Source organism: Schistocerca serialis, chromosome 5, assembly GCF_023864345.2.
Source record: "Schistocerca serialis cubense isolate TAMUIC-IGC-003099 chromosome 5, iqSchSeri2.2, whole genome shotgun sequence".
NCBI classification, from domain to species: Eukaryota; Metazoa; Arthropoda; class Insecta; order Orthoptera; family Acrididae; genus Schistocerca; species Schistocerca serialis.
The window spans coordinates 633,812,393-633,884,481 of NC_064642.1; the positions used below are offsets into that span (position 1 = coordinate 633,812,393).

At 39.5% G+C, this 72,089-nt stretch overlaps 1 protein-coding gene across 1 annotated transcript; it reads right to left on the minus strand.

Annotated features, from left to right (window-relative positions):
- Positions 1–1,994: 1,994 nt before the first annotated feature.
- On the minus strand, positions 1,995–46,845 carry LOC126480975 (integrin-linked protein kinase). Its single transcript, XM_050104413.1, has 9 exons — positions 46,558–46,845; positions 40,131–40,296; positions 36,608–36,800; positions 21,181–21,261; positions 18,117–18,312; positions 17,752–17,995; positions 16,042–16,141; positions 15,501–15,631; positions 1,995–2,594 (listed from the first exon to the last, which is right to left on the minus strand). Exons 1-9 carry the CDS (start codon positions 46,644–46,646, stop codon positions 2,448–2,450), a joined length of 1,347 nt encoding a protein of 448 aa, XP_049960370.1. The 5' UTR covers positions 46,647–46,845; the 3' UTR covers positions 1,995–2,447.
- Positions 46,846–72,089: the final 25,244 nt, after the last annotated feature.

The window sequence follows — 72,089 nt, forward strand, 5'->3', positions numbered from 1 at the left end:
TAAGATATTCCACTACAGAACTGCTATGGATTTAGCCTTGAGAAACACAAAATGAAATTTAAAATGTAATACAAAATATGAATGTGAAAAGCATACAGAAAATAACTTGAAACTAAAAACAAAAGGTTTATTTTCGAGTTTCTTACTGTTACACAAAATCACTCTTGTTTTACTTAAACATTCTCTCACAAAATGATGAAACAAATCAGCTCATGGACAAATAAAATATCAGCCACAAGCTCGTAATGCTTCTTAAACAGAAACCAAAGTGCAACAATCTAAGTACCAACAAACACAATATTTAATTCTTATGTAAGTTTAACATTGTACTTAAGATCTGTTACTTATCATGAATGCACACACATATGCAATTGAAAATATCTGAAAATATGTATCTTCTTGTATTAAGGACATGAAGAAGTTTCAGTGACTGGATATCACAGCATAAGAGGCAGTAACATGCACTGCCTTTTGTCTCAGGAAGTCACATTTCCACAGCTGAGGAGAGGAAGGAAAAAAATGGGTATTCTAAAGATTTAATGGAGTTTCATTTTTACAGAGATGTTATACTTAACGTCCTAGTGCTACCCTACATTTCAAACACAAATTAGGTAGCACTGTACAGGGGCATCTACATTCTGACTGAAAAATGACCCACTCAAATACAAACTTAGTAAAAAATGTGAATAATATAAATCAGTTTCAAGTGCGATACAGCTTAATGAACAACAGCAGTGAAAACTCTAGGAGCACATGAAATGACTACCTCTCATACTGCAACAGAACAGCTTCTGCAACATGTCTTCTGAAGGAAATTGTGTATTACGGAAAATATCAACCTATAAGTTACTGACTCTTATTGTTGACTGAAGTATAAAAGGAACACAGGGGATGAAATAAGTCAAGACTAAAAAACACTCACACTCTGTGTGTAATATAACTGAAAAGATGCCTCATTTTGTAAGAAAATTACAGAAGATAGCATTTATGGTTCTGTAAGTGTCCATATTCTGTAACCATACAATTTTATTATCTGAAACATCAAACAAAATCGAGAAAAGGCAACCACTCACTTGCAGCTGATTGATGTTTGACACAATTAACTGCTCATAAAATTGCACCATGTGCCTGCAGCTGCCTTTCCTCATTTCCACAATCCGAAATACTGCTATTCTTTAATATCACGTGTTGATGCTGACACTAGGACAGTGCATCCAAATATTCAAATGAATTATGTGCATGACAAATGTTAATGACATTACCAATGAAATGAGTATTATTAAATAAACAAAGAACTTATGAGATTCTAATATGATAAAAAAACAAAAAGCAATGACAAAATACTGACAAAACTATGATAAAATAAGACTACTGGCAAGCCTTCTGTGTGTACTAAGTTACACTCAATTAGGCACTTATGGGAAGAACAAGAATGTGCACATTTCTTTTGACATCCAGTTTTAAAATATAATACGTGATATTACTGTCTTTACTAGTAAACAGTTTGTACATGGAAGTCTAAACAACAAAAATATGCTCCTTCTTTATCATAAGATTTGATTAGTCTCTTGATACAACATAGGTAAATTGATATGTAAATATAAACACATCCTCAAAAACAAGGCACTTCATATAGAAACTATGAAAAGTGTATGGTGGAAGGCATATCAACTTTCTATATTGGAGAACTCACCTTCTGAGATCTAAAAATACATGGCAGTGTTTGCAATATAAATTCTAAAATGCTAAGCAAAATTAGGTAGTTTGTTTCATAAATGTGCTATCAATGGCATACACCTATGGTACAATAAGGCACTATTATCAGACTAGTGATAAACATCACTGACAAGCAGCACCAATAAAGAAGCCACTTTCTGCAATTATGCTTAGGAAACGGTTATGTAAAAATAAGAAACTGCACTCACTTCTTATATCTCTATCCTCTGTGTCAAATTTGAATAAAAGTTAACTCCCCCCCCCCCCCCCCCCCCCCCCCCCCCGTGTACACACACACACACACACACACACACAATATTGTGTGTATCAGCCCACAGCTATTCAGTCCTACTCAAAATTTCTTTGTGATATACTGTGGCACCTTGTTACAATAGAACTGCTGCAAAATAAAAGTCATCTGCATTGCAGCTGTATATGAACACTGCTATCAAAACTTTCGTGTCACAACTGCATATCCACTTCCAAATTTGGTGAATATTATGTTACCTGGAGCTATGCTATAATTTTGTATTGTCTTCTTGAGTAACTAAAGTAATTTTGTGACACAATTTTTGCTAACATGGTTGTCGTCAATGTATGTTAGATGCTATGCCTTATCAGCACAACCCAGCAACAATGACTGAGACAGAAAAGAATCTGCCACTGTTCACAAAGTAATTCTGAATAGGGTGTACACTTGAACATGTGCTGTAAAACAGACGATGTGCCAATTATCGTTTCATTTTATCAAGAATAGGCAAAACCATATCAAAGGTTGGCCTCTTCCCTGGATCTTCATTCATACATATTCTAATCAATTTAGCTAGATGTGATGAAATCCCTGGTGGGATACTGATCCGTAAACCTTCCAAAGCAATCTGAAACAAAATAAATAAAAAATTTCTACATTATTGCTCAAAGCAAACTTTTGAAATTAGCCTTAATATCTTGGTTATCATTGTGCAAATAAGAGATAAAACATGTGAACCACAACAAAGTGTAAAAACAAAATAATATCTGTAAAACTGTAGTATGTAGCTGTGATTAACATGTACTATTACTTGCAGATCATATCCGCTGAAAAACCAATTTCAAATAATGTAACCAAAAATACATGACAGAAAAGAATGATACAAGACTACAGTAGAACTCATCAACAAAGTAAATCCTCAACTGTGTATGCTGGTGTAGGGGCAAAGAGGAAAATGAACTCCAAAATTCAGTCAGCACATTCAGTAGCTATCACTATGTACTGGATATGTGAGAATTATTGTAATACGAAACCTTCTCAATTGTTCTGAACTGTAATAGCATACAACAAAATAGTCTACGAGGCAAATTGATAGGTGAAATGAATGTGAAATGATCCTGAACAAAACATGGGTACGTGAGCAAAGGACCAAGAGAGACAACATAATACTAAAAAGGCAGTACGTGAACCAACACCTGTCAACTCTTAGAAATGCTGCAACAGGTGGACTTTTTTTAACAAGTCTGTGATGATGTGTAATCACTTCAAGGAAAACATGATGTTCTGCCGTGTTTTTGAGTATGATATGGTCACGGCGACTAAAATATGACAAGTCTATTCTCATGTCAGACGTATTGCAGAGATTCATAGCAAGCTGCCAGAGCCTGCACACTCCTGGCCCATACATTTGTTCTGATAAGCAGTTGCTCCATTCATGTGTAGCTGTCAGTTCACTCAGTTCAAGGCTCCAAAACACGAAAAGTATGAGTAGAAATGCTGGATGACTGTCGGTAAACATTCCAAATATATACTAGATCTTTTCCCATGCATTGGTAAATATGAAACTCGTCCTAGTTGTGAACATCTTAATGAATTTGTAGTGAATAAAGTTATAGGTAAAGATCTAAATAAAGGAAGGAATGTTATTTCCAACAACTTCTTCACCTCACTTTCACTAGCATGACATCTGGAAAAAACCAAACAAGTTTGCTTGCTTGGTACAACAAACAAAATCAGAATTGAAGTGCCTGAGTGCATGAAGAAAGCTCACAAGGTCCTATGTGTAACTTTCAAGAATGCTGATACGATCCACACAGTGTATCAAAGAAATTCATGAAAGAAGCTAATAATTATGTTCTCTGCATCCTGATTTACGAACTGGGACTGTTATGAGGTCAGAGCCTGACAGTGTCACTGTAGAATGAAACTAAGTCAGGAGTAGATATTATTGCCCATATGACTGGCAAGTATTCAATGAAATTGCGTGAAGACAATGGTCTGTTGATATTTTTTACAATATTCTAGATATAGCAAGCATGAATGCTACAAACAAATAAGAAACCTTCTCAAGCTCATAGTGGAAACTGCCAAAGATTACACAGAAATGAGATGTAGGTGGAAGTCATTGTCACTGCCAGGTGCAAAAATCTCACAAAGAAAGGAAAAGTTCATATGAGTGAACAACATGTGACAAACCAGTTGGCAAGGAATGTGTTGTTACTGTTTTCTACGGCTGTGCAGATTGCAAAGCTCAGTGTACAGAGGACAATAAAACATATTCAAGTCTCTGCATATTTGAGTTGACTTGAACACAAATTGTGAAAATATTCAATTCTTATTTTTTTTATTACTCTTATTATTATTATTTTATTACTACTACTACTCCTGCTGCTGCTAATACTACTATTAATTTTTTATTAATTTTTTTGTAAAAGATTAATACAATGTCTCCAAGACAGAAGTCAGCTGTATTGCCCAACTCTATTGCTGTACTACCGTCAGACACAATGGACCACTGCTTTCTATCAGGTTGGTAGTTTATTTGAAAGCACATTAGATTAGTTTTACTAAAGCTTAAAGCTTAGTCAAGTACATTAGAAGTAATTTTTCAGTACATGTAAGAAGCCAGAACAATTCTGTGCCCGATGATTCCACAGGTCCTCAGCAAACAACAATTTGAATAGTTTAGTAATTCGCTGTTGTGCACGATGGGTAGATCATTTATGTATAATATGAGTAATTGAACCCGCAGTACTGATCATTGGTGCACACCATACTTTACAAGAGCTCAAACAGAGCTGTACTTATTAAATGTGTTAGCTTTTTATTGCTTCATTTGTAGAGACAAATGTCAGTTATCTAGGTATGACTAAGAGACTTTAAGCTGTTTCTCTGATGCTGTTAACGCTCCAGTCTAATAAGTACCAGTTCATATGAACATGAAAAATCTAAGAACAAATGTGCCACTCTTTATCTGTTCTCTAATTTCATTAATATTCTATGTATACGGTCACATATGAAAGATAATGTAGATGAACCTTTCCTAAACATGTTGTACTGGTTGTTCATACATTTTTGTATTCCTGCTATGCCAACCACAAGAGGGAAAATCCCCACCCCCTCCCCCTCCGTGGGGAAGGTTCGATACATGGAACCCTGAGGTTGGCGTGGCGCATGCAGTGAATGGCGAGTGAGTCATGTGGACACTATTGGACGCTGGTGCTTCAACTGCGTGTGTCTGACGAAATTTTGTGCAGGAGAGCACAAGAGTGGTCAGCACAAAGTGGACAGCACAATTTGTGGCAATTGTCTAAAAAATGTGGGGAATATCATCTGTTCAGCATGTATTATGACTGCACTCTGCTTCTCAATTGGTGTGTACTGCAACAGAATTACTCATCGAATGGGGGATGCTGACTGAAGTTATAGTTTGAATTTGGTTAGTCTTGTCAGTTTGACTTGTCAACTGTATTTAAACTTACTTCATCACATCCTTTTGAATATTCTGTGAGCTGCTACAGTGATTCAGACATTGTGCTTACACTGTGTTATACCTTCAACGTGAACTGCTAGAATGTCATTTCACTTTAGCTAACGCATGCATCCTTTGATCATACAGTAACCTGAACATTCGATTGACCAACAATGAATTACTATGAGTGAACGAAGTATTTGGCAAAGAAGTAAAGCCCCTAAGGTAGTTTTAGCTTAACTATTATATGATTCATTTTGTAAATTTTTAATGTGACTGAATTTACTTGATATGTTATTAATTTGTTACATCAGTTGTGCGTATCACAAGTTGCTCATTATCATGGTTAAAGTTATGATTGTGTGATATTAATAAGTGCTCTGATACACATTCGATTTAACATAAATTTGACTTGTTCTGAGTTAAGATATACACTAAGGGGGCCACGCCCTGTGCAAGGTTAGAATCTGTTTAAATAGGTCCAAGTAGCAGAAACATCTGTAAATCCAATCGTGTTCAAAAGGATACAAAAGCTTTGGGATTTGGTAAGCTTTCTCTTCATAAAGCTTCTACTATTTAAATTCTTTGATAAAATTGTTTTTGGGTCAAAATAGTCTGTTTGTATTCAAAGAAAACTTTATGAAGCCAAAGAGTTTTTCTGCACAGTAAATAAATTACAGCTCGGCGATGCTCTTAAATAAATGTGTAAATTCTGTATAAGTGCAGCCTGTGTGTGAATTGGGCCAGCCCACCACATTATCCTTATCAGCTGCCTTGTATTCCCTTTTGATGTCAAGTCGATTTATAGTAGGGTAACACTGTGAATTTTAATTCAAACTGAAAGCTACGTAAACTTTCACTGAATGGGTAAACTAGAATGGGAATGAGTTAGTGTTCACATCTTTTAAAATAATGGAGACTTTTCATCTCATCTACTAGAGATTCTATTCTGCATTTGTTTATGACACACACACACATACACACACACACACACACACTGTCCAAACAGGTCTTGAAGCCCCAATTGTACCGACCGGCTGCCATGTCATCCTCAGCCTTAAGCGTGGATATGGATGGGAGCATGTGGTCAGCACACTGCTCTTCCAGCTGTTGTAAAGTTTTTGTGACTGATGTGCCACCACTTCGCAATCAAGTAGCTCCTCAATTGTCATTTTATGTGTAAACACTGCCACAATTAAACGGAATTTTATATGCCCCTGGGGTGGCTAGGCGGTGACGAGCATCTTTTGTTGACCTTAGGCAGTGTAGTTGTGGCAGGGTTTACATAGGAACTACAAAAAGAAGCATCAATACACGGTTGACGGAGCACAAAAGAAACTGTCGCTTGGGACATATCGACAAATCGGAAGTAGCGGAACATGATTTTAAGGATGGAGATCACGAAATAAAATTTGGTGAGACAAGTGTGCTAGCGAGGACGTCGCATTATTATACACGTATGTATAGAGAGGCAATTGAAATCCACAAACATAAATACAATTTTAATCGTAAAGAAGGAGGATTAAAATTGGACAAGATATGGCGGTCGATGTTGCATCAATCATGTGACAATCGATTGCCTGCAATCGAGAGAACAGACGATAGCCAGAGATAGCTACACATCAACGCCACGTGACGTGCGGTGGCGCCCTCTAAGATCTCCATATAAGCGGCGGACCCAGCTCCTAGCAGCCAGTCGTCGACTCAGCTAGGAAGATGTTCTCCGTAGTTGAGAACGAAACATCAGGGAGAAGATGTTCTACAGATCGACCATGGCAACTTAGCCCGGAAGTGTTTACTCATGAAGACGCCGGCGGTGAAAGCCTACATGGGATGATTCGACGCCTCTACGGGGAGGAAATGTCAACCAGGGTACGACGACTGGAGAACCTACACAAGAAGAAAGGTCAACAACTTTGCTCACTCACTTTTCTGCTACGCTGTCATGATACCGGTATAGTTCCCAAGTTTTTAAAAGTGAGAAGAATGTTTCATTCGGCACAAGCTAACCGTATTTATTCTCGTATGGAACTGGCATTACTACGTGAGCGGATACATCAGACATGACGAGGACTGGCAGTATGTGATAGTCAACTGCTAAATCTTCATTTACTTATTAGCAATACTATGCAGTTTTGTCATTGGAACAAAGTTGACAGTTTAACATTTAGATCTATGGAGATTAGTGCAGAAGTGTCTTCCAATAGGCAGAAGGAGAAGTTTGATCGTCTACAAGAGGGTCGACAGGAAACACCGATTCCAAACAATTCCCAAACGGTTATTAATTTATCGGAAAAAGAATTGTCTAAGGAATAACTTTCTGTTCTGTCTAAAGGAGGGAATTTTGCAATCACTCCATCCAAGGTTCCTATGGAGGACATTATTGCTAATATAGAGGCAGGAATTCGTCAGTTACCATCATATTCTGCTGATGAAATTAGGATGGAAACCTCCAGGATATTACGTAAAGCTAAGCCACCCAGCAGCAATCTGTCTCAAGGGGAAAGGAAGGCACTGCGGGAGATCAATGCAGACAAGAATGTTATTATAGTTGCCGCTGACAAGGGAAATGTTACTGTTTTAATGAATACTGAGGATTATCGCAAGAAGATCAGTGATTTCCTGGAACCCAGCACATACAAGAAGTTGAAAAAGGATCCCACAACGAATGTGCTGAATGCCACCAATCGTCTGATAAAACAGTCTTCCATTCCTACAGAAGTTAAAAAGTATCTTTGTAAAACGGAGGCTTATCCTCCGAGATTATATGGATTACCAAAGATACATAAGCCTGATGTTCCTTTGAGACCGATAGTCAGTGCAATTGGAGCTCCTACCCAAGAACTAGCCAGACACCTTGCCTGTTTGTTACAACCTTACATAGGCAAAACTGAGAGTCATATTAAATAACTCTCTACACTTCATTGAGAAATTGAGGGAAATTACTGTCGGTCCTAATGACATCCTTGTCAGTTTTGATATAGTGTCTTTGTTCACTATGGTTCCAGTTGACGAAGCTCTCTCTCATATAGCCGATATGTTCCCTACTGATATAGTGGCCTTGTTCCAACACTGCCTATCCTCAACCTATTTTCAGTACAATGGTGAATTTTATGAACAGATTGATGGGGTAGCCATGGGAAGCCCCCTAAGCCCCGCAATTGTGAATTTATTCATGGAATATTTTGAACATCAAGCACTGCAGTCAGACAAAAAAAGTCCCTCGAAGTGGTATCGGTATGTGGATGATACCTTTGTAATATGGAATCATGAGGAAGAAGACTTGAATGATTTCCTGATGCACTTAAATAGCATCAACCCAAAGATCAAATTTACTATGGAGAAAGAGAAGAATGGACAACTTAACTTTTTGGATGTATCAGTTATCAAACGGGCGGATGGGACCTTAGGCCATAAGGTCTACAGGAAGGGTACACATACTGATCGCTACCTCCATAACAACTCAAACCACCACCCTAGGCAAAAGAGGGGGGGGGGGGTCATAAAAACACTAGTGGATTGGGCCAATAATATTTGTGAACCAGGCTACTTACAAGAAGGACTAAATCATTTATAAATGGCTTTTGCGAAAAATGGTTATACGAAAAACGAGATTAACCGAGCACTTCACCCACGTAGAAAAATGCCTAAAAATAGGAGACAGCAACAACCATCAGCTGGAAAAGTATTTCTTCCGTTCATCCATAACATCACGGATCGCAGTGGGAAAGTACTAGCCAAGATTCAGGTGGAGACTATTTTCAGACCTACTAAGAAAATTAGTGAATGCCTAAGATCAACAAAAGATGCTCGTCACCCCCTAGCCACCCCAGGGGTGTATATAATTCCGTTTAGTTGTGGCAGGGTTTATATAGGAACTTCAAAAAGAAGCATCAATACACGGTTGACGGAGCACAAAAGAAACTGTCGCTTGGGACATATCGACAAATCGGAAGTAACGGAACATGTTTTTAAGGATGGAGATCACGAAATAAAATTTGGTGAGACAAGCATGCTAGCGAGGACATCGCATTATTATAGAGAGGCAATTGAAATCCACAAACATCAATACAATTTTAATCGTAAAGAAGAAGGATTAAAATTGGACAAGATATGGCGGTCGACGTTGCATCAATTACGTGACAATCGATTGCCTGCAAACGAGAGAACAGACGATAGCCAGAGAAAGCTACACATCGACGCCACATGACGTGCGGTGGCGCCCTCTATGATCTCCATATGAGCGGCGGCCCCAGCTCCTAGCAGCCAGTCATCGACTCACCTCGGAAGATGTTCTCCGTAGTTGAGAACGAAACGTCAGGGAGAAGAAGTTCCACAGATCGACTACGGCAACTTAGCCCGGAAGTGTTTACTGATGAAGACGCCGGCCGTGAAAGCCTACATGGGATGACATACTTTAGTACTTCGTGCACTTTAGCCCGGAAGTGTTTACTGATGAAGACGCCGGCCGTGAAAGCCTACATGGGATGACATACTTTAGTACTTCGTGCACTAAGTGCTTTACATCCATGAAGCTGGCACCATAGATTCCTCTTAGTCTGCAGAGGAAAATCTTCTAGCATCCGTAGAAGATGGTCTGTTAGTAGGTTGCAATACTTGTGCGTGTTCAGTGTTCTGACTTTGAAAAACGGGCCCTTTGAGCTGATGGTTCACTATCTCGCATTGCATGCTTACACTCCATTAATGCTGACGTTCCACTTGACGTAACCAACAGACCAATAATGCATCATTTGGTGACGATTGGTAAATGTGGCTTCATCATTAAACAAGATATATGTAACATTTAGAATATCCTGTCTTAACACCCACATGCAGAAGTTAACACGATTCTCATAATAATTTCCACGCAGCTCTTGATGGGCTTCGTGTCCATCTTGGCCACAATAATGTGTTCACTATGCTGTTTGTAGTAGCTTACCCGCACTCCTATTTTTTTATTCATTAAAGAAGTAAGTACAAAAATGTTCAGGGAAATTTGGAAATACATAAATACAGGTCACTGAGGAATGATATAAACAGGAAGTGCTCAAAAGCTAAGAAGAAATGGCTGCATGAAAAATGTGAAGAAATTGAAAAAGAAATGATTGTTGCAAGGACTGACTCAGCACACAGGAAAGTCAAAACATCCTTCAGTGAAATTAAAAGCAAGGGTGCTACCATTAAAAGTGCAACGGGAATTCCACAGTTAAATGCAGAGGAGAGAGCGAATAGGTGGAAAGAGTACCTTAAAGGCTTCTATGAGGGGAAGATTTGTCCGATGTGATAGAAGAAAGAAACAGGAGTCGATTTAGAAGAGATAGGGGATCCAGTATTGGAATCACAATCTAAAAGAACTCTGGAGGGCTTAAGATCAAATAATACAGGAGGGATAGATAACATTCTAGCAGCATTTCTAAAATCATTGGGGGGGAAGTGGCAACAAAATGACTATTCACATTAGTGAGTAGAATGTATGAATGTGGCAATATACCATCTGACTTTCAGAAAAATATAATCCACACAATTCCGAAGACTGCAAGAGCTGACAAATGTGAGAATTATCACACAATCGGCTTAACAGTTCATGCATCCAAGTTACTGACAGGAATAATATACAAAAGAATGGAAAAGAACATTGAGGATGTGTTAGATGATGATCAGTTTGGTTTTAGGAAAGGTAAAGGCACCAGAGAGGCAATTCTGACATTGTGGTTGACAATGGAAGCAAGGCTAAAGAAAAATCAAGACAAGTTCATAGGATTTATTGACCTGGAAAAAGCGTTCGACAATATAAAATGGTGGAAGATATTTAAAACTCTGAGAAAAACAGGGGTAAGCAATGTGTGCAGGAGCCAAGAGGGAATAATAAGAATGGACGACCAAGAATGAAGTGCTCAGATTAAAAAGGTTGTAAAGCAGGGGTGTAGTCCTTCGCTGTTACTGTTCGATCTGTACATCAAAGAAGCAATGATGGAAATAAAGAAAGGTTTAGGAGTGGGGTTAAAATTCAAGGTGGAAGGATATCAATGATACAATTCATTGATGACATTGTTAACCTGACTGAAAGTGAAGAACTACATGATCTGCTGAATGGAATGAACAGTCTAATGAGTACAGAATATGGATTGAGAGCAAATCGAACAAGGACGAAAGTAATGACAAGTAGCAAAAATGAGAACAGCGAGAAACTTAACATTGGGATTGATGTCCATGAAGTAGATGGCTGAAGGAATTCTACTACCTAGGCAGCACAATAACCAATCCTGGACAGAGCAAGGAAGACATCAAAGGCAGACTAGCACTGGCTAAAGGGGCATTCCTGGTCAAGAGAAGTCTACTAGTATCAAAAATAGGCCATAATTTGAAGAAGAAATTTTGAGAATGTACGTTCGGAGCACAGCACTGCATGATAGTGAAACATGGACTGTGGGAAAACTGGAACAGATGAGAATCGAAGTATTTGAGATGTGGTGCAACAGACTAATGTTGAAAATTATGTGGACTGGTAAGGTAAGGAATGAGGAAGTTCTGTGCAGAATTAGAGGAAAGGAATACGAGGAAAACACTGACACGGAGGAGGGATAGGGTGATAGGACATCTGTTAAGACATCGGGGAAGGACTTCCATTGTACTACAGGGAGCTGTAGAGGGCAAAAAGCTGTGCAGTAAGACAGAGATTGGAATACATCATCCAGCAAATAATTGAGGACATAGGTTGCAAGTTCTACTTTTGAGATGAAGAGGTTGGCACAGGAGAGGAATTCATGGCAAGTAGCATCAAACCAGTGAGAAGAGGGACATTCTTCTGTTCCAGAATCCATTTGAGTGTAAACTTGGTGACATACTAGTTGAGGTACAGTCGGAGCTTGTTGATTTGCTAGCAAAGGACTTGTTGAGAAGAACAGAGATGGAAAACTGAATTTTACCACTGCTTATGTGATGCTGAGTTTCCAAAACAGAAGAAATTTGCTGTTGTTATGGCATCAGTATTCAAGAGCAACTTATGTCTGTGAGCAAACATTTAAAAAAATGAAGAACGTGAAGTCAGCACACAGAATGAGGTTGAGTGATGAACATTTGAAAGGAACTCTCTTGATTGGATGCAGCAAAACTGAACAAAACAATTGAAGATATCTTGAGAGCCACATGTTGGTTTCACAAATCTCACTAACAGTTTCCTACTGCTTAGATTGATAGATTCGGAAATGTGCACACTAGGTCTGGTGTAACTATTTTTTGTTAACTTCGCATTCTTTACTAACTTTTCTCTAAGGAAATATGTTGGTTGTTCTTGTCTTTTGTGCAATCCCTACCATTCACACATTGTTAACACAGAATGCTGAACTTAGTTTCTAGTCTTTTTCCATGGAGCTTTTATTCTGGCCTGTAATGATGTGACTCTCACTTGTCATTTTGTCAATCATCCAACTCACCGTGAAGAAAGTTTGGTTATCTCTGAGTTAGAGTAACAACTCTTTTCAATATGCTATACTAGCAGGAAACAGTGAACTAAAATTCTCAATTTTTACTTCACAAAATAAATGATAATATTTAAGAATTTCCCTTTTTGTATAGTCATGTTTTGTCTATGGCATTAACTAAAAATAGTAACTTTTGAATATAAACAATTTCCTCTTCATTTGGGATGCTGCCTTTAAAATGACACACCAATTGGTGATTTTACATGTGACTGCTTTACAAGGCCTAAAAACTTCGAAATTCTGATAATGGGTAAGTAATTAGCATATTGGAGCTCAACACTCTATTTAAGGAAAAAATAGTTTGGTTCCCTGAGATACATTAAAAAGGGATTTTACTATGCAATGTTATTTTTTTTCTCCATGAGCTGTAACTCCCCTAACACATTTACCTTTAGTTTCCTTTAAACTTGCTCTATATACAGATTAAATAACAGGGGGTGGGGGGGGGGGGGGGGGTTTAGACCACAAAACTTACTCACTCCCTTCTCTACTGCAGCCAATCTTTCATGCCCACTGAATCTTTTAGCTACAGCATGGCTTTTGTACAAGTTTTAGATAACCTTTCACACTCTGTATTTTATCCCAAGTACCTCCAGAAAATCAATCAGTGCATTCCAGTCAATAGCTACAAAACCTATTTCTAAATCTACAAATGTTATAAATACGGATACGGGGTCTGCTTTTCTTCAACCTATCTTAGAGGATAAATCTTATGATCACCACTGCCTCATGTATACCAACATTTCTACAGAATGCAAACTGATCCTCCCCCATGTCGGTTTCTTCTAGAGTTAATTTATGTTAGTATTTTGCCACATGACTTAAAGTATTCTTGGGAGTTCTATTGTTATATGCAAAACGCAAATCCCACTGGATTCTGATCCTGTCTAGACTCTGCAAGAATCCTCTTTACTTCTGGTCAACGTGGCAGCACATAAATGAAAGTCTCAGGGCAAAATGGATTCTACTCTCTGGCCACTGATAATGACGACTCCTTATGAAATTATGTCCAGAATGTATCACAGCAATCTTCTCTACCACCACGACAGGCAATGATCTTATTTGTGTTGGCTCTATTTGCAGAGTTCCAAGCTTCTGAAATCATCCAACACTTATTCACCTCTCTGCTGCATTCCCCAAACAAATTCTGAGGTGGGCAAGGACATTCAAGACTCCCTCCAAACAAATTCTGAGGTGGACATAAACATTCAAGACTGCAACACAAGAATCTCTCACATTCTTTCTTAGCAACTTCAGATCAATGCCAATAGCTGGGAAGATCCTGGTGGAACTGCTGCTTGGTTGCCATCTCTAGACTATGTGGCCACACCCAAGGTCACACTTAAGATGCTGCAACATGCCATAAACAGCAAAGTGGACACATTCGTACAGCGGATATCCAGATTTGGCCCCTGGTACCACTGTAAGACATCTGGAGTATCATCTGTACCAAGTGGTGATAAATTGTTTCTACTTCCACAGGTATTAGAACAAGCTGTCTCTCAACAACAACAACAAATGAGTTCACTAACCTACAACCTCTTCCATAGGCTGCAGTAACATGAATTCTTCAGCTCTTCGTAGTTGCTATGGGCTAACTACACAACATTTTGTTCATTCCTCCTAGCAGCAATAGGTACCTGCACCTGCCTACAATCTCCACTCTACACCATTACATGGGCTCCTGCCCCTGGCAATGCAGCAATCTCCTCCACACTGTCTTTGCTCCATGTCATTCTCCATAGATGGCAGACCCAGCAAATCAGGAAACACTGTCCCTGGAAATTTTGCAGTCTGTACTGTCTCCAGCCACGATGAACACTGAGATGTCACACTGTCCTGAGTCGTACTCTCAAGGTTCCCCAACACTGTCATCAGCACAAGACAAATCAGTTCAGGGTAGAAGGGATGCAATATCTGGTGGCAATACCCACAGCAAAGAGATCAAGAATGATAGCAATGAGGCTGTAAGCTGTGTTCTAAGTGTGCCGTAGTATCCCAGGAGGGTGATTATAGAGGCCAATCCAATCGTCTCCAGAATGGCTTAAGACACTACATGGGGTATCGAAGCAGCACAGACACCTCTATGGTATCCTATGTCCAGAATTATTAATGTTGACGATAGATCCATTATGAAGACTTTGACTGTGGACTTGTATTGTGTTTGGTTTTTTTATCTGTCTTTACATGCTATTCTGTTAATGAAAGCAAGCAGGTGTAAGATTGGTTTTGTAAAGCATATTCATGTCAATTAAATCCGCAAATAAGAAGCAATTATTTTCATTTTAATAAAAAGTATTCGTGGCTCAGAACACAAACACAGCATCTGTAAGTACAAGTACAAGCAGAAAAATCTAATCACAAGAAGAACAAGCTATGATGTTTCATTTTTGAAGATAACATAAAATTACTGGAGAGCCAAACAGAATTCTCTCTTTTCCCTTGTAAGTTATGCCTCCAAAATAGCTATGATCAATAACATAACATTTTGTCACAAAACAAAATCGTAGGATCCAGTACTTGGCAATTCTGCATTGTGTTATTTGAAGGAAGTTAGTAACATTCGTCAGAACCATCTTACCTTCATACCCACTTCCATTGGTGAGTAATCCGCAAATGGCACTTCCCGGGTTGCTAACTCCCACAGTAAAATTGCATAGCTCCACATATCACAAGCCTCCCAGTTTCTTTCACTTGGTTTCTTCTGCAGTGCTGAAAAATGCAATGTGTTTTTAAACATACAGGGATAGCTGTAACAAATTCTTAAAAAAAAACCCTACAAACTTAACCCTTTAAATGCTCTGGATGTGTTAATGCGCACGCCTTTGTGCATGTCCCTGTGTGCTCTGAACGTGTTTACGCGTGCCACCAGTCCTTCTCCCTGGTACTCTGAACGTGTCTACGTGTGAACACGTTCGTTCGGAGTACCAGGTAGAAGGACTAGTGGCACGCATAAGCACGTTCAGAGCACAGAGGGACAGGTACAAAGGTGCACACGTTAACACGTCCAGAGCAGTTAAAGGGTTAATAAAGCATTTGAACCTTAGCCTCTTTACAAGAAGTGCAGGGAGAACATTCCTCTGCTCTATTGAGAGACAGTATGTAAAAAATAATAAACATACCTTCAGGAGACATCCAAGCTGGGTAGTAAACTCTACCCTTCTCTTGAAATGAGAACTTCGCATCACCCATATTAATTCGTGCAGTCAGATCATCATCTATCTGTAAATGTAAGAGAATGTAACTGCATTACTCCATTACAAATATATACATAATATAGAACAAACATTTTCAGATAATAACCATATTTAAGTCATGATTTCAAATATGTACTATTGATAAAGATTTGGTAAGTCTCCATAGGAAACAAAAAGGTGAGTTTTTCTGAGATTATAAGCTACCCTTGACCTGTGAGGTGATGAAAACAGATACAATGCCTGCAAAAATTATTTGTCAGTGAAGTGAAATGCATATTGACAATCACTAGCTTCTCATGACACTCATACCCATCATTACCTTTGGAGAATTTCTGTTTTTGAACTTTATTTTCATAACAGTAAAGCCGCTCTTATGGTCCATAGATTTACAACCCTTAATTTGTCTAAAACATCCTTTTCTTCCTCTTTCACACTTACTTAATTTATTTTAATGTCAAGCAATGCCAGCATGGAGGATGTGGATCATATCTAAGGGTTTGTTTTGAATTTCTATGTTTAAGCATTGTGTTTGATGCCAAATTTGAAAATTTATATTTTCTAATCAGCTGAAATCAATTAAGCTTAGCTAATGCAACAGATATTATCCATTTCTAAACCTGAACACAATTGTTTGTTCGTCTCTCCAACAATAAAATGAAAATTTGACAACCTAAATCATTCTTACAAGTTGGCTCTACAGCTTCCATACTTTTCTAACAAATTAAATCATTTTAAATAGGACTGTGGTGGTCTGTATTGATATTTTGAACACTGTTCAGAAAAGTACCAAATAAATGTAACGCAGAAATGCTGGGTGTGACTCGTGTGATGAATGTTGTTTCAATGAACAAAGTATTCAGAGTTTTATTTTAAATATAACAGAACTAATGACTTAATTTTAAGCATTGCATTTAAAATATGAATTACTTGTGTAGAATCTCTATTAATACTTGAAATATTCTCTTACCTCGTCTTTTTACTACAAGTGCCCATCCTATTCTAATACAGTATGACTTTTCTTGGGAATGCAAACTTCAAACTATGGGTAATATTTTAAATTGTGTAACTCGTTGTTTCAGAGGAGGCTGAAGAAGCCCTCCAGTGGCTCAGAAATCTCCAATGAACTATTTGACTGTACTGTGTATATCCGACCTCATTAATAGACCTTTTCAAACTTAAGTCTTACACATTCACGATGTTTTGTGCTTTTTCAGTTCATATGTGCTACCTGCTTGCAGCGTGTACGGTGTGTTTTCCTATCTATTTCATATTTTTTTTCTTATATGATATTCCCCATCACTACTCAGTTTCTTACTCTCACTTTTAATCAGTTTCTTCATCCGAACTATTATCTTTTGACCATTTGTTTCCCCATTTTTAAATTTTCTCGAATGTTATGACAGGGGAATGTGTAACAAATACAGTGTTTAATAGGAATAAGTGGGAACACAACTGAACTGTATGTCTGTCTGATGAGGTAGAAGTGACCAATTTTAAACAAGACACATTTACTTACCACTCTCCTTTCAGAGTATTTATTCTCTTTTTGCCTTTTTATCTTTGCTCCACTGTCAGTAATCGGAAAAATGGAAAGAGTTATCACAATGATTCCTTTTTGAAAAAAGGCTCACTTACCATAACATGACGACTATTCAGATGGTACTGAGGGATAATACGTTCCAAGCTGTGCAGAAATGCCATTCCTCGTGCAACATCCAAGGCAAATCGAATTGCTTGTGCTGTATCCACTACTATACCAGTACCTTCATGAAGAAGTGTATACAGGGATCCCCAAGGCATATACTGACTAATAACAACCAAGTTTGGTGGGGAATTGCAACAACCAACTACTGGTAGTACATTTGGATGGGAGAATATCCTATAAGAAAAACAAAACTTCTGTAAATAAATAACAAAGTGTAACTAATACTTTATAACACTAAATACTTGTCCCAAGGCATGGAGAAACTTCCAACTTTTTTCAAGCATTATATTCATACCGTAATTTTGGAAACTCTTCATTGAAATCTCTCGAGATTCGAGATGTACATTCTCGAATAGCTAGAATTTTTGCCACAATTTCATTCTTCTGCCAGCGGCCACGCCAAGTCTCTCCAGATGGTGAAGTTGCTATTTTTGTATGCAGTGCCAAGTCTGCAATATTGATGCCCTTGTGACGAGATAGAGTAGCATCTCCTGTTGGTAAAAGTTAATGTCAGTACCAATGTTAAAGATAAAACACAAGTATTGCTGCATGAGAACATGAACACTGGTCACTATAATTAAAAGATACTGTGAAATGAACAATACTGTTTACGTAGTCTTGAGAGTGAAAAATGCATCACAAAGGAATGTTAGTAGAGAATGAAATACACACATCAAAAAAAGTTTTGCATCATCCTAGTTCCCAGTACTCCTGAAGATAGACATTGACTGTGGATATTGTACCACAGACACAGCCCCTTTGACCGTTCAGAGATTTCACTAAACTGCCCGAAGATGTAAACAACTATGCATGAGCAGCACCTGTTAGACGGAGGGGGTCTCACAGCAGAGCGGTTCCAATCATTCCACCAGGAAGGAGATACACAGGTCGTGTTGTCTGTAGTTCAACCATGCCTGGACGGTCAATACCGCGGTTCGATCGTGTCCTCATTACTTTGTGCCAGGAAGGGCTTTCAACAAGGGAAGTGTCCAGGCGTCTCAAAGTGAACCAAAGTGATGCTGTTCAGACATGGAGGAGATACAGAGACAGGAACTGTCAATGACATGCCTCGCTCAGGCCACCCAATGGCTATTAATGCAGTGAGGGTTGGGTTGTTTCGGGGAGGAGACCAGACAGTGAGGTCACTGGTCTCATCGGATTAGGGAAGGACAGGGAAGGAAGTCAGCCGTGCCCTTTGAAAGGAACCATCCCGGCATTTGCCTGAAGCGATTTAGGGAAATCAAGGAAAACCTAAATCAGGATGGCCGGACGCGGGATTGAACCGTCGTCCTCCCGAATGCGAGTCCAGTGTGCTAGCTACTGCACCACCTCGCTCGGTATTATTGCAGTGAATCACCGCTATGTACAAATTATGGCTTGGAAGAACCTTAACAGCAACGCCACCATGTTGAATAATGCTTTTCGTGCAGCCATAGGACGTCATGTTACGACCCAAACAGTGTGCAATCAGCTGCACAATGTGCAACTTTACTCTCAATGTCCATGGTGAGGTCCATCTTTGCAACCACAATACCATTTAGCACGGTACAGATGGGCCCAACAACATGCCAAATGGACCGCTCAGGATTGCATTACGTTCTCTTCACCGATTTGTGCCGCATATGCCTTCAACGTTGGAGACGTGATTCGAGGCAACCCGGTCAGGCTGAGTGCCTTATACACACTGTCCAGCGAGTACAACAAGGTGGATGTTCCCTGCTGTTTTGGGGTGGCATTATGTGGGGCTGACGTACGCCGCTGGTGGTCATGGAAGGCACCATAATGGCTGTACGATACGTGAATGCCATCCTCTGACCGATAGTGCAACCGTATCGGCAGCATACTGGCGAGGCATTCGTCTTCGTGGATGACAATTCGCGCCCCCATTGTGTGCTTCTTGTGAATGACTTCCTTCAGGACAATGACATCGCTCGACTAGACTGGCCAGCATGTTTTCCAAACACGAACATGCCTGTGATAGATTGAAGAGGGCTGTTTATGAACGACGTATCCATCAACCACTCCAAAGGATCTACTTCGAATCGCCATTGAGGAGTGGGACAATCTGGACCAACAGTGCCTTGATGAACTTATGGATAGTATGCCATGATGAATACAGGTATGCATCATTGCAAGAAGACATGCTACTGGGTATTAGAGGTACCGGTGTGTACAGCATTCTGGACCACCACTTCTCATGAGCAATAAAAAGGGCAGAAATAATGTTTATTTTGATCTGTATTCCAGTTTTCTGTACAGGTTCTGGAACTCTCGGAACTGAGGTGATGCAAAACCTTTTTTTGTGTGTGTATATTTTGAAGTAAAATAAAGTTTCTCTTCTGGTTCCCTAGTATCCCTAAATATGGGTGTCATTTTGATTATATCACTGCATAAAGTATAGTGCACAACACACTATAAACATGACACAGGGCACACACATATATATGGTGAATACAGAAGAACAGCAAATAAAAGGAAAAGAAAAACATGATCAAAACACAACAATGTAGTACAGTGCTCAAGGCACTATCAACATACCACACATACATTAATACAGAACATATAAGAACTATTGGTATTTTGTCGAAAACTGACATTCTGAGCCCATGGCTGTGTATAAAATAGAGGCTGATTCTTACGGAGGAGACAACAGCAACCAGCCACTTCTTACAATGTTATTTATTTATTTAAATAGTGCCCTTACCGGTTTCAAACTGAAATGTTGTTCTTCAGACGGCTAGTTCACATTAAGACACATTTTACATTAGCTTTCACTCTTTGTTTTCCCAAACGATGGAATTTACTCGGGGTGGTGGTGTCCTACAACTAAAACAAGATGTGAGACTATGTCTTTTTAGCTGCATGAGGCCCAATTACAGTTAGACAGACATTGTCTCGCATCTTGTTTTGGTTGTAGGATGCTACCACCTCAAGGAAACTTCATCACTTGGGAAAACAAAGAGTGAAAGCTTATGCAAAATGTATCTTAACATGAACTAGCAGTCTGAAGATGAATCTTTCAGTTCGAAGCTGGTAATGGCACTATTTAAACAAAGAAATGGCATTGCTGTTGTCTTCCCTGTAAGAGTCAACCTATATAAGAACTACTACTACAAAAAGAAACACCACACACACACACACACACACACACACACACACACACACACACACACTTGAAAATAGAACACTTCTTTAAAAGCTTGAACTACCAACTTCTAGACCTGACACAGTATTTCTTCTATCCGCAACATGCCCTACACATATTTCTGAAATATAGCGCACATTTTGACTAAATGTAACAGATCTGACAATCACTTATAACATTTAATGCAAGCCAAATTTCATTGAAATCTACTTACTACTTCTTGTCTTCAGTCCAAGCCAGCTTTGATCTTTGAAATTTATCTTCTTGAGGTCTTGGTTATTTTCCACGGCCAAATCTGGAGCAAATGAAATATTCTGATGCTAATACACTGGTTAATATTTTTAAACACGAATTTCTTTACACCATGTAAACAACTTGACAAAATATGTGTTAAGTTTTTAATAAGACGGTAAACCTCATTCTAACAACAATCATCAAGAAGAAAGAAGTTTTCAGCAGAAAAAAAAAACTGCATATCAAAATTACAGTTAAAGTCCCAGTAATCACAAATAAATAATGTAAATATCCACACCCTGTCATCAGATCGCCACATTGTGTACCGTGATTCATCACTCCACACAATGTTTTTCCACTGTTCAATCGTCCGATGTATACTCTCCTTACACCAAGCGAGGCGTTGTTCGGCATTTACCAGCTTGAGGTGCGGCTTATGAGCAGCCGCTTGACCATGAAATCCAAGTTTTCTCACCTCCCGCCTAACTGGCATAGTACTTACAGTGGATCCTGATGCAGTTTGGAATTCCTGTGTGATAGTCAGGATAGATGTCTGCCTAGTACACATTATGACCCTCTTCAACTATCGGCAGTGTCTGTTAATCAACAGATGAGGTCAGCCTGTACGCTTTTGTGCTGTATGTGTCCCTTCATGTTTCCACTTCACTATCACATTGGAAACAGTGCACCTAGGGATGTTTAGGAGTGTGGAAATCTCCATACAGATGTATGACACAAATGACAGCCAATCACCTGATCATGTTCAAAGTCCCTGAGTTCCGTGGAGCACCCCATTCTGCTCTCTCACCATGTCTAATGATTACTGAGGCCGCTGATATCGAGTACCTCCAGTAGGTGGCAGCACAATGCACTTAATATGAAAAACTTTTGTTTTTGGGGGTGTACAGATACTTTTGATTACATACTGTATGTCGAAACAAAGGGTGTTTGACATTTGCCATGGTCAGCACATTCTCCAGATCTCTTAACTATTATAAGTATCTGTTATGGATTGCCTAGAGACTGGAATGCCACCACTTGCCAACCAAATTATCTGCTAGACTCTGACACAGAGCTGAAGCAGCCTGGAATGATTTACCCTTATCTACCATCCAAGCATAATCTGACTAAATGACCAGCCAGGTTAGGTAGGTGCCACTAGAGGTGGCTGTTCTGTGTGTTAAATTTTGCGTCACATATGCCCCAAATCATCTACAAACTTAAAAATTTAAAAATGTAGTTTTTCTACTGTACTGTATATATTTAGTGGCATTCCGGCCTGAGACACTGGAGTTGGTCATGTGTGCATGCAATGTGCTTGCTTGTGCGTATGACTGATGTGTCTCTCTTTTACTGATGAAGGCTGTGGCTGAAAGCTTTATGAAGTGTCATTTAATTGTGCCTGGCTGCAGCTTAATGTGTCTTCCTTCCAGTGAGTAACAATCTGTCTTTTGCTACTTTGTTTATAATGGAAGTGGACGGTTAGGGAAGTTAAACCTTCCATAATGCACATATAACATCACTAAAATGATTAGTAAAAGCTTACCATAAACAGAAAAAACCACATCCACTAATGAATGTGTACCATCACTGGCACAGCTTAGTGGATGTGTACAGTAACAGATTATTAATGGTTTGTCCAACAATGGTACCAGGCATGAATGTGTCATCAGTTGGTTATTGTTATGTTATACAGCAGTGCAGCTACAGTGGAATTAGTGAAGTTTTACAAACATCTTAGAGTGGAAGGCGAAACCTCGGATATAATTGTGTTTTCATGGACAGATAACAGTACAAGTCACTTATCAGCAAGGTTAAATCACTAAAATCTGGACGAAAGAGGGACTGCAACAACTACAAGTTTTTGAAGAGACATAAGAGTTTGAGTTGAATGGAATAATGAAATTAATACAACTTGTTACTGAAGAAAGCGAAATTAAGTACTATCTTCATGATGAAGACCTGTACGATATTCTGCAGGATGCTCATGTAATGACTCGTCATGGAGGATGTAACTGAATGATAAAATGGTTAAAATCAAAATACTGTAATATAACATTTAGAGATGTCTTGATTTATCTTGGCTTATGTGAGCCTTACTTACAAAAACCAAAATGTCACAAGAAAGGAACCATAGTGAAGCCCATGCTGTTTCAAGAATTAAACTCCAGGTGTCAAGTTAATCTCATTGACTTACAATCACAACCAGATGGAGACAATAAATTCATAATTTATCAGGACATCTTACCAAATTCATTGTCCTCAGGTCACTAAAGTCCAAACAGCTGATGAGGCATGCGATAACATTATTGACATTTTTACATTGTTAGGTACCTCTCAGTGTACAGGCAGACAATGGTTGAGAGTTTGTTAACAAAATAATGAGCAGCCCAAATTTAATATTGTGCATCATAAACCTTGACACAGCTAGAGCCACTGCAGTGTAGAGCGAGCAACTCAAGACCTAGAAGATATGCTGACTACATGGATATAAGAACACAACAGTGCAGAGGGGAGCCATGCACAAAGGTTTGTACAGTTAATGAAGAACAGTGCTGTATGTACATTTTGGAATTAAAGGTCCTCACATAGAGTGATGTTTTAATGCCTTCAGAACATGGTTCGTCTTCATCAAGTTTACCTCCTGAAACACTGGCAGACAGTCACTCTGAAGGCGACTTTGAAAACATAATTAATGAAGTGAAAGTTAGCAGTGAGAAAGGAACTGAAAAATTGCAGGATAATGAACATAGTAAATTAAAGATCACAGTAATTCTCCCAACTCATCCTATTTTAAAAAAAAGTAGAAATGAGGCATACAAGTGCTTCTGCAATAAACAAATTTTATATAATATGACTACATTTTCAAATTGTAGCTCAAAATATACAACTTTTGAAATATGTCTATGTTCTGTTATTGCAACCATAGTGCACAGTCCTACCTCTTGGCAACATAGGTATACCTTCATTAGTAATGATATACTGTCCCTAGTGAATGTGTTTTGTTTGGCAAAACTGGACTCAATAATCCACTTTCACAAAAAGGATATGTGAACACACACCTTCACCAGTGATGCAACACCTTCCCTGAAACTTCCACTTCCACTCTAACACAAACACATGGTAAGTAAACTTCCATTATCTGCTATCCCTCCTGATGCTGCAGTGTTAATGGTTGGTGGTATATTTAGCCAACCTTCACTTGCCAATGATTGTTTTCTCAATTATGGAACCCAAAATGCACATACATCTATTATGCTGCTGCTGTAACCACACATCAATAGCTTCAACTGCTGCTTCACACTTTTTTTTACCACTAGAACAGATACAAATTGTTTTGGAGATTTATATTTTTAAAAATTCAGTTTATTCCCCAGCTTAACATACAACCTGAATACAATTTTCCTGTAATCATAAGTATGCTTTATTGCTTCTATGAGGGTGTGCTAAAACTAATGCCTTTCTATGTCTAAACTCTTGCAGATTTTTAAATAAAACAAATGCTGTTAACATTCGACATCTTTATTGACCATGTCTACACATTTATTTTTCGACATAGTCACCCTGGTGACAAACACATTTCTCCTAATGAAAACCAGTTTGTTGATAGTACCACCGTAGAATGCTTGACTTGGTTGACTTACCCCTCACCCCTGCTCACATCGCTTCACTGCTATCAACATGAAGTCCTCGATGTTCTTTAAGTTTTGGAAACAGATGAAAATCAGATGGGGCCAAGTTGGGCTGTGTGGAAGATAACCAATGACAGTGACTAAATGTGATGGATTGCTGCAAATGTTGTAACACTTGTGTGTGGTCTGGCATTGTCATGCTAAAGGAGAGGGTGCTCTACATGTCGACCAACTCTTCGAATCTGAAGTTCGTTTACAGCAAAACACTTTTCATGCACTGACATTGTTACATTACATACGGCCATGTTATGCACTACACTCCAGAGCCCTCTAGTGATAGCGACTACAAATATGTCTGTGAAAGAGGCTACAAACATGTCAACATGAAGAATAAAGATGTAGAATATTAATAACAGTTGTTTCATTTGAAAAGTTTCAAAGGGTTTTCACATAAAATATTTGAAGGCATTACTTTTCAGCACACCCTTATATCTTCTTATCAAGTGGAACTGCTACATATTTTCATATTAATGTTGTGATCTCCCCATATATAACATTTGTAACCAGATAGATAAAAAATCTACTCCCCAAGTGGCTGCAAGAGAACATACAAATAAAAAAAGGTTTTATTTATTCCACCTTTTGGATTCCATGGCTCCTTCTTCTAGCAAAAGGCTGAAGGGGAAGGAAGAAGGGTGAAGGGAAAGGGACTGGAGAGGTTTAGGAAAAGGAGTAGAGTTAGGAAAAGTCACCCAGAACCCACGTCAGGAGAGATTACCGGATGGGATGAGAAGCAAAGACCGATTGTTGGGGACTGCACCAGATGAAATCTGAAAACCTGAGAACTTAAAGGTGCCAGACAGGGTAATATGCTAGGCAGAGATTACTGCTAAAACACTGGGCATGGGTTAAGAGGAGTGAAAAGAAGTTAATAGTAATGAGAACGTAAGTACTTATATGCAAAAGAGGTGGGAGTGGGTCAGTGAAAAGCACAGAAATCAGAAAACGAAAGGTTTAGAAAACTAAAATTCAGTGAAGAAAGCATTAGTTACTGTGATGAAATGCTGAGACAGAAGAAATTAATGTACATTAAGGCCAGGTGGGTGGCGAGAAGCAAGAAAAAGCTGTAGCGCTAGTTCCCATCTGCGGTGTTCTGAGAAACCAGTGTCTGGGAGAGGTATCCAGATGGCGCGTGTGGTGAGACAGGTGCTGAGGTCACGAGTGACTGTCTTGTTGTAGAGCATGCTCTGCAACTGAATACTGTGTGTTGCCGGTATGCACCCTCTGCCTATGCCCATTTAGTCTAACTGATAACTTGGTGGTAGTCATGCCGATGTAAAAGGCCAAACAGTGTTTATATAATAGATGGTATACGACGTATTGTTTCACAAGTGACTCTCCCTTCGATAGTGTACGTTTTGCCAGTTGCAGGGCTGGTATAGGTGGTAGTTGGAGGGTGTTTAAGGCAAGTCTTGTAGCAGGGACAGTCACAGGGGAAGGAGACATAGGATAGGGAGATAGGTGCAGAAGGAGCATAGGCTCTGACAAGGACATTTTGGAGATTGGGAGAGTGACAAGAAGGTATTCCAGGTGTGATGGACAAGCTCTCAGACAGAAGGGATCTCATTTCAGGGCATGATTTTAGGAAGTCATAGTCTTGTCAAAATAGGTGATTAATACATTCAAAAGCACGATAATATTTAGTGACAAGTGATGTGCTCCAAAGATATTTTTATGGAGAGATCATAAGTACTAGGACTGGATGTGATGGCCTGGGAAATCTGTTTCTGAACTAGGCTATTGAGGTAATTATGTCCAGTGAAGGCTGATGTGAGAATGGTGGTGCATTGCTGTGAAGAGTCTGCATCCAAAAAATATGTTTACCTCGAATGCCAAAGGTGTATGGTAGGGAACATATGACACGGACTGGATGGCAGTTGTCAAAATGTGAGTACTGTTGATTGTTAGTAGATTTAATGTGGACAGAAGTGTGTACTGGGCCTTCAGTGAGAATGATATCAACATCAAGGAAAGTGGCATGGGATTTAGAACAGGATCATGTGAAATTTAATTGGGATAAGATATTTAGAGATTCCAGGAAACAGGTCAGGCTCATCATGAGTCCATATGGCAAAGATGTCACCTATGTATCTAAACCAAACCAGGGGCTGAGGGCTTCTGGATCCCATGAAAGCCCACTCCATGCGACCTACATAAAGGTTGTTGTATATCTGCCCCTCAAAGGTGAAGTAGTCAGTGGTAAGTGTAAAATTGATTAAGGTGAGCAGGAAGGATTTCATAGGTTTAGAGACAGATGGACATTGACTGAGGAAATGTTCAGCAGCAGACAAGACCTTGTACTTGGGGGTATATTGGTTTAGAGGGAGTTGACATCAGTGGCGACAAGCAAGGTATGTGGTGGGAGCGAGACTGGCACACATTCCAGACAATCTAGGAAATGATTGGTGTCCTTAATCTAAGAGGGAAGTCTAAGTACTATGGGTTGCAGGTACCAATTAACTAAGGCAAATAAATGTTCAGTGGGTGCTTTGAAGCCAGCTACTATAGGAAGGCCAGGATGATTGGGTCCGTGGATCTTAGGAAGAAGGTAAAAGGTGGGAGTGCATGGTTTGGGTAGGTAAGAAGTTATATGGATTGAGAAGTTAGTTCTTGTAAGGGGCCAGAGGTTTTAAGGAGGGAGTGTAGGTCAATTCGAATTACAGGGATAGGATCTTGATGGCAGATGCTGTGTGCAAAAGTGTCACACGCCTCATTCTCCTGTCGGTCAAGTACCTTAGTGGTACAGATCCTTTGTCTGCTGGGAGGATAATGATGCAGTCATCAGCTTTTAGGGACCACATAACCTGGAGTTATGCAGAGGACAGGTTAGGATCATGTAGTAGGGCCCTGAGGAAGGATTGTGAATCAGTACTGAATTGAATGAATACTTGGAAGACTTGTCAGGATGATTTTGAGGTAGTAGTGGTGGATCAAGTTGGGATTGTGGTCGGAACTGTTCAAGGAGGGTTTAATATTAGGCTTGCTGTTGGAAAGGCTTTGGAACTGGGCTGAAAAGCGATATTTCCAGTTGATTTTATGTGTGAAGGAAAGCAAGTGCTTCACCAAAGCAGGATGATTAAATGCAGGTTTAGGGTTGAAAGTGAGACCCTTGGATAATACAAGTAATTTAGGAGGGGCAGATAACTGCAGGATTTTGTAGCAGGAGAGAAGTCTGATGGAGTGGAAATTCAGGGTGTACCTATACGTGGACAAGGAAAAAAAAATTCCTGGATTTCCCGGGTGAAAATACACTTTTTCTGTGTTAAGTGACAGTATCCTTTTCCTCGGAACTGTAAAACTTATCAGTTATCGAGATTGCAATGCGTTTTTGTACGCCAGTCGTAGCTCAGTTTATCGAGATTGCAATGGGCTTTTGAAAGCCAATCATAGCTCATGTCATGTGATCTCGCAGCCGATACAGCGGATATTCAAAGCATAGGACAGGTGATGTAGTCAGCCAATACCATTATCACTGTTAAGTAGCGCATACCACAAATAGGAAAAGTTAATGGTTTAAATTAATATACATAGTGTTGCTACAAGAAAAGCAAAGTTCCACATAAATATTGGTATCAACAATTAATAAGCTGCAAGAGAAGCTGAACTTTCACGTACAACGTTTATCTTCTTTGCGCGTTTTACACTTCAATATACATCACACAAATGTGCCAGTGAAATTTTTAATAACGACATAAATGTCTGATCTTCGGGGCTCGAAATTTTTCTAAATGGTCATCCTCAAAGAGCTGATTTTTAAATGAGAGTCAAACACTCTGTGAATAAAGAAATTCACCCCACATTTTGCGTAAAATGAAATTTACTTTGAAAGTAACAGTTTTCAATCAATCATTTGCAATATTTTCCCGTGACCTGTTAGAGAGAGGTTCGTTTCAGCAGTTGCCAGAGAGCGCCAGATAACAGGCGTCACAGCGCTTGCGCAGCTACGATGACACAAGAAGTCCGTATGTTCATACGTGTAAAACATTAAAAGATCTTACATTATTTCATTAAAAAAAAAAAAAAAAAAAAAAGACATCAGAGGATATTCCAAGATCATCGGAACTTCATGAACTGTAATAACGTGCATTTTCGGTTTAAAGTGCACAGTTGTACGTCCAGGTTCCGGCGTAAATTTTCTTGGTGAAGCAGTACTGTATTATTTTATTTTTGGTTCTTTATTATGGCATATGCCATACTTGAAATAAGATGAAAACATGCTCTTCTGAAACGCAGAGAACAGTTGAAACTAGCCAATAGTGTGGAATTAAACATTTCATTACAAATAAATTGACTGCATTAGCGGAAAAGATTAATAAAAACCACATTTCTTTAGCAAACCGACAAGAATAACTTCACTGTTCTGCAAGGCGATTAATGCTTGACTGAAATTGCCGCCCGGGGCAGATACCCCGTTTCGCTCCCAGTGAATATGACAGCTTGGGCACGACAGTAAAATTTTTCCGAGTAGCATCTTGCTGCTACTGCTTATACAGCTAACAGCCACACTTTTGTAGCCAGAAGCGGGAGAAGGTACTACACATGCGCGACTCAACTGCGCATGCGCATGGGCCCACACGCAACTGCTCACACAAATCTGATGTAAACAGTTGTGACGTCACCCTCATTGGAGGCAATTTCACATTTCCTTTGTAACTTAAGTTTTATTTTAGTTTTTTCGTCTTGTTCTTGTTTTATTGTGCAGTGTTATTCTGCAGTAGCGGGATACAGTAATATCCTTTGTTTGAATATTATTTCTTACCAGTCAAAATAACAAAAAATTAACTGAAAACTAAAACAAAAAATCCCAGAATTCTAAAAAATTCCTGAGTTTTTCCAGGATGAAAAAATTCCCGGGTTTTTCCCGGATCTCCCGGGTCGTATACACCCTGAAATTGGCACTTGAGTCATACAGGTTACAGATTCGCTGGGTAAGTGCAAGGGACTGCTGTACTTGAAACTGTGAACGAGACACTTTCAATGTTAGGCCTTTTGGAGTAGCTCCAAGGGACAAGCAGGTTTCAAGAAACAGAATGTGGGATGTTAGTTTTGATAGTGCAGAAGCATGTTTTAGAAGGGAACAGATGTAAAATGTGGTGGGATTCATCATGGGAAGAGAGGACAGTTTGGAGTGTTAGAAATGGTGGGACTGGCTAAAAGAGAAGCAGAGGATGGAGAAAGATAGAAAAATGGAAGAAAAGCAAGGAAAAAATTCAGAAAAACCAGAAAAATTAGACTGAAAATCATGTGAACAGACGATGTTTAACAAGAAGTAATGAGTGGGCGAAAATTTCTCGCCAGAAAATATCTCTGAATCATTTTAAAAAATGATTGGAAAAGAAAAAAAATCACCTGTGAAAGTCATGAAAACAGACAAAGTTTTAAAAACAGGACAAACAGACAAAGTCATAGGAAAAAATGTAACATACTTCGCTTGGCAAATAAATTAATGTCAATCAGAACAGTTTGACGAAAAACAATTGCACAACAATATGAAAGAATTATGTACAAAAAGGTAAGTGGAGACAGAGAGAAAATAACTGTAAATTTGCAAATAAATTGGCAAGAGACAATCAGGAGAAGGTCCTGCAGTGTAGTGAACCGTAAGAAAATAGTTATGGGCAAATTCATAAATAACAATGAAACTGTTATATGCAAATACATAAAAGACAATGGACCCATCTATATGCATGAAAATCACAACTAGAAAAGATGTAGGGGGAATGTGTTGATTAATCTGGTTGGTACAGATAAATACATGAAGAGACTAGCACAGAAGGTAGAAAACAGACAACAGTTTGATCAAGACAGAAGACAGCAAAGACTGTCAAGAGGGTTATATAAGATGGAATGATGGCCACATGGGCTAATGTAACAATGAAAATAATCAGTTTTTGACAATATAATGAAATTTGACAGATAAAAAATCTAGTCACCAAGTGGCGGCAGGAGCACACACGCAACAAAAGACTACTTATGCAAGCTTTCAGAGCCAGTGGCTCCCTCTTCTGGCAGAAGAGTTGAAGGGGAAGGAAGAGGGGTAAGGGAAAAGGACTGGAGAGGTCTAGAAAAAGGGGTAGATTTCGGGAAATAGCACTTTGCAATCCAATCCCAAAACTTTTCCAACAGCAAGCCTAATACTGAACCCTTCTTGAACTGTTTTGAACACGATCCCAATTTGATCCACCATCATACCTCACAAAATCATCCCTTACAAGCCTTCCACAAATTCTTCATATCCAGCACTGACTCACAACCATTCCTCAGGCTCCTACAACATGACCCTAACCTGTCTTCTACAGAATCCAGACTCTGTGTTCCCTGAAAGCTGATGATTTGATCATTATGCTTCCAGCAGACAAAGGACCTATCACAGTGGTAACTGACTGACAGGAGTATGTTAGTGAAGGTGTACACCAGCTGTCTGACACCTCTATACAGCATCTGCCATCGGGATCTCATCCCAGTGAATCAAACTGACTGCACTTCCTCCTTGAAACCTCTGGTGCCTCAAAAGGACAACCATCTCAATCCATAGAACTTCTTACAAACCCAAACCATGTGTCCTCCACTTTCACCTTCTTCCTAAGATCCACGAACCCAATCATTCTGGCCTTCCTATAGTTGCTGGCTTCAAAGCATCTACTGAAAGTATATCTGTCTTAGTTGATCAGCACCAGCAAACCAATATACAAAATCTTTCCTCCTATATTAAGATACCAATCATTTCCTAGATTATCTGAAATCTGTGCCAGTGTCACTCCCACCACACACCTTGCTTGTCACCACTGGTGTCACCTCCCTCTATACCAACATCCCCCCCCCCACGTACACGGTCGGTCTGCTGTGGAACAAACCTCAGCCAATGCCCATCTGATTCCAAACTTATGACATCCTTCTGCTCACCTTAATCAACTTTATACTTACCATTAATTACTTCACCTCTGAGGGGCAGGTATACAAACAGCTCAGGGGTATGGCCGTGGGAACCAGGATGGCTTCTTCGTATGGCAAACTTTTCTTGGGTCGCATGGAGGGGGCTTTCCTGGGATCCAGAAGTATTCAGCCCCTGGTTTGGTTTAGATACATTGGTGACATCTTTGCCATATTGACACCATGGGACCCACAAGCATTAAGCCCCTGGTCTGGTTTAGGTACATTGATGACATCTTTGCCACATAAACTCATGGTGAGCCTGACTTTTATAATTCCTGGACTCTCTAAATATCTTCTCCCAATTGAATTTCACAAGGTCCTATTCTAAATCCCATGCCACTTTCCTTGATATTGATCTCATTCTCACTGAAGGCCAGCTACACACTTCTGTCCACATTAAACCTACTAACAATCAACAGTACTCACATTGTGACAACTGCCACCCAGTCCGTGTCATATGTTCCCTACCATACACCTTTGGCATTCGAGGTAAACATATTTTTTTGGATGCAGACTCTTCACAGCAATGCACCACCATTCTCACCTCAGCCTTCACTGGACATAATTACCTCAACAGCCTACTTCAGAAGCAGATTTCCTAGGCCATCACATCCAATCCTGGTACTTTTGATCCCTCCATGAAAATAGCTTTGGAGCACACCACTCGTCACTCAGTATTACCCCGCTCTTGAATGTATTAATCACCTATTTCGTCAAGCCCATGACTTCCTAAATCATGCCCTGAAATGAAAACCACTATGTCTGAGTGTTTGCCCACCACATCTAGAATAGCTTTTTGTAGCCTTCCCAATCTCCTCAATATCCTTGTCAGTCCCTATGCCCCTTCTGCATCCATCTCCCTATCCTATGGCTCCTACCCCTGTTACCACCCCGCTCCTAGAGTTGCCTTATGCACCTTCCAACTACCACCAATACCAGCCCTGTAAATGGCAAACCATATGCTGCCACAGGGAGAGCCCCTTGTGAAACGACTCATATCATACACTAGCTGTTATGTAAACACTGTTCGGCCTTTTACATTGGCATGACTACCACAAAGTTGTCAGTTAGAATGAATGGGCATAGGCGGAAGGTGTATACTGGCAACACACAATAACTGGTCGCAGAGTATGCTCTACAACATGAGTCGTGAACTCAGTGCCTGTTTCAGCAAACATACCATCTGAATCCTTCCCCCACACACCAGTTTCTCAAGAGTTACGCAGGTGGAAACTGGCACTACAACGCGTCTTTGGTTCTTGCCAGCCACCTGGTCTTAATGTATGTTAATTGCTTCTGTCTCAGCATTTCCTCACTTCAACTACGCCTCTTAGTTTTAGTTTTCAGCATCTTTCATTTTCTGACAAGTCTGTTTTTCACCATTCCTCTCTCACCTCTGTCACATACGTTCACAGCTTTTCACTCCTATTAACCCTAGGATGCCCAAGCCTTCTTTTCTAACTTGGATGCCTAAGGGGCAGGGGGGGGGGGGGGGGGGGGGAGGTTCGGCAAACTCACAGGTATTAAATAAGTTTTCTGACGAAAAATTACAACTTTCAAAATGGTTTATGTATTTTAACTAAGGCATCGGTTTATAAATGTTGTAAATTGTTATAAATATTGGATTGAGTGAATAAAAATTTGACATATTGCAATACAACATACAGATGTGAGCATATACAATAGACTACTCTGAGTCCTCAACTTCAAGGCAAGAGACACACTTCACAATTTTTTCTGACTGAGTGTACACACATGTTTATGACACTGCCCACAATACTGTTTTGGTTTACTTAGATTGTTGTACTTCTGCTTCCTTTGTTTTAGCTTTTCTTACACAAATATGACACCGACCTTTCCCTGCAGGAGGCTGACATCCTTCTGTTGTCACTTCTTTGATTTTCTTTTGTAGAATAGTCTCCATTGATTGAACAATTTGGTTAGATAAGCCTCTTGCATTGGCACTTCTTTCTTCTACCTGCAATTTCACTAGTTCCATCCCAGCTTGCAGAAGATGAAGTTTCCGTTTGTTGTGTTTCTTTTCATTCCATCTTGGATGTTGCTGGATGTATATGGTGGTTGCATTGATAGCACAAATGTCAATGAGAGAGTAAAATACAGACAGAGGCCATCCCTTTGTTCCCCTCTTGCAGGTGTACATATGCGCCATTTGATCAATGGTATCAATTCCACCTTTACTGGAATTATAATATGCATTTATCTCAGCTTTATTCTTCTCTCCTCGAACACTGCCTTTATCTTGGTGCACTGTTGCCAAACATCAATAAGTTTTTACTTGGTTTCGTTTTTGCTGTTACTGGAGGCCTACGTGTTGGGAACTGCACTAACTCACTGCAAGTTTACGAGATAAATAACAGCTGACTAACATCAAAAATCGTTTCCTCTGAAACTAAACCGATTGTTGTGAATATCAAGAATACCAACCAACAAGAAACTAACGTGCATTGTTGTAGAGATGAAAAATACGAAATCTTACTAAGGGAAATTTTCTATAGCATGGAAGCCAAGAGGGGGGGGACCCTTTTTCTTTCAAAGCAGGAATTTTCTATAAAATATATTGACACTAACGTTTCATTAAATAGCCAACAAACAATAACTCAAAGGGAATATGTAGTATGAAAGTTACTTGGGCAAAAGCAGGGGACATAAAAAAATTGTGGGTTCAACGAACCCCCCCCCCCTTAGGCGTCCTAGGGTTAACTTGTTCACAATGTTTTAGCATTCCCTTCACTCCTAGTTTTAGCATTCCCTTCACTCCTCTTCTTTCCCCTTCAACCTTTCTGTCAGAAGAAGGAGGCACTGGCTCTGAAAGCTTACATAAGTAAAACCTTTTTTATATGTGCGTTCTCCTGCCACCACTTGGTGAGTAGATTTTTTACATATTCAACTACATTATATTGTCAAAAATTTATTACCTTCATTATTACATTTGGTAAGTCACTGCCTGAATGCCGGCAAACAACTAAACTAAGACACAAAATAACAAAGATACTGGTGTTTTGTAAATACACGTATTGACTTCTAATTGTAGAAAGAGAACATCTATCATCACTGTTAAGGCGGCTTTTCTCTTAAAGTCGCTGTCATAAAGTCCTTGGATGGGCAACTAAACTGGAATGACATGTTAAAGTCTCCTTCAATAATATCAATAAAGTCCCAGTCCAACTAATATGAAGGTTGAAGATTGAACTTCACTTGTCCACTGTGATCCACAGATAATTAAGACAGGAACACTTTATTTTTGCTTGAATAATCAGGGTAGTACTGAATTTTCTGATTTTGCCTAAACTCTGAATTGAAATGTAGTGGACTGAATTATTAAAATACAGGCCTAAATCTGACAGGTTTTATTGGGAAACTGTGTAAAGAGGCATGATTGTAAATATACAGGGTGTCCACAACAAAAGTTCCAATTTCAAAATACCACAGAAACAGAACCACTGTTCACAATTACGTCAAATTTGAACAGAATGTTATTGATGTAGGGGGAAATGTCATAGGGAGGGGGATAAAAAAAAAAGGAAGAGATGGTGCTTTAAGCATCAGACTATGCACACATGCACACCAATAGATGTGCGGCACACAGATCATGCCGCATGCTGCTGGTAAAGCCCCTGACTGTGTGCTGGTAGCCCTGCATAGGCTCCAGACACTAAAGAGTATGAAAAAAGTCATTGGTCCAATGTCTGCAAGGGGTCTGAAGAAAATGATTACAAAATTCAAAAAGACAGGTTCATCTGAAGCAGTTTTGAACATAGCTGAATTGAAGACAAGCATTGTGTGCTGCATTCTGAACATGAATCCCATGTGTTGTGGAACATGGTGTTTCTTGATTTCAACTAGTGGCAGAAAACGCTTGACAGCATCTTGGACATGTCTTGTGCCAGTCTCACGGCAATTAGAAACTGATGAAGTTTTCCTTTTCACGTGATTTTTGGCCCCAGGCCAATTAAAAACTGACGTGATTTTGCTTGTTGTCTGGTTTCTGGCCTCAGGACAACTAAAAACTGATTTTTCCCATACGGTGTGGTACAACCTTGCTGTGGTGGGCAGGCTTACCTAACCAACAAGGCCACAACCGCTAATTGCTGAATTTTTGCATCATGCACACTGAACAATACAGATACGGTAACGTGCAACTCAAAGCCTAGCTGTTGTATTGTGATTCATTTGTCATTTGTAGCACAGCCCATTTACATTAAGATGCTTACAGCACCATCTATTGGTAAAATTTTGTTCCACAACATTTCCCCCTGCGTCAATAATATGCTGTTCAAATTTGATGTCATTCTGAGCATCAGTTTTCTTTTTACAGCATTTTGAAACTGGAACTTTATTCATGGACACCCTGTAAATCACTGAAGTGGTCACTGGAAGAAAGTGCTGGTCCACAAGTGTGTAACTTGAGTGACTGTGTGTTATATGTTTGGTTAAATTCAAAAAAAGAACGTAAACACAAGGAGTCAAAATGAACTGTATAGTAGGGAGCACTACATGTGAAAAAAGCTTGTCATTTGAAAACACAACAGACAGTGTGATCAGACTAACGCTTACTACACTGAGGGAAAGCAGTATCTTCCTTCGACCCCTTAAATTTCTTATAGGGTAGAGTTTAAGCCAGTATGACTGCTTCTTCACATTCCTAGTGAGAAGATTCAAAATGACATTACTACTCACGAAAATAACGTTAACAGAGTTTATTTCTAAAAAGCATCAACAGTATTAGCCTTTAAGCAAACAATAACATTTCAAAGCACATACCATGGAGACGTTTTGCTAAGGATCCACGAGCCTTGTCGAGTGGAGTATCACCATCCTTGTTTGCCAATGAAACAAGAGCACCACGCTGAACTAGATCTTGTGCAATTTCTTGGTAACCCCAAAAACATGCATAATGTAAAGGAGTATTTCCATGTTCATTTGTGAAGTTCACATCTGCATTATTTCGTAATAACTGTAACAAACCAACACTACTGTTTTACAACATATTAACATTCTCAGAGTTAACGCTGTATTTCAGTTAAATATTTACGGTGTCGTTCAGTAACATACTGCTTACAACTGCAAACAGAATAAAGCAGTCAATGAACACCAATCACTCTACAGTGAAGGCGTTGAGGAGTGGAGAAGCTGAAAGCTCTAGCTCAGGTCTTGAACTTGCACTCCTCCACAGAGCTCTGTACATATGGGTAATGGTTGTCTTTACTGATTCCACTGTTTGTATTCCATCCAAGATTTTCCATTATCATATTACAATAACTCAGTTATGAATACAAGGATTGGTATGAACATCAAAGTGCCTCAGTAGGCACAGTTTCGTTGGAGATATAGTAAAGCCTACTTCCAATCAATGAAAGACTTATTCAAGGCAATATATGGACAACGTACAGCTCAAATTTCAATCTGAACCATGGCACTGCTTCATATTTTTCACAAACACAATGAATTAGCTTTCTAAAGAGGTTGCATTCTAAAAGTATGTATCATCAGTGAGTTGGTTTAACTAGTGGTAAAGCAGGCTCTGTTCATGATAGAAACCTACTAAAATCAGTATAATTAAGAATGCTGAGAGGGCACATTTTGTGCACGCATAGGCAAAAGGAGGGACATTTTATTAACAGTAAATGGTATATGAGAATAACTGTTACAGCTGGTGCACAAATTTTCATCTAGAATAAACCTAATCAGTGTGGGAGATTCATACACAGTTAAATGCACCTGCATAACATTTAAGTATACATAAAGATGGAATTGCAATCGCCAAGAGAACTGCACTGCTTGTGATGCTGGTGTGTTCTTACTAATTTCTTAAGATTTAAACTGTAGGTTGGCAACCTTCCAACTGAAAAACATAGTGAGTTCACAAAATACTTTAAGAATAAAGTCTAATCAAATACATCTTTTCAATCCATTTTCTGAACAAGAACATTTCCTTACTGTGCAGCCAACTGTAACTTAGGCTATCTGGGAACCTTGTCACCTTTTCAATGTATATTTTTGTGTCAGTGTCAATGAGTGTTACATGTTCTTATATATTAACCAAAATTAAGTAATGATTCATTTCACACAGATGATTTACAAACCATCCCTAGTTAATTGGTTCAAGCCCATCAATGTCTGTCATTTTCTACTTGTTTCCCTCTTCGGACATTCCTTGCAATCTGTTGACATCTTGGCTTGTCAGCTATTCTGCTAGATATCAGCGACATTCAGGCACGATATTTTGGCTTGTCAGCTATTCTGCTAGATATCAGCGACATTCAGGCACGATATTTTGACAATGTGGTGACTTGTTATCTTCTTCAGGTGTTACCTGTGACTGCTTGTTGAGTGTAACAGGTCCAGTATGTATACCTATGCCCCCCCCCCCCCCCCCCTCCCCTGGTAGGTTCCATGCAGTCTGTCTGCAGTTTGCTCCTGCTAACAGTGTCTTAATATGTTAGATCTTTGGTCTGGGGTGTTTGCCTGCATATTGGCATTCTGTTTCTCGTCCTGTGCATTTCTAAGTACTTCCTCTAAGGCCTGCTCCTGCTAGAAGCATCCTGTGACATTCTTGTCTGGTGCTCTGGCTGGCTGATTTTGGAAGAAATAGATCCCATATAGGGCTGGTATGTCATAGTCTTTGGGTCATCTTGCTCTTCTAATAGATTGTGTGATGGAGTGGCTGGTTGAAAGCTTTTTGAATCTGTTTTGCCATGTATCTATTCTCGCAGAACACTGATCATAGATGCTCTAATTCTGCTGCCAAACTATCTGGGTTTGACAAGGTGACAGCAGGATTCTCAAGAAGCATAACATCAAGTATGTGTTCTGTCCAGCTATGAAAATAAGGAGGCTACTGGGAAATGCAAAAGATGATGTAGAACTAAAAAAAAAAACAGGAATTTATAATATACCTTGCCAATGTGGCATGTCGTACATTGGCCAAACAACTAGGACAGTGAACATCAGATGCAAAGAATATCATATGCACACCCAACTAAGCAAGGCAACTAAATCAGTCATTGCCAAGCACTTCTGGAACTCAGTCATTCCGTGAAATATGATGAAATGAAGGATCTAGCACAGAGCCCCAGATACTGGGACAAAGTTATAACAGAGTCTACAAAGATAAAAGTGATGGAAAATCTCATGAACTGTAAGACACTGGGTACTAACTCAGTCGAATTTGGGATCCTGTACAGGAGTTGCTGAAAATACAATGGCGTCAGCAGTAAAACTCCACAAAAAGAGATGGACATGGGGAACAAATACCAGACACAGCACCAGATCGACAATACCTAGAACTATGCAGGGCCGAAATTAGACTGCCAGTGTGCAGACGGAAGCACTGGACAATACACCAGCAACCCACTTAGCCTGGTGCAACAGACCAAATACAGAATGTTTCTAGTGGAGGCGGACAACAGAGGGAACACCTGGAACTGCAGCAGACTGAAAATGGATTGCCAGTGCATGGACGAGTGCACTGGACTGAAGAAGGAATGACTAAGGATGCTGCTAGTGAAAGCGAACTGCAGACAGAATGCCTGGAACCAACCATGGAGGTGGAAGGTCACAGATATAAATCCTGGACCTATTCCACCCAATAAGCAGTTCTCAGATAGCACCTCACGAAAATTATGAGTCATGTCATCAAAATATTGTGCATGAACAATGCTAACACCTAGCAGAATGCCTGACGCCACAAGAGGTCAAGTATTAAAAACTTCATCCCCACTAAGACGTGATTAAATTTCAAATATCGTTATATCTATTGGTGGGATTCCTAATATGCGAGGAAAAACATAAGAATTCTGCTAAAATAAAACAAATAAATGCTGACAATTAAAAAAAAAGGTCAACGAAACATAAAGGCTAACATTAATGGATAGACTGCTATTGTATCACCATTAGTGTCACAAAAGGTATTTGCAAATAAAAGGTCTCAATCAAAAGGTCCAGTAAAATGAAATTTATAATTCGCCAACAAAAGGGAACAAATACATTATAAATTTTTTTTGCACTATTAACTGAGCATGTGAAAGTTACAAAAATAATTTGTTTCCTATTTGCACAGAATTGCTTATAAAAAGTTGTCTCCAATGTTAATGATACCGTGCTTTACTTATCTACAGCTATATTACTAGCATTAGTTGGAATGGTTTACGTACTGACTACATATGAAATTAATTGACATGATTCCTTCTTTTCTAAAAACAGTTTGATCTATCAGAAAAAATTAAGAGATTCATCATACAGCCATTTTTACAGTAGCCAATATTATATGTCTAAGAGTGCTTACCAATTGAACTATATCGCGATGACCATGTGCAGCAGCTAAGTGTAAAGGAGTGTCATCTCCTCGATTGGTTGCATTAATACGAGCTCCACGCAGTATCAGTAGGTCAACTATTTTCAAGTGCCCTTCCTTGGATGACCAGTGCAGTGGACTAAAGCCATGGTCATCTCTAAAAGCAAAGGAAGACTGCATTTAATGCAAACCGACACTACAAACTTGTTTTGAATGTTTGTGTTGGCGACATACAAAGAATTGTCAGCATAAATAACAAAAAGTAAATAATTCCACTAACGTTCTTGTTATGAAGAACAGTTCACGCAAGAAGCGAAGCATTCTCCTGCGGTTATGTTAGCTGTATGTAAGTTAACAAGAATATAGACTACAGTACACAGAAAATGTGATCTGCATCACTGCTCAGCTTCCTATCTTGGGCTATCCTCACCCACATTCCACAGCATTCAGCATGTCAGTTTTAAATCTTAATACAGTATTCACATACTTATATTTTTATACAATACTGTACTGTACACCTTTCCAATGTGGCATGTCATATATTGGCCAAACAACTAGGACAGTAAACATCAGATGCAAAGAACATCAGAAGCACACTCGACTAAGCCAGGCAACTAAATAAGCCATTGCCAAGCACTTCTGGAACTCAGTCATTCCGTCATTTCTCAAAACTCCACAGATGGGAACTGGTGCTACAAAATGTCCTTGGTTCTCGCCACCCAACTGGCCTTTACGTTAATATCTACACAATGACTACTCTTTTCTTCACTCCGTTTTAGTTTTCTCCATCTTTCATTGTCTTAACCGTCTATTTTTCACCCCCCCCCCCCCTCTCCACTGTTATGTACAATGCACTTAGCTTCTCACTCTTATTATCTCACACATGGTGTTTAAACAGTAATCTCTGTCCTGCATATTACCCTGTCTTCCACCTTTAGCTTTCAGGTTTTCTGCGGTTCTGCTGACTTTCGTAAAATCTACCCCTTTTCCTAGACCTTTCTGGTCCTTTTCCCCCAGCCGTCTTCCTTTCCCTTCAACCCATTTGCCTGAAGAAGGAGTCACTGGTTCCAAAAGCTTGCCTAATTACAACCTTCTTTTACGTGTGTGTTCTGCCACCACTTGGTGAGTGCTTCCCCCCCCCCCCCCCCTCTATATAAGTAAATTATTCTGTCAAAAATTGATTATTTTTGTTGTTATATGCATTTATATTGAAAACATAAGATTTTATTTTAATTATGAAAGCATGTGCTACTATATGAATTAACTGAAGTTTCTGATACCGCTTTGCCAACTCATAATCAAAGTCGCCTTCAAACCTAATCTAGAACATGGGCTACACTTGTCACCACAAACTAGCTTCCTAAAACTAACACAGACAAAAAATAATATTGTCTGTCTCCTGTTTTCTTTTTGTCTGCACAAGCAGGACATCACAAATCATCATCATATTGTGGGACAAAAGCCCATCCAGTACCAGTGAGATCAGTTGGCTTCTACAAAACCATCACAATCAAGGTACCAATCAAGTTATGGGAGCTCATCCTCTAGAAGTAAAAATTAAAAGTATTACAAGACTGAAGTTTGACTTGTACATCACAGAGTTTTACTAGGCATGGTTCTATTGGACAACTGGCAGAAGGAGGTACACGCTTCATTTCTTCAGACCAGAATACTGGTTCCGAAAACAGTTACAGTGAACCTATGGTTCAAAATTTAATGCAAATAATGTTGTCACTTGATTTTAAACAGCCATAACACGCTTTAGTAGAGCTGGATGTCACTGTAACTGCTAATAAAATTGTAGGACTAAACTCAGAAATAACACTAGCTCTTTCCATTTCTAGGGTGTCACTTGCAGGCACTAAGTGACAAGCTAGATCAGGTAGTAATGCTAATTATACGCTATAAACTGCATTAATAGAAACAGCTCTAATTAACAAATATAGTTAACAGCAAGCTTTGGTTACGAGCTGTGAACAAATAAATGAATTTAGAACAAATAAATGAATTTAAAACAAACAACATTATTGCAATACTATAAGTTGCTCAAGTTGGAATTTGGCAATTGTTAAAAAGGTAGGAAATATTACAGTATAAGGAGAACGTTATAAAACAATTTCACAAGTGAAATCAAAAGTGGGGCACAGAAAGCACAAACAATGTAAGATTCTTATTATTCAAGTATCAATGCTGTTTCATTGGTGTCATGAGAACAAATGCTAAAAATAGCAAAATTTGAGCACACAGACCAATGTGGTAATTGCTACTATTTGTTTTCCTTCATAAGAATGTCTGTCAATGACACAGTATGTAGCACTTAAATATAGAAGGCTCTCAAGAAACATCCCTCATTTGATCCATATTTGCTACCATTGGATTCACAACCGTTTCAAATATAATTGAAGAAATCAGAATATTGCTAATTTTAAGTCAGTAATTAGATTGAATTAAAGCTGACCAAAGAAAAAACCATTAACATTATATCACACGACATTTGGATTTTTTCTGGGATAAAATATGTCCCCTTACAAGTCTTTGTATATATATTGGAAATAAAATGTTTACTTTACAATAAGAGTTGGCCTCATCAAATTATAGGTGATATCACACATACACATGATTCTAACCTCTCGTCCCCTGTCATCATTCATATTGTTTAGTCTGACTAGCCAGACACAATGTTTAATTTCTCACGTTATGAACTGTCACATTCATATAGTCTGGTGCAATGGTACTCAACATGCTCCGTGTAACACAAAGCAGGAAATGGAGAAACTTTAACAATTCAAAACAAAATTAGAAACCTATCTCACTTGCCAGTCCTTCCGGAAATGATCTATATTGCAGACTGAAAATTCCTTTCAGCTACTGGTACATGGCACCAGCGTTCGTTTGCAAATGTCCATGGCAAGCAGCAAAGTATTATAAACAGCACTCATTTGTTACAAATATGGTAAGGAAAGCTCTGCAAATATTTCTATCATTCAATGACTGCTCCCTCTTACTCCTAAATTATTTACTCTTGTTTATTACAAATGTATGTAAATATTTTCTTTGAAAAATACAAGTGCAGTCAAGTACAGTTACTGTATTAATACAAACAGCAGATCTTGCAGTCCATGTTGTATATTAATAATGTGACATAAAATGCTAACAGTAATCTCAGACTTTTTGCAGATAATGCAGTTATCTTTAAAGAAGTACAACCTGAGAAAAGTTGCACAAATATTCAGTGAGATCTTAACAGAATTTTAATGGGGTCCTAAGACTGGTAAATATAGCTACAATAATGTAAAATATACTGTCAATTTTGCAGAATGCAAAAATATACTGTCATATGATGAGTTTCAAGTGAAAAATGCAAGTCTTACAAATGCCTGGGTGTCACAATCTGTGCAGAGAAATATGATTATAACATAGGCAAAGGCAACATAACATACGGAAAGCAGGTGGCAGACTTCAGTTCATTGGCAGGACACAAGGAAAATGCAATCACTGTACAAAGGAAAATGCCTACTACAAATCATTCATGTGAAAAAAATCAAATAGACGGTACTGAAAAGATAAAACTACAAATAAGGATAACACAATGGTTACAGGTTTCTTTCACTCACTGAGAGGATTGCAGAAATGCTAAAATATTTGAATAGGCAAAGCCTTGAAGGTGGACACTAACTATTTTGCAAAAGCCCACTTATGAAGTGTAATTACTGTTGTAATATAGGCTACTGCATACTGCTCCCACAAGGGCTGCTGAGACAAGATTATACCAGTTACAGTGCACACAGCGGAATTTAACAAGGCACTCTTCACATGCTACATACACGAATGTACTGGGAAGAAATTCAATATGCAATACAACGGGAAATATTCTCTGCTATACGCCTCACTATGGTTTGCAGAGTGTGGATGTAACTGTAGATGTAAATAATAGGATGATAAGGAATGAATAGAGGAGCAAACAGTTACTTGTTTGGCTCCCCGCTTCCCATACACATAGTGGCTTTTCTTCTAAATTACTAGGTTAAATTTAGATGGTGTTAGCATAAATAATATTAAGTCCCTTGGAAATAGTTTATTGTTATACAGTCTATAACTTGTTACAGTTTCTTGTCTTTTGTTGACATACAGCTTGAAGCAGCCCCCTTTACTGAAGTTTCTCCTCTCGATGGGATCTACACAACAGGATGAAGTTATGAATAAAATTGTCCTGCTGGCAAAATAAGACAGTCAACTGCGCCAGTAATAACAAATATGTGGTGGTACCAAATGATGTATATTGTAAAAAATGTAGAATCTCATCATTGATGTAAACAAAGTGATTAAATGACTCAAAATACCATCTTGAACAAACTGTGAAGATCACAACAGGGGTGGGTGTTTCTTAGTTTCTTTAGTGTGTATGACGTGAACTGCAGTCATTTCTAGTCAATCTGCAAACAATTCTTGTTTATTTCAGTAGATGACAATGTAGTGATGTATGCAGGTGAAATTTTCCTCACTGTTAGAAATAATTGAAGACTGACAGTAGCCTATTACATGGAAAATCATTCAACTCACAAAAACTGGCATACAAATGACATTAGGCCTATACAAAAAACAATACAAACAGATAAAATGTACTAAAAACTAATTTTTCCCACATTTAGTATACTATATTCTGATATGCCGTCAAATCTTGTTCAATGTAAAACACAATACCGGAATGACATATTACAAAATACATACACCAAGATACTTTAAATGTCTGTTTTCTCACTAGGTAACAGGTCCCGAAATAGATAGGAGCAAAATCCAAGTTTTTAATTTTCAAGCAATACTGAGTGAAATAAGTCACTACATTTAAATAACAACAATTTGGCATGCACACATGGCTTTGGATGTTGCTTCAACAGTTTGGAGACAAACATATTAGTGAAACTTCCTGGCAGATTAAAACTATGTGCCGGACCGAGACTAGAACTCGGGACCTTTGCGCTTTGATGGTTCGCAGGAGAGCTTCTGTGAAGTTTGGAAGGTAGGAGACGAGGTACTGGTGGAATTAAAGCTGTGAGGGCGGGGCGTGAGTCGTGCTTGGGTAGCTCAGTTGGTAGAGCACTTGCCAGTGAAAGGCAAAGGTCCTGAGTTTGAGTCTCAGTCTGGCATACCGTTTTAATCTGCCATATCAGTGCACACTCCGCTGTAGAGTGATAATTTCATTCTAGAAACATTTTAGTGTTTTCATTCAAGTGCCTGCCTCAGTCAGTTTATTACATTGGATCACAAATGGCCAAAGTTTTTAAAAAAAAAAAAAAAAAAAAAAAAAAAAAAAAAAAAAAAAAAAAAAAAAAAAAAAAAAACCTCTTGATGATTGGAACATAGCTGAAATTCCACTGCTACAACTTCCTATAGTATACACATATAGGATTTCTGGGCATGATATATTGCTACAATCTATAGTAGAATAACAACCCATCTACTGATTACAGTATTGGTAATGTGTATACTTAAAACATTGGAACATAATTTGAATTGTACCATCACTTCGATGAAGTTAAGGGTTTTTAGTATGTATAGGGAAAAAGACACAAAAAATTCAAGGGTACAATACTACTGTTGGCTTCAAAACAAATACATGCTTGAATAACGCACAATTTCTTCATAATGGGCAGCCTAATCTCACAATTGACAACGGAGAATGTGGGATGTGTTTGAAATTGTGGCCTATTATGGATATTCATAGTTTTCTGAAGATTCAAAACCCTTATCCCTGTTTCTAAAAATAAATGGCCAAGTGGTAATCAAGTGAAGTTACTCTTAGGAGAACCAGCTGATGTACATAAAGTTAAAAATACTACGTAACATTAATGCTCTGTGATATCTGAGATATTCAACATCGAATGCGATCTATGAAAGCATAGAAAACTTACAATGCTTGGCTTTAGTAGCCTAGAAATTATCCTACATGCTTGGTATGTATCCATGTGATAAGTGCTGTACTGCTAAATTATGTGTATGTATCCACGTGATAAGTGCTGTACTGCTAAATTATGTAAATAAATATGTTTGAAATTATTGACTCAGTCTTAAACCTAGGGATATGTGTAAGAAACAACAACATGTCATACAAACAAGTACACATATATCATGTGTACTTGTCTTTCTGACTTGTTCCATTCTATGAAATTTGCTAAGTTTCTAGGAATGCAGGTGTATCTAATCTAATATAATCTCCTTAAAGACACAGCCCACGCAATACAAGGGCAACTTTCATTTGGCAGTGTGTAGGTTCTTGCCATTTTTGGTAGCAGATGAAGGAAGTGGGCGACTATATTACGTCACTAGTCACTGACAGGAAACGGGGCGTGGTCGCTGGTTAAGTGACGTATTTTAAAGATTAAGACGCTACACTCCCATAAACAGTTCATACATTCCTTACCCTTGATTCATGTCATGTTCGGTGTCGTCAAGCCACACACGAACCTGCATAGCGTTACCTTCTCTGCACCACTGAAATATATCTTCCATTTTGGTCAACTGAGTAGGCTATGTAAAGGCCGAAGGAAAAGACGCTTCAAATGTGCAAAGATTCACTCAAGGATAATGAGATTAATTGCCAACAATAACTCAATTATGCTTTAAAATTGACAACACTTCTTGTAAACAACAAACACTTCAACTGTACACACAGCAACAATGTTAACGTAAACTACTTAACATCCAAAGATTACACTCATGAGTAGCAAAGTGTATATATATAAAGCCAAAGTTATGGCGAATGTTGTTTTCATGGAGGTTATTCTTACCTCCATGGTTGTTTTCGATGATGGCTAAATCATAAACATATAAACGCCATATAAAACAAAAATAAAGAATGGTCAATGTCTCAAGCAAGGACGTATCTTGCTGTGTTGACATTTGAGTGACTGGAAATCGGTATTATATGAGCGTCCATTCTTTTCCTGGCCGCCACTAAAGTGCTGTTTACACACGCAATAACAGTGTCGCCACAGCTAGTGGCACACTGCAGATGTAATGTAGTTGCATGTGTGAACTACCAGTTTTCAGTGGCGGAATTTAAGAGAGGCAATTTCTGTCTTGCCACAAAAGTCGAACTTGGTTCTACTTTGTTGCGCCACTTTTCTTCCACCACTGCTCCCTGATGGCAGTTATTTCGAAACACAAGCATTCTGTCTGTCTTAGTTATCGTGGTGCAATTGCTGCTGTACTCCGTTCGATTCCAGTGTGTTCTCATTTTATTACCCAAAAAAGTGGAAACAGCGGTCGGCAGGTACACTTTCGCAGCTTCTGGAACTACAAGAACAGCAGCCTATGTTTAATTTCTGCAGCAGTTTGTGTGTGTGTGTGTGTGTGTGTGTGTACATGAGAGAGAGAGAGAGAGAGAGAGAGAGAGAAAACCAATGACGTATCCCACAATCTTAAAAGATTTTTGGATGAATAAATAAATAAACTTAATATATGTACCGTAACCAAAAACGCGAGTCTATAAAATTCGCGACTTGTGAGACCAAGCAGTCTATAAATTGTGGGTTATATGCAGAAAATGGCTCCTGAGTGTGATGTGGCAGCTTTTGAACTAAAAATTACTTATTCGAAATGCCTATATTATGAATACAGCAAGATTCTAAAATTTTGGAAAAGTGCTGTGTCTGTAGCTGATATTCACATGGCAACTTTTGGTTATTTTGCCACTGCATACAGCATTTTCGTCTCTGAGTGTCATTTCTTTTATAAATGCGTTTGTGGCCATGATTTATTTCTGTGCGAAATCTATTTATTTAACTTTTGTCAGAGCTCTAATACTACAACCTGCATTATAAAATTCATACCCTCACATATGATTTCAGTTGACACTGTATTGAAAGCTGTGTAACTATGTAGTTTGTTGCGTCCTTTGTAAATGTTGGTTCACGATGCCATTACAGAAAGCCACAAGCTGTGGCGCCACATTAGTTTTGTGTGTGAACCTGGCTTAAGTGCTTCGTTCGAGTTTGGGTAAGCGTATGAACAATCTTTCGGTCTACCGATCACTTTATCGATTTGCTGCGACAATGCTGTTAAATGGGAGTACACGCATGTAAAATCTGTTGCAAGACAGAAAATTGTAACCCTAGCTTCATCAGCCTATACCTATACCTATACTGTTGCACGTCCGGTCGCGCAAGAACTGTTATTAGGCGGTCGATTGCCGCGCCAAGTGTAAATGCTTGAAAATAAAAACGGAAGGCAATACAGGCCCACTGATTTCGTTACAAGAATCTCGACATACGCGTTATATTAAAAGGCTGAACAGTTATAGTGACTGCCAATTGAAATAGTATTTATGATGGGAAATCTTGGATGGAACTAACTTCTGTAGATGAAATACAGATGCCTTTTTGTTAGTGCTGGTAAGCACATAAACACATCCAAACGAAATGAATGTACTTATTAGAAATTCAGTTGTTACACACATACAAAGAATGTTGAAATATACAGTTCTTTTAGGTTATGTAAACATAACCAGAAAAGCATGTATTTGACATATTGCTATGCAACAGATCCTTCTGATGAAGTAAAGTATTCAGAAAAATATTTGTGAACTTTGAGAACCACCTGTGAAGCATACTTATTTGTTGCAGAAATACTGATGTGCAGTGTTATGCGCAGTATGACACTATGTGCAGGTTATTATTATTTTTAATGATTATATTTTCGCAGTCGCTGACTTATGTTTTATCTCTGTTTTATATACGTTTTATTCTGCTGTTGAATGTCCTATTAAATGGAGTAATATGACTTACAGTTTAGTTTTTACATTGTAATAAAGTTAATTCATCCAGCCCTGCAACAACTGGTGACCCAGATGTGATATTGGATGGTCAATGACTTGAAATTCGATGATCACTATCACTTTGTGTCGTGCCATGTTATGCTACATACAAAAATCCGTGTTAACTGCATCGCACATCTTCCATTTCACAGTTTACTAGAACTCCACAATTTGAGACCTACCACCAAATGTAGACCTGTCTACTGGCACAGTAATTAATTGCTTGACAGTGAAACTGACACAGTTTCAACAACAGAAACCTGTGCTGTGGTTCATGCAACTAGAAAGTCATTCTGTGCCAGTACTCATAACAGCTGATGACACAAGTACAGTTGTGTAGTTGCTGTGTTCAATAAAGATACAGCCAGAGAGTTGCAAGACATTCTGATGTCCCACCAAGCACTGATCATTACATCAAGAACACTCTGGTTACCCGGCTCTTGAAGTCAGACATGAAAGAGATTGGAGAAGCTACTTCTCACTGAAGAGCTTGGCAATTGCACCCCATCACAGCCATTATGCTGACTGCATGCTTTAGCAAGCAATACAGTCACTGAAGAGATTCTGCAGAATATTTAGTTGTCATGCTTGCCATCGAATACACAGAAAATAATGACAGTGTGTGTTAGCGATCTAGATGTACTCATGCAAACTGCGGATGACTTAGCAAAAATGTATCCATCCGCATATGTCACAACAGTGACCACAGCCTCAGGGAAATAGCACCCTCGCCACACTACGACCACAGCTTGCTGAGCTCATTGCGCAAGTTGCTGCATTACCCATTCAGACTAACATTCACCGATGTCATTGCTACCACAGCCACTCATCTTCATCAGCAAGAGTCTGCTGGTACCACCGACAGTATGGTTCTGAGGTGCTGAACTATAGCCTGCTATAGTGATGATGGTCACTGGCTCTCCACATGACAGCCATTGACTGCGTGTAATGGAACATGGCACATAGTTACAGTTTTGGTAGACACAGATAATGATGTGTCAGTCTATGCATGTACCTGTCTGACACTTAGCAGCTGTGATGACTGTGACCTTTTCGCAGCCAATGGTTCTTGGAGTGGACATTCTATCATTTTATGGATTCCTGCTTGACCTCCAATACCGATGACTTCTTGACATTACCACCAACCTAGCAAGCCAAGGGCGATTGCATTGTGTGGAAGACACAGCAGTACAGACGATTACAGCTGATTATGTATTCATAGAGATCCTCAGACAGTTCTCACAGATCATACAACAGGCTCCCAAACTAACACCTGTACAGCACTCGACGGTGTACTATGTTTTGACTATACATGCATCACCATTTCATGCTCAACCACACCACCTGACACCCCAGAAACTGAAGATAGTGAAGCATAAATTCAGTGATTCTTGCACAAGGGATCTGCTGCCCATTGAGCAGTAGTTGGTCATCGCCACTACATGTGGTCCCAAAGAATAATAATGGATGACGTTAATGTGGTGACTATAGACAGCTCAAGGTCAGAACCATTCCAGATTGATATCCAGTACCACATAACGAAGATTTTACGCTCAGTGTCCACGATAATTACATATTTTCTACATTGGACTTCTTTCATGCTTTCTACCAGATATCAGTGTCACCAGACGACATTGGTAAGACAACCATCTGCACACTGTTTGTTTGGACTATGAACATTTACCTGAATACCTTTTGGACTTTAAAATTATAAATAATGCAGCAACCAGTCACGGAAACATAATTTATTTATCGTATTGCAAATTGATTTCAACTGATGGCAGTCATCATCGGTGCACTTTTCTAACCGATACATCCCATAAGTAAAAGTACTGTCCTTGGCAGATTTCTATCATGAAGTGACTTTGTAATACTGCCAAAACATTTCAATGATTCATAGATGAAGTCACATGGTACTTAGATTTGTGTTATGTGTGTATCAAGGGCGTCCTGGTCATTTCAAACTCAGAGGCAGAGCACCTATTACAGTTACAATAGATCTTCACTCATCTACATGAAAAAGGCCTGCTCATCAGCCCATCGAAGTATGTCTTCAGAACACCTGAAGTATAGTTCCTAGGCTATGCTTACAACACACAAGACGCATGGACACCACAAAAGAAAGCAGGAGTTACACTTAATTTTTGCAGCCTAGAAAAGTTAAAGAATTACGACAATTTCTTGGCGTAACCAGTTTTTACTGTCGGCTTGTTCCCAACCATGCTCTCCCAGCAGCACCACAGTAAATTCATACATGGTTCACAGAAGCTGAAGGACAAACTTCAGTGGAACAGTGAGGCTGAGTTGGCATTTACTAAGCTGTAGACTACTATCACAAAGGCTACACTGTTAGCCCACCCATTTCCGCAGGCATCTCTTGCCCTCATGGTCGATGCATCTGGCACTGCAATCGGTGCTACACCACAACAGGAAGTTGACAAGCGCTGACAACCCTTAACTTTTTTCAGTAAAAAGTTATTGCCATCTCAAAAGAACTGGTCCACCTATGGTCGCGAACTGTAAGCTGCCAATGCTGCTATTAAGAAATTTCGTCACATGTTGGGGGGACAGCAGTTCGCTCTCATCAAAGATCACAAGCCACTAACATACGCTTTCTGCCAGTGTCCTGAGGAAGCATCTACATCTACATCTACATCCATACTCCGCAAGCCACCCGACAGCGTGTGGCGGAGCTGCAACATCTCGACTGCATCGGACAGTTCACTACCAATATTGTTTACAATGAAGGAGAACTGAATGTGTCAACTGACACTCTCTCTTGGATTGAAGGGATCACTGATGCAATTTATTTTGGAGCTCTCGTCACAGCGCAATAATCAAATAGTGAGCTATGAGAGTTGTTGGTGCGACCATCAAGCCTACAACTCCGCCATATTATACTGCCACTGTCAACTGCGCTGGTGTCTTGTGATGTCACCACTACCAGTCCGCGACCATTAATGACTACGACTTCTGCCAACAGTCAATCGTCTCTTTACACAACATGTCGTATCCTGGAGTAGAAGCCACTACAAACATGGTTATGTGAGCTTTTGTCTGGACACACCAGGACAAATATTGCAAGCAAGATGTGTGAATAAAGTTAGCCAGTATGTTAGGTAACTTCTTGGCACATTTATTCTTCCAAATCATAGATTCATAGATTTGAACATGTCCATCTAGATCTTGTAGGACCTCTTCAACCACCAGAAAGATGCACGTTCTGCCTTACGACCATCGATGATTTTATTCTCTGGCCTGAGGTGTTCACGATGGCTGACGTTACTGTCGAAACTGTCGTGATCGCGTTCTTCTGGGGGTACGTCACCTGTTTCGATGTGGCTTTAGGAATTACAACAGACCAGGGAAGATCATTTGAACTATATTTGTTCAAAGCACTTGCTGTCCTACTGGGTATGAAGCAAATTAAAACTTAGAACTACATTACAACTACAGCTTACCACCCAGCAGCAAATGGTTTAGTTGAACACAGGCACTGTCAGCTGAAAGTGTCGCTGCAATATCACAACTCACACAGGTGGACAGAGACGTTACCCATTGTTCTCCTGCTTCTCTGTGTGTTGCTAGCAGAAAACCTGAAAGCCACCATTGCAGAACTTGTTTATGGCCGGACAATAGGAATACCTGGTCAGTTATTTGCCAACATACCAGACGACTGCATTGACCTTCCAGATTTTGTACAAAAGCTACTTACATAAACCATGTAACTATGCCCCATCACTCCACGGGATCAACAGATCCATTGCCCTTCTGCTTTTGATGAACTGTGGGAATGCCATCATGTCTTTGTATGGCATGACGCAGTATATGAGCCACTGCAGCCTCTGTGCGATGGACCTTACTGTGGCGATGGTACTCACAACTGTGTGATAGACCTTACTGTAGTTGTGGAACTCACAACTCCAGATAGTACCACAGTACAATCGATAAGTGGTGCTCGAAACATTTGTAGCACAGCAACTATTTGAGTTGGCATTACAAACTATGCCAAGGTCTGCCTGGGCCTGCAGCTGCCAACCCATGGACATCATGTGTGTGGGTAGCAATTGGTCTATTCCTTATTGGATACCTGAGCACTGAGCTATGGCAGACAATTCTCTTCAGTTCGCAAACTTGTGTACAGTCTCCAGTTACCACTGAGTCTACAAGCCGCAGTGTTCGACTTTCGTCTCTGAGACTTAACCTCCTTAGGCCCACTCTGGACTCTATGTAGGCATCAATTAGAGGCACTGTGACAGGACTTTAAAATTTTAGAGGACCTGAATTAATTTCAAACCTCTAATTATGCTGAACATTTCACAAGAAGAAGCATCATTAAAGCTGATTACTGCTTTATATGTAATAAATATCATTTTATTGCTGACTGTTGGGAATCTTTCTGATTAAAGATAACCTACACCTTCCTCCTGCATTTCCGACACATACCATGTTATCAGTAGGGAGGATGAGACATTCAAAGTCGATGTGATGGGTACATCAACCACCATCACTATTGACAGGTTCCAACTAGCTTCATGTGCACCCTACACTGGTGAGGATTCATCTATACACAATTCGGACACAACCAACATTCCAGTTGCTACACTGGCCATCACAGATCAGCTGCAATGGACGTTGAAGGCTACCTCCATTTTACTGTCAGCAGCCTTTACATGATGTGTTGTTATCCAGTCTTGACAACACGTCTGATTCAACAGAAAATATCAGTGACACTGAGAGGGGAGTGGTGAAGTGCATTGTTATGTGCATTGTAGTGCTACGTGCAAGTTATTACTATTTTAATGATTATCTTTGGTTTAATTGTTGACTTATGTTTTCTCTTTGTTTTATATAAGTTTTCTTCACTGGCCACTGTGGCCGAGCGTCTGTAGGTGCTTCAGTCCAGAACCGTGCTGCTGCTACGGTCACAGGTTAGAATCCTGCCTTGGGCATGGATGTGTGTGATGTCCTTAGGTTAGTTAAGTTTAAGTATTTCTAAGTCTAGGGGACTGATGACCTCAGATGTTAAGTCCCATAGTGCTTAGAGCCATTTGAACCATTTATGTTGTCTTCTGTTGTTGGATGTGCTATTAAAGAGAGTTGTATGAGTTAGGTTTAGTTTTTATGTTATAATAAAGATATTTCATCTAGCCCTGTAACAATATCAAATAAACATTTTTCTGTGGGAATGTTTCTCCTGTCTTCTATTTGTGTGCCATCAATGTTGTGTTACATAGTTTCGAAGCATGCAAAACGACATTATTCTGTGTTGATAAAAATGAGGATTTGTGTGGAGGAGTCAGTGTAATGCTCTATACACACTGGCAATTCCAAAACATACTCCACAATTCTGCGAGTTCTACATAGTTTACGACAGAAAATTCATTCATGTTGTTTAAAATTACTTTTTACGTAAGACCTTAACATGCGTTCTGATAAGCTAAATGCCTCACTACCAGAAAACACATACCCTATGGCATTGCTTTTCTCTATGTGTCGTCCAATAAACGACTTCTATCAGGAACTTTTAAATTATTCTGTGAAAGTCATTTCCAGAAGCTTGTAATTTTAAATATTTATGATTCACTACAACTATCACACACTCCTATGTGCTCCACAATAACCATTATCACTGAACATTGTAGCATAGTCCCAAAATTTCGAAAAGTTGTAATGGAGCATGAAAAATGTGGTGCTACAGGATCCCTTTAAATATGCTTATGATATTTTATGCATTGACATGTCACCCCCATAACTTGTTTTGATAATCAATTTGTTTTTATTTTGCATAATTCATTCTGTAATGGTTTCAAGGTTCACCACATTCAAGGGAGAATAACTTCAAAAAGGAGCAATTATTTCTTTATTACCTTTACCAGAAATCATTGTACTTATTTACTTGTCATTCATCAGCTAATCCGGTATAAGGTGCTGCAGTCATGGACTGTGTGGCTGGTCCCATCAGAGGTGCAAGTCCTCCCTTGGGCATGGGTGTGTGTATTTGTCCCTAGGATAATTTAGGTTAAGTAGTGTGTAAGCTTAGGGACTGATGACCTTAGCAGTTAAGTCCCATAAGATTTCACACACATTTGAACATTTTTCAGCTAATCACCGTTTAGCCAGCTAAAAGGTATTGACATACAGTGCACACCACAAATTGATGACATAATAATGATACAAGTATAACAAAGAACTTAAGAAGCCTGCTGTTGATAGACATGCACAGTACAATATTTTAGGTTTCGGTAATTTAAAATAAAAGGTGTGAGAACAACGTAACTACATAAATAGTTAACAATGGTGCAGTGTTCCAATATAAATAAAAACACATTTATACATTTAACGGAGGTGTTGGACATGTTGTGTAAAAATTTTTCGTAGTAGTTTGACAGAGTTAATTTTTCTGGCACCACAAGTTAATAAATAAAACAAAAAGAATAGGAATACTAGAACTACAAATATTCAGAGCCTAAATTGAAATTACTATTCACATAAAATACATATTAACATGAAATGATGATTAATGTAGTTCCCAGTGCTGTGTTATTACTACAAGGGTACCTTGGCAATTGTAAAAATTCAAAAGGCTCTTTAGTGTAAAAGGGAACAGGTTACCTAAATAAAGTAGAATGACAGCACTCATAGGAAACCCTACTATCAGATATCATAATTCTTGCAAAAAAGATTTTCTGTGCCTCTACCATTTTGACATACAAAGAGGATGTGACTGATGTCACCTTGTTTAGTGTTAGTGCAATCACAAAATGGGATTGGATAATTCTGATGTGTTGGAGGTGCATCAGAAAACTTCCAAAGTTGAGCTGCAAATGGCAGACAGTGAATATCACCGATATGGGTAAGCAAATATTGCAAAAACAGGGTCAACTTGGAATGTCGTCCCCTGAAAAACTGAGATTCATTGCAGTCGCTTGACATTGCTGAAAGGCATTCTGTATGGCCAGACCGTACAATTAAAAGGCGAAAGTTTGTGGACAAGGAAAGCTGTGGCTTCCTTAGCAAGAATATCGACTTCTTTATTACGAAAAATACTGAAATGAGATTAAACCCTGAGGAATTGTTTTGTCTGCCTTTTGATTTCGCACTGTATGTATGCCAAGCATTTTATAAGATAAGGTTTCTGGGTTCTGAATTCAACTTCTTATGTCTTAGAGATTGTAAAACCGATACAGAACTAGATAAAATGAGGACCTTAGAAACCTGAAGGGAGCTGACATATTTTAAGGCTTCTAGTGCAGCTACAGCTTTTGCAGAAAAAAATCCAAAGTCCCCTTTGACGGGTGAATCATTTTAGAGACTTGTATTCCTGGACAGAGAAAAGCATACCCTACATTTTCTTGCTCTTGACTCATTGGTATGTGCACACAAAAAGTCTGGCCAAATCTGGTATACTATGCACATTATATAATGTCATAGTGTTGATTTTTTGTTACCCTGAGAACCATCGCTAATATTTAATTCAGTGCTCAGCTAAACTATGTGAATTTCTTGTTTTTTGGGTATCCCATTTGAAATTAAAAGTTTTCCATCTTTAGAGAGGATGTAATGGGTTTGGATGCAGCAAATCTAGTTTTCAAAAATATTTTTTTTCTTAAACTAGAGAGTTTGATGTATGTTGTGTACAAATTTTATCTTCATAACAGCATCAGAAATGCATTTAAAATGATTGATGCAAACGAAACACAAGAAATGAAACATATTTACTTAAGCACATATTACCAGAAACAGTTATGAAAGCAATTAAGCCTATGTTCTAGTTTCTTGCACACCCTGATTTACAGTGCAAGTGTCTTAATGGGAAAACACAGAACGTTAATGAAAGTTTAAATAATTTAATTCGGTTTAAATGCTCAAAAAGTACAATCTGTCTATTTAATGGGCTAAAACAGGTGTGTGTGATGCAGTTTTATATTTCACTGAGGAAAATACTGGAAGAATTGAAGTGCAGAAGAGAGTTAGTATAAATGCAGGTGTATTTACTGCAAATGGATGATTTTAAAATACAGATAAGGCTTATTACATGTTGAAATATATGGACTATTTATTTATACTGCTTTTTTAGTTTTATATTTTTTGCATTATTTTTATCAAAAAGTATATCAGCTAATGGCATGAAATTTGTTAAAAACATGGTGTCTCACTGAAACTGAAAATATAATATTCTTCAATAAAATTCTAAATTATTGGATTGCATGTTAGAAAGAATTCTTAATTTTGATTGTGCAAAATTCATATCTTTGTACATAATAATATTTTAAACATAAATTAATGACTGTAGTTCAGTGATCTTATAATCCTCATAGCACTCTGCAGCAAAATTTTAGTGTTAATTGCTTAGTTAGAATTTCAGTTATGCCTTTTTGTAAAAAGGCAATAAAAATTTAATATTTAATAATAGTGGCAAAATGTTAATGCCAGCTCTTTTTCTGTATTTTCCCTTTAAAATACAGATCTTTTTATTTGAAAATGTGGAAGTTCAGATCACTAAATTACTAACTATGGCTAGAAAGATTTTTGTAATTTTCAGCTACATTTACCCTAATATGGTCTACTTCAAAGTTGCTTTTAAGTAATTGCAGTAGCTGTCAGTTATTCGTATTCAGTTAATAGCTCGTCTAACCTAAAGAACGTCTAATGCTGTTTTGGAAATATATCTTGGCGAACTATTTTAAATCCAGAGATATCATTTCACACTTTCATCACTTCTCCAAATTTAAATACTTTTTGTAACATATGCAATCAGTTAATCACAATTTCCTCAATAAATATGTTTGAAAATAAACTTCTTGCATAGACACAGGAAATATTGATAATGCAGTGATGTGCAATTTCTTCAAAATAACTTCAATGGTGTCTAGAGTAAACTGACATGAAACTTCCTATAATGGAGATACAGCAAAGTCTTGTACATGGCACCAAAGAACTGAAGAATACAAGAAATTACACTCAATAGAAGACAACACAGGCAGTTAACTAAGATCAGACGAGCCATTAACACCTGGTCTGTTTACTCAGGCCTTAGAAATCATGCCACAGACATCGCCCATTTGGAGTGTAATACTATCTTGATATCAGATTGTGAGCATCTGTCAATAATGCTCCAGTTTAGTCTCCTTACATTGAACTTGATGAGCAAACTTTTCAAAAGAGCATGTAAGTTGTGAAGAATTAAGCGATATTCTGCAACTTAACATCCAAAATCTAAAGGTGTACTGGATGGAAGTCATGGTATATTGGTTGAAGGTTTAAATTTTGTAACTTGTAACAGATGTCTTGGAGCGTGAGCGTACTATACAAAGCGGAAAAGTGTTCGATACACTGTTTGGAAGAAAAATGAATATACCAGATGCTTTATTTATTTATTTTTCTATTTACCGTTCTGCAGTTGCACCCATACAGCAACTCCAAACATGCGATGTGTAAGAAAGTTAAAAAAAATTGAAATTACTCAGTGAATAATACAGAAAACAAAAAAATAGAACGTCTCGTACAGTTAAAACAAAATAATGCGGACAGAAATAGATCAGTTCCTTAATATCAGCCGGCCGGGGTGGCCGGGTGGTTATATGCGCTACAGTGTGGAACCGCGTGACCGCTATGGTCGCAGGTTCGAATCCTGCCTTGGGCATGGATGTGTGTGATGTCCTTAGGTTAGTTAGGTTTAAGTAGTTCTAAGTTCTAGGGGACTTATGACCACAGCAGTTGAGTCCCATAGTGCTCAGAGCCATTTGTACCATTTTTGAACCTTAATATCAGGTAAACTGAAAGTGGAAATGGGAGAAAGGAAAGGCAAGGAGCTATTGATGACAGCTGCATTGGGATTTGATGGGAAGTCAGCGGTGACGAGTGAAAATATATGCCAGAGACGGATTTGAACCTGGGATGTATTGCTGACCAGGCAGCTGCGTTAACGACTGCACCAGCCGCACACAGTACTCAGCGCTACTGTGCAGACTATCTCTTCACGCTCATCAGCTGACTCACACTTCCGCCTAGTGCCACCTATCCGCTGCCCCGTCCATGTTCTCCATGCTCGCCACTTCGCCACTTTGAGATTCCCATAGGAGTTCGAAGTAATTGTGCATCCGCATTGAAGGTTTTGGATTCATTGCCCATCGAGGCGATTCAGTTATCTGAGTGTGTTGTCTGAAAGAACAGACATCGCACATTCATATAATTGATTCGCGTCGATGGGCAATGAATCTAACATCTTCAATGCGGATGCACAGTTACGTTCGACCTCCTGCGGGAATCTCAAAGTAACGAGTATGGAGCGTGTGGACGGGATCGGCAGATAGGTGATGACTCCAGGTGGGAATGTGAGTCGGCTGGGCAGCGTGGCGAGATGGTCCGCGCAGTTGTGATGAACATTGTATCTTGGTCGTATAGCGGTTAACACAACTGCCTAGTAAGGGGAAGATCCCGGTTTCGAACGCCTGTCCGACACATATTTTTACTCGTCGTCACTGATTCCGTATAAAGTCACAACGCAGCTGTCATCAACAGTTCCTTCCCTTTCCTTTCCTTTCTCCAACTCCACCTTCAATTTACATAACATGAGTCACAGCCGCGGGTTCCGCCTAGTGTCTGTTATTTTGGCTGTGTCCGGAAGAACAGCCACCACGAATTAATAAAATCAATTCCTTAAGGTAACAATCAGATATCAAAGGGCAAACCACACACACACACACACACACACACACACACAAGCGCGTGTGAGGGGGGGGGGGACATTGGGAAAATCTGTCAAATCCCTATAGTTCGTGATAATATACTAGAGAAGTTGAGTGTTTGGTGCTGTGAAAGATGGTGAGTGTTATCGCTTCGGTATATGAATTTAACCGAGATTGGAACTGCGTGAATTTTAGGATCGCCGCGATAACGTCAGACGATGCTTAAAGCCATATTCATGATTGTTAATTCGGTCATTTTAATTTTTTTCGTGATTCGGAAATAGACGCTTATTACAGTGAACCTTGGGTTGTCGTGTACTGCTCGTTGCCTTGCCAAACGCAAGTACGAGTTTCTGTGCATGTCTGAATGCCACTTCACCATGTATCAAGAGTAAAGCAATTGTTTCTGCCATATTGTTTAAAGGGGATTCATTCAAGATCCCTGGAAGAAACGCTTCTTTCATACTACGTTTCCCAGTAGGATGAGGACCAATTAGGTGTGTATTATGTATAACCGATACAGCTTAATGCTCCAAGTCCATTTTGTTAATTTGGAACGAAGGTGTTTCTTATGTTTAATTTTTCCCCAGGTGTCTAGATTCTTGTAAAATAAATGTGCAGTAAGTGAATTTCTTTTGCTATCATTTCGGTAGTCAGTAATCTCCGTCACTCTTTGATTAGGGACTAATCAGTGGTATCATCCATGCTTATATGTGAAGGACATGTGTCTTTCACAATTCCTTTAAAAATTTTTCTTAAGTCGAAACCACACTTTTATTATTCCAAAAAACACATTGCGCGTTTCGACATTCAGTCACTTTCAAAGGCTATAAAATACAACACAATACTGGTATCAGAATATATGAAAATATGTTACACTTCACCATTGATAAGAGACATAGTAGAATGAGTAGAATATGGCTTTCTAGCTTACCAGCGTTATGTCAATAATATAAAATCGTTAATTAGATCCATTGCATCACGTCAACATTTCAAACACAAGACAGGTGCAAACCAAGGGTCAAACTGGAAATCAAATGGACTAAACCTCTAAGGGGCGCTGGAAACGTGGTACATTTGTTTGTTTGTAACTAAACTTTCATCGTTACTTGGTATAAAACAATTTCATCAGTAAACAATTCATGGAACTTACTTTGCAATGTTTTGAAAGAAAAAAAGGTTTTTCTTTACAAAACCACTTGTAACAAATCTTTTGAGTGGCCGAAAATAATACATTGGAACACGCTGAGTGATGCAAGGGATAAGAGGCCAATTGTCTGTTAACAGTTTTCTTTGACAACTTACAGCATATAGATTAGTAGCATCAGTAAAAGTTGATAAATATCATTTTATAAGAATTCACTAAGTCTGGTAATACCAAATGAGGCATAGCATTCACTTACAGGTGGCGCTCACACACTGTTGTTTCCGCCAGTGGGAGCAAATGGATGAAGCCTATACAGGAAATTCAGACAATTTGAGAATTTCTATGAATTGTTTACTGATGAAATTGTTTTATACGATCTAACGATGAAACTGCAGTTCTAAACGAACAAGTGGACCACATGTCCAGCATCGCCTAGCGATTTAATCGACTTGGTTTTCAATACGTACCTTTACACTTGTCTCGTGACTGAGAAAGTTGACGTGATACGTTGTATAAAGTGAACAAATTTATATGATTGACATAACGCTGGTGAGTTATAAAGTCATATTCTAGTCATTATATTATGTCTTTTATCAATGGTGAAACGTGACATTTTCATGTGTTCTGATACAAGTTTTGTGTTGCATTTTACAGCCTTTGAAAATGACGAAATGCCGAAAGGTTAATACGTTTTTCGAAATAATAAAAGTGTGGTCAACACATAAGATAAGTTATTAAAGTGCATCCAAGTGGCCACTTCGTCTCACAGCATTTTCACGCAAATTGCATTTGACATCTCCGTTATGCAAACCTTTATTACAATGACAGATAGCGTTTCATTTAACATTCCACTGCAAGGAGAGCTCTCTTTTATATAATCCCACACCATTAATAAGTATGTTTCATTTGGTGGACCTGCTGGGATTGATTTTTCTCTATTAAAGGTACGTTTCATTTGGCTGTCTTACCAGAATTGCATATTTGCTATTAACAGGTACATTTCAACATACCCAGACTTGACAGTTACAGGTTAATTTCAGCTTTTAAAGTAAATGCCACTAGTAATTTATAAATGTCGAAATGCTTGGGAAACAATAGGATTACCACTTTACAAAGAAGTGCTTGATGCAACCTGCGTTGATAGCTATGCGTGTTAAAGTGTTTGGGAGGTGCGTCGGTACCGGATCGAATCCGCCTGGTGGATTAACGGCAAAGGTCAGTGTGCCGGCCAGCTTCGATGAGGTTTTTAGGCGGTTTCCCACATTTCACAAAACGAGTACTGGGTGACACCCAAGTCCAACCTCAGTTACACGATTCGCAAACGTTTAGTAAGCTTTCGCTCACTTTCATAGGAATAACACTATACAGAGACGGTTGGGGTACACATGTTCGTCCGAAGGGGAAAGGGAGAGGGGTAAAAGGGTGCCCACAGTAGGGGTATTCGGCCACCTTTAATTAACCATGCAAAAGCCGTTCATAACCATGCCAGCCCGGCTCCGATGTGGGACAAAAGCGAAGGAAAAAAAGAAGAAGGAAGTTACTGATGCAGGCAGAGCAGCTCCCTAATGAACCGGTCTGATTCCTGCCTGTACTGAGACGTAGATGTGATTCTCCCCACTGTCGCAATGTGACAATGGTATAAGGTGTAGTCTATAAAGAAGCTGTTGATGACAGACATAACTGAATTTCAACCTGGCTATGATCCCCGAAAACAGTCTCTCATCCCATATGCTAGTTGAGTTGCTTTTGGGAGCCCAGTTTTCAACATAACATTATGTCTTCGGTATTTGCTGGTCGACTTGTTTAGATCTTCGGTCTCCCACACCTTGTTCTGTTTGGTTTTTGGTCGCATCTCTAACTACAGCAATGAGAACATCCGCTGGGATGCGTTCCCCTTATATGCAATTCGTCATTACATCCCTAAAATCTAGACAACTGGTCAGTTTTTCATTCCCACAATCTCAGCGTTGCCCTTGATCCACACTATTGTTGTTCATCTCTGATACAGCAACAACTATTTGTGTTTACCAATTGATGTTTATGTTAGCATAGGGAGAGCGAATCCGTAAGTATTACAATAAGTGTAGCTGCTGTGGTCATGCCGCATCTTACTGCCTGTTTTATGGCTAGGAGCTCAGCGGCGCGTATTGGAGCCTCTTTCGCTAAGGGAAGTAGTTCACGCTTTTTATTTTTAATGTGTACATGGCCACAGGCGACGGAGCCCTTGTAGCGGGTGGTTATATTTAAACTTTCCCTATTTAGTACGTTATAACGTGGAAACTAATTGCCGTAAGAGTACCAAACTTTTATTGACGTCCAGAGTATGGGCTGCATGATTCCATGTGTCACAGCACTACCATCCAGTTCCAACTATGGCCACCAGGTGCCGTAATCAGTCATAGTGTCGTGTCACACACCTGACCGGTCGCAGTGCATTTGATTATGTGTCAACATGAGCTTGGACAAAAGGAGAAGGGCATTATTGGTGGAGCTCTATTATCAAAACAACAGTAATGCTGCAGCTGCATTTCGAGAAAATCGCCGGCTGAAAGGATTATAGAAGGGTCCTATTTCTCCACCTTCTGTGCTGAGTATGAAGAAGAAGGTCGAATCAACTGGAGAACTGGGCGTCGCTCCGGGAAGAAGCCGATGACCGGCTGCACCACAGGTGGTTGACGAAATCGCTCTTGCCATGGCAGACAACGCTGCGTGCAATTCCCGATCGTGAGGCAGTGCGTGTGCTGTGTCACGACAGTTGAACATCCCGTGGTCCACTGTACGGAAGGTGCTTCGAACCATTCTCAAATGGTATTCGTACGAGATCCCACGCCCTGTGATTTCTGGTTGTGGGGCTACCTGAAGGGCAGGGTTTGCCACACATGTGCTGATCTGAAGCGCAGCATATCAAGAGAGATAGCCAGTATTCGTTTTCATGCTTAGTTATGCTGTGCAGAATGCAATCCTGTGCTTTCAGATCTTCTGCACACAGATGGGCGCCATATTGAGCAGCTTTTGTAGCAGTAACGGTGCTGGAATGTAATGGTACGATGTACTGCAGCAGCACAGGAAAAGTGTTTCAATTGAACTGATTCTGCATTATTTCTCTTCCCCATCTCCTCGACATTAATACTACCAAGTTTGGTACTCGTACGGTAATTGGTTTCCGTGATATAACCTGTTGAATAGGGAAAGTTTAATTATAACCACCCGGTATTTCGACCCGTCGGTATATACACACGCAGCACCAGGCCATTGCTCGAGAAGCCTTTATAAATTGCTGTTCTTGATTACTGAGTTCTCAGAGTAGTCCAGATTAATGCGTACGTCTCGTACACGGTATATATGTTCATACTCTCCCTCAAAGTAGTGTAGCAGTCGTGTCCTTTTAATGAGATTCTGGTACTTGCTTAGAATACAAAATATCACAAGTGCTGGTGTTGACTTGTAGATCCAGTAACCATTGGTGTAGTGTTGCACTGTAAGGTTGCAGATATTGTTTGTCAGCACTTTTCCCTACCGTTGTAGGTGTTTCAGTATAAAATTTCTGTTGAGGTATTGTCTACATACTGTAAGGGTGCTTCCATTCTTTCAACTAATAGTGCGTTCATCTAGGTGGAGCCGAGATTTCCTATGGACAATCGCAGTGCCCTGTATTGATATCACTCGAGTGCCTGCAGCAGCTGCCTGGAAGCCGTACCATACAGACTTAATCTAGGTGAGGGTGCACTAGCTTGCCAAACAGATGTAAAGCTATTACAGTATCTAAACCCCATGTGTTTCGCATTCGTGGCACGAAGTGTGTTCAGAGATCTTTCACATTTACCTTTAATATGGACTAAATGGTGGGACCATCGAAATTTATTGTCTATACGAGAGCGTATATTTATAACACGTCCTTTAAAGGGAATCTGGAACTCAAGTAGTCGTGTGACTTCAATCGTTTTGTATCTGTGTCGTGAGTACATATTGGCTGCCGGCTTATTAGATGAAATGGTTAATCCGATCTCCTGTAACCAGTGTCGAAAGCGACGTACAGTTTAACGGCCTGCAAGGAAGCATCAGTACCATAAATATGCATATTGATAGCATATTGGAAAATGCTTATTCTGTCTCATAAGGTAAGTCGGAGGTCGCTGGTATAAATGTTAAACAACAAGGGGGAGAGAACTGATCATTGTGCCAGCCACGTACTAGTCGCTCTCGGCCTCCCCCCCCCCCCCCCCCCTCTTTCCTGAAACAGGAAATGCGATGAAGCTTTGTGGTATCTGCTAGTTTCTCAGTCTTTGACTAGGGTAGCTAACAATACTTGCGTCTGTATAAAATGCCATTAAAAATTTATTCACGGTAGAACACAACTGAACTTCCATTATCAAGTGCGCTAACGTATTTGCTGAGCTCTCACGCCAAAAACCTAGTTGAAAACTGGACACCTATTTCAAAAAGCTCTACATGGTATTCAAATCGCCTTTTAATCAAACGTTATAAAATTTCATATACACGGGATAAAAACGATACCTGTCTATAAGAATCAACTCGTGATGCATGTTTCCATTTCTTTAAAATGGACACGATGCCTATTGTTTTCGTATCTGCGATCCGCCTATACAGTGTTTAAGATGTATTATAATATATTTTGAATCTGTGTAGGCAAGAACTTGAGGATGGGATAGCAAGTATTATCCGGTTCGGATGCTGTACTTTTGGGTGATCTGGTGGCTATTTCCAACTGAGCCAATGTGATAGGGGGCATAAGATGATGATCATCGTTTTGGACTTAGTTAATTTCAACCACGTTCTCCACTGTTGAAGGGGTAATCTCGGACAATATTTCCTCCATCGCGAGCCGGTTCGTCAGTATGTGGGAGGGGGACACACGCCCATCCATAGCATTACGGAACCGTTGAATTTGTTTGCAGATTGTTGTTATTGGGATTGGTCATTTAATGTATTACAGTGTTCTGAGCAGTTGCGTCTTTTTACCCATGCCTAACGCGCTTTAAGCTGAATACAATTTTTCTCTGTACTAACTTTCTTAAGTGCCTGTAGTGCTTCTTTCCTTTCTGAAATCGCAGTTTGGCATCCATTGTCCTTCGCTTGGCGTGCGTGATACGTGGTATAGATGTCGCCACTGCTCCTTTTGTGTTCAATACCCACCACAGAGCAGCACAGCGTTCGAACCGATGTACGGAAGAAAAGCGAGTATACCAAATGTGACTCCGAGTCGAGTGGTAGCAACTCCACTGCAGGCTAGCCTTCCCTCTAGTATCCGAGGTTGCACGGGCAGCTTTCCCGCCAGGCGGACAGAGACCGCTAGCATTTCGAGCGGTCTACAACAAAGGTCGTCAGCATCACAGGCGGTATATTGCACGTCAGCAATCGCGTGGAGCAAGTAGTGAAATGTTTCATGTTACCACGAGTACACAAATAGGGATATAAGCCGCTCCATGCGGTTTAATGGGTAGTTCCAGCCCAGATCACGTAAGAAACAGATTGACCGATCGCTTGGTCTAGCAGGCAACACTTGTGAGGGAACGGCCACCAGGCGGCAACAGCGTCACACCCTTACTTCTGGAATCAACCACTAGATGGCACTCCGTTCTGTGAAATATGTGGCAACATCGGCCGAACGCGTGCAGCTTTCCAGTATTTGGCGTTTGTGAAGTACAGCTGTTCCTGACATACCGGTGGTAGAGGATCGAGTCGTCATAGCGAGGACCTACGACTATATCAACTGTGGAAGGAGTAGACGAACAAATCCTGAGCTAAAAATGTTCAGATTTCCCGTCAGAGATAAAGAAAGGTTACGCGAGTGGATTTTAAATTCAGGTAAATCAATAAATTAGTTACGAGTAAGAATTAATAAAGATTCATAAGCATTCGATCCTATTTAAATTTTGTCGATGTTATATTCGAAATAACGTGGCAGCCCTTCCTGTACAAGAATCATATCATATAATTTTTAAATGAAATCTTTGCTGCGATTTGGACTTTTTAAAACTGTTTATTCACTTCACTATCGTAATTTTGGGTGTAGAGGCATTTTTGTGTGCAATGTGAAAACTGAAACCAATATAACATATGGATAACAAAATGCAAAGCATGGTGTGGTAACATTTGGTAAACAACTTAAGAAGCTTTACCTTACAAGACCATTCCCTTGGTACATGAAAATGACTCTAGAGCTGAAATCGCAACAGTGAAATAAATGAATAATAGTCGTCATCTAACTGCTAGATCATCGGTCCCTCTAAATCCTGGTATATACTAGAGCGAACGAAGTGAACGAGTGTAAAACCTCGTTTACACTGCTGCAAACGAGTAGCCTATTCATAGGTAATTCGCCAATGTTCACTGCCATTCGTTTATACTTGTGAACAAGCGTTTATACTGGAATGAAGGGAGGAGAATAGAAGAGAACGAGCATAACATGCAAACTATAGACGCTGCCTATTTTAATTTTTTTTTATCTGTGCGCTAATAATCCTCACACAGCTTTCACTTGAAAACAACACTACTTACAGTAACAGGTCTGCGCAAGTGCGGATATCCCAAGTAATAACTGTGTTACAGATAAAAGCGTACGTCTGTTGCGAATATTTGCGGGTTATCTTTAAACTGTACAAAGTAAATTTTTAACATAATTATGGTTTGCCGTCTGTGGCTCTTCAAAGTTGACACCGCCAAAATATGCTCGAAAAACACGCTTTCACTTGTATATTACCGCGTTTGCAGCCCCCTTTCAACAACAATCCAAAATTCATCGTTTTGTGCAACTCTTATATCATTTATGATAAGTTACATGCAAAGTAAAAGAATTTAAATTTGAAATGACTGTCACTGAAATATGTCCAGCCTTATTTCGCATCATAACCGAGTGCGCATTTTGAAAACTTTCTAGTGTTAACCTGCACGTGGAGATCTTTTTTACCACCACAATCCGTATCAGAAGAGCTGTATAGCAAAGAGGAAATACACGGCATGGAAGGCGAGTGTAAAACACTTGCCACTGCAATACAGTCTGCATTTAAACAGTAACTCGTGAGAAATGTTTGTGTGTTACTTTTCGTTTCTTTCATTTCGCATGTGATTGTGAGAAATAAACTTGGTTTGTAGAATTACAGGAGCTAATCTACATTCTTAGATTGAAAACTCGGGAAAAACCACAGCCGATCATGAGCTACAGTCAGCAGTGTGACGAATGCATTTCGCGCGGAGCGCTCTAGCCGAACGCAAATCAGCGTCATTCACGGCACCGAAGATACAGCGTTGCCAATTCTGCGACATGGACAGGTTAGTTAGCATTGTAGCGTCGCCTGTGACATCTGTTGACCGACGGGAAAACTATTTTTACGGTTGCCTGTTCCGCCGTAAGGACGGTCAATCTGTTTCTTACGTGATCTGGGGTTCCAGCCCCAGTGAGCTCGGCAGTTCCATGGCAGCTCACCTGCTGAGGAACATCGATCTGTTCGCCGAGGGAATCACCACTCATGTCGACGACGAGGCCGATGGAAGATCAGCAGCACAGTGACAGCGCAAGGCACCGATACTGACCGGAGCCTACGCCAAGAGAAAGATGATCGTTTTCACCAATTTCGACTTAGTCTCTAAACGGGACATTGGCGGAGGCTAGGATTATCTACACAGCGAGAAAATGAAATTTGGCTATTTGTGTTACTGAATAAATTAGTGTCTGGACACAGATTTGCGTAATTATTTCAGCAGTAGTAATATTTATGTGTATATGCGCCTCACACTGTTCGTTGCGAGTGATACGCCTGTTCGCGGATATCTAGCATCCTGTTGTCAAGGTACAGAAATCGCAGTAGCCACATAAATTGGCGGTGAAGCGAAATTACAGCACCAGGGATGTTGGAAAAAGTGTCGGCACAGGTAAGTTACGATTACAAGTAATGTGTGAACAGATTAAGAGCAAGAGTGGGAAGTGCACAGAATAGCGGGAGAGTTGATAATAAAGAATACGAAAACCAGTAACGAACACATGTTAAAAATAGAACCAGAAGGAATTTTAGGCCGGTGACAATGTATTGCTCTTCGATAATTCAGTGACACCTGGCAGATACAGAAAGTTAGATTGAGAGTGGCGAGGACGATTAGAAGTAGTGAGCGACGGTATAATAGAGATTAAGAGAAATAAAGAAATAAAGCTACATGCAAACAGATCAAAACCACACTTTTAATTTAAGGTTTGGCGCCGCAGGATGAATGTTCCTACAATTAGTAGTCAAAGCGCTACATACAAGTTCCAACAGAGCACAGATAATAACGTTTTCTCTGTAAAGAAAATAAAAGAAAATCATCAGAACTGCGTTATGACAATTAGGCAAGTTGAGACTTGCAGTACCACTTGGACAATTGTAATGTATGCACATGTAGATTCTACACCGTTTTCAGAAGGCAGAAAGATACAGCAGACTAACAGAGCGGTAATGTACGGACATACTGAAAGAGCTGAATGTCTGATAAATAGAGTTTCGCCTGTTAGACCAATAAATGACGCGACATATATAGAACGCTGCAGGATTACAGAAACTGGTACAACAGGTGGATATGTACGAGACGACAAGAAAACGAAGTGTATTTAAAACTGTCGGACAGATAAGTAACATAATTTTCGCACTACTGGACGAGAAAGACGCCACGCTTATGAGAAACACATAGAGGCTATAGAAGGGAACTCTGACGGGCATTTGAGGTTAACTAAGGACCAACTGGCAGTAGTAAGCTGTTCATTACCAGAAGTGAATAAACCGGTTAAGTGCCACAAAAAACGAAACTAGTTTAAAATAGTGAATGTATAGATTGTAAAGGTTCATTATGTCGTATGTTAAGGCAACAGACACAGGATTTAAATGGGTCGCATCATTTGTCACTATCCCTATCTCTCTAGAAGGATTTGACTACTATTGCGGAGGCACCTTCGCTGTGGAATTTAATTCTGTAACAAGTCGACTTCTAATCAAGCTGCGGGCCTATGGGGTATCGTCTCAGTTGTGCGACTGGATTCGTGATTTCCTGTCGGAAGGTCGCAGTTCGTAGTAATAGACGGCAAATCATCGAGTAAAACTGAAGTGATATCAGGTATTCCTCAGGGAAGCGTCCTGGGACCTCTGCTGTTCCTGATCTATATAAATGACCTGGGTGACATTCTGAGCAGTTCTCTTAGGTTGTTCGCAGATGATGTTGTAATTTACCGTCTAGTAAGTTCATCCGAAGACCAGTATCAGTTGCAAAGCGATTTATAAAAGATTTCTGTATGGTGTGGCAGGTGGCAGTCGACGCTAAATAACGAAAAGTGTGAGGTGATCCACATGAGTTCCAAAAGAAATACGTTGGAATTCGATTACTCGATAAATAGTACAATTCTCAAGGCTGTCAATTCAACTAAGTACCTGGGTGTTAAAATTACGAACAACTTCAGTTGGAAAGACCACAAGATAATATTGTGGGGAAGGCGAGCCAAAGGTTGCGTTTCATTGGCAGGACACTTAGAAGATGCAACAAGTCCACTAAAGAGACAGCTTACACTACACTCGTTCATCCTCTGTTAGAATATTGCTGCGCGGTGTGGGATCCTTATCAGGTGGAATTGACGGAGGATATCGAAAGGGTGCAAAAAATGGCAGCTCGTTTTGTATTATCACGTAATAGGGGAGAGAGTGTGGCAGATATGATACGCGAGTTGGGATGGAAGTCATTAAAGCAAAGACGTTTTTCGTCGCGGCGAGATCTATTTACGAAATTTCAGTCACCAACTTTCTCTTCCGAATGCGAAAATATTTTTTTGAGCCCAACCTACATAGGTAGGAATGATCATCAAAATAAAATAAGAGAAATCAGAGCTCGAACAGAAAGGTTTAGGTGTTCGTTTTTCCCGCGCACTGTTCGGGAGTGGAATGGTAGGGAGATAGAATGATTGTGGTTCGATGAACCCTCTGCCAAGCACTTAAATGTGAATTGCAGAGTAATCATGTAGATGTAGAAGTCCATACATATTATAGATATGTATGTATGTACAGGGGATAGGCAAAATTGTGTGAACACCTGTACTTACTTAGGAATGGTTTATTAATAAGGGGTTGGACCCCCTTTTGCCCGTAATGCAGATGCGATTCTTCTAGGAATACTGGCATATAATGATTGTATTGTCTCCAATGGAATGTTATGCCACTCTTCGATCAGAACCTCTTCTAACTCCCATAGTGACGAGGGAGACGGAAATCTGCTCCGGAGTCTGTGCCCAAGTACCGCCCACAGGGATTCGATAATGATCATGTCTGGGGACTGTGATAGCCAGGGAAGACTCTGCAGTTCAGTTGCATGCTCCTCAGACCACGATTGTACTGTCCTGGTTGTGCGAATGGGTGCATTATCGTCCTGAAATATGGCATCATTGTTGACAACAATATTTGAATCATGGGGTGCACCTGATCACCTAAAATGCTCACATAATCGTTGACTGTAACACGGCCTTTGAGAGTAATGACGGGACCAGCAGAATACCATGATATGGCTGTCCACACCATCACACTTTCACCTCCATGCTTAACCGTTGGAATAAAACAATCAGGATTGTAGGTTTCTTTTGGCGTCCTCCAGACGTAAACCAGTCCCTATGTAGGAAATAATGAAACCTTTGACTCGTTAGACCATATAATGTGTTTCCACTGATCAACCGTCCAGGATATATACTCCTGACACCATGTTGCACGCTTCTTTGCGTTGGTTGTCGCCACTAATGGTTTTGGTATAGCATCTCGTCCATGAAAATTCGCTTTATGGAGTTCTCGGCGGACAGTGTCGTTAGATACGGGGTTTCGAAGGCGGCCATTGAGCTCTGCAGTCACTTTAGCCGCCATAGTTTTGTGTTGTTTTGACACAAATCGTGTTAGCGTACGACGATCTCTGTCATTTAGTTTTATTTTGCGCCCATTATTACACTTACACGATGATGTCTTTCTAAGTTTTGTGTAGGCTATCATGACTGTTGGAACAGCCGATCTTGAAACATTCAATAAGTTGGATGTCTTGGTTACTGATACTCCAGCTAATCTGGGCCCCCACAATATGCTCTCTTTGGAACTCTATTAGGTCTTTCATTGCACGTCTACATCGGCCTCTGAATGCAAATGCGAAGTGTGCACTACTCGTAAACAATCTGCAACTGATGCCTAGGTCTTACTGAACACGCAGTCCAGCGCGATACGTGCCTTACCTGCGTTGTTAAACACAATTATCTCGTTACTACCGATGTTCACATTATTTTGCCTATCACCTGTATG

Excerpts from the sequence above, each read along its gene's own strand:
- LOC126480975 (XM_050104413.1), bottom strand. The coding sequence starts at position 46,646 with ATGGAAGATATATTTCAGTGGTGCAGAGAAGGTAACGCTATGCAGGTT. Across the intron at positions 21,262-36,607 it reads CTTAGCAAAACGTCTCCATG|ATTTGGCCGTGGAAAATAAC; the intron begins GTATGTGCTTTG and ends CATTTGCTCCAG. Across the intron at positions 2,595-15,500 it reads CAATGGAAGTGGGTATGAAG|ATTGCTTTGGAAGGTTTACG; the intron begins GTAAGATGGTTC and ends ATTTTGTTTCAG.